This window comes from Thalia democratica, chromosome 8 (genome assembly GCF_965202585.1).
Source record: "Thalia democratica chromosome 8, ktThaDemo2.hap1.1, whole genome shotgun sequence".
NCBI classification, from domain to species: Eukaryota; Metazoa; Chordata; class Thaliacea; order Salpida; family Salpidae; genus Thalia; species Thalia democratica.
The window spans coordinates 27,569,018-27,641,106 of record NC_139172.1 but is presented as its reverse complement, the minus strand read 5'-3'; the positions used below and the strand labels follow the sequence as shown (position 1 = coordinate 27,641,106).

Sequence of the window (72,089 nt, the reverse complement as noted above, 5' to 3'; positions counted from 1 at the left end):
AATATATTTGTTTATTATTGTTTTAAAATAAGGATTTATTTTAAAAACAAGTTAATCTCCACAAAGTTGTTTTTTTTAATGCAATTTAGTTACTATTGTTTAAAATAAAACTTAATGTTTAGATAGCTTTTGTTAAAATTTAATTTTTTATATTCATTGCTTTAGGAAGTTTATTGTCCTACGCTAGACCCAGGCATCAAAATCTGGGCCAGTTAAACTGAATGCCCTTTAACAAAGAGACGCAAATTTTTATACCTTAAAATCAAAAACTATAGTTTTATCTAACATTTATAGATTAACAGCAAAAAAATTTAACACTTTAGTTTAGTAGAGTTTAGTATAATACTAATTGACTTATTTATGATTTGAAGGCGAAGGTTTTTAACAAATTTGGTTTTAACTCCATAATAAGCAAGTTTAGGACCAATTCTTTCATCGATCAGTGAGTTCCAATAAAACCAAACACAGTTGCACAATCTTTCAATTTAGAATTAATTTCCGATTTCTTTTCGACAAAAAAAAACATTCTTTCAAAATATTAGCAACACATATTGTGACGATTTAATAAATTATTTCAATGATTTTAGTGCAGCAATCAGCAAAATAGTCTGAATTACGCACTTTTTCATTAAAAGAAGGTTCTTGGTTACTTTTATAAAATTCTTTTAGAACATACTAGAATCTCAGAATTCAAACAAACTACATAAGTTTCATAAATTAAAAAATTAACCGGGTATACACATCCTGACTTTTAGAGTTAGGTTCTGTACATTTGTGCAACCGTTTTGTATTTCATTGTTTTTTTTATCAATTATTTTTGTCGCTTTGCCAAAGCATAATTGATACAATTAAAATAAACATTATTGGAATTAAGGTACAGACAATTGTAAAAAAATAATATAATTTTAGTGCATTGACTAATCACTAAATTTAAAGTCCAAAGCACATTAGGAATACAGGTTAAAAAAATATCTATCGAAAATATTGAAAAACCTTATATTATTTACAAAGGAAAGGTGCTGCTAATAAAATCAAACTATAGAGTTACCCAAATTCTACATATTATATAAATGGTTTATTTTCGTTAGGTTTATAAATCAATGGTTTATTTTCGTGGTAATTAATTATTTGACTAAAGTTAAAAATGAACTATTAATTAACTGTAGTTAATTAGTCTTAAAAAGCATTAGGAAAATTATAAGTCATCTGTATTCTAAAAATTAAGTATTAAGTTTTGATAGTCGTCAATGTAAGAAATATAATGAGTTTTGCAGCCGTTAAAGACTACTCGGTACTTTTTCTGTGAAGAGATTCTATATGTTTAATATACATTTTTTAAGTATGGAGACCAGATTGGCAAGTTGCATTCAAATTTAAGGCGAATTTATATCATATACCTAAAAGTCAGGCTTTTTCACTTAATATAACAAAAGTATTTAATTTATACTAGTGTTTGTTTAAATTCCATTATCTTAATAGGCCTATGCAAGTTGTATAACAATTTGTAAAAGTTTTTAAAATGAAACTTATAAATAACCTGTTATAAATCGCTAATACAATAGTCAGCAATAATACAACACTTACAAAAGACTTACATTGTAGTTTTTAGACCGTAATATTAAGATTTTTGTATCTGAGTATTACTATTGTAAAGGTTTACTTTTTAAAATTTGCTTATGTTAAAATTATTATAGTCACGTGAATTATTATAAGATCCAACTTAAATATAGTTATAACTGCTTTCTTTAGAATCCTACAAAGAATAGTTCAAAATATTGTAAAGTAAACGATTTAGTGAATTATATATTATTAACGAAAAACGGCTGTTAAAGTAGACTGAAAGAAAAAAAATATATAAATAATGAAAAAAATTGAATTTATGTGTAGGATAAAATACCAAAAAATAAGGTGATAAAAATAAATAAAACTTATGTTTAGTTAATACAAAAGTTTAAGTTTATACTAACAATGTATTTTACATAACACATTAAAATCATAATGTTTTGAAGAAACTAAAAAAAAATATTTTAATAATTTTATTAAGACTAGTTAGTTTTTGAAGAAATCTAGATTAAAGTTAAGAAACAAAATAAACACGTAGAATGGGTTAGAAATGATCAGGTTAGAAGTAATCGGGTTAGAAATGATCAGGTTAGAAGTAATCGGGTTAGAAGTGATCGGGTTAGAAATGATCGGGTTAGAAATGATTCGGTTAAATCGGGTTAGAAATGATCTTGTTTGAAATGATCGGGTTAGAAGTGATCGGGTTAAATATGATCAGGTTATATATGGTCGGTTTAGAAGTGATCGGGTTAGAAATGATCGGGTTAGAAGTGATTGGGTTAGAAACGATCGGATTAGAAGTGATCGGGTTAGAAGTGATCGGGTTAGAAATGATCGGGTTAGAAATGATAGCGGGTTAGAAATGATCGGGTTAGAAATGATCAGCTCCCTTTCTTTTTAATATTATGACGAGCTGTGTGAACGAAACTTAGCTTGCAGAATATTTTTTTTAGAAAGAAAAATTTAATGTAAGATAAATTAAAGTAGTTTATCTAAAAATAAATATCAAAGTTTTAAATAAATTTAAAAATATACTTGTATAAGGCACAAACTTACAAAACCTTATAGCACGCAAACAGAGGCGGAATATAATCGATAAAATGTGCTTTTAATTTAGCAAATGTTACGAAAAATTGATTAACTTTTTCCATCGCAGCAAAGCAAAATGCTTCTTAATTTTCGCATCGATTTGAAGCTTTGATAAAATTCGCTGTGAGGATTGTGATAAAACGAACAATTTTTTGAATAAAGTGAAAATATTTTTCTCGACTAATAAATTGCAAAACAGATATTTGTATGTGTAGCCTTTTGGTGTTTAAATCAATGAAATAGGGATTAAAGGTCTTGTTTTATAACGAATTATTTTGAAAGAAAATTTAACCTTTTCGTCAACAATATTTTTGAAGTATACTGTAATAATAAAACTTCCTAAAAAGAAGCATATTTTAGTTTGAGTATGTTTAAAAGTAACTTAGTAAGTTATAAACTGTAGAAATAGAGTGTGTTTCAACATTAGTTTTTAAATGTATGTTTGCTTTTATATAAAAAACTTTATTAATACGAATTGCTTTTGCAATAAATTGCTTTACAATAAAAAGTAAACAAAAAAAAAGTTGATTTTAATTTGATAAAGACTTTTAATTTGTCGCGAAACTAATTTACCTGCTAGAAAAAAAAGTTCTTAATTGATTAAAATAAGTAAACAAAAAATTGTATAATATTTAAATGTTTTCCCAAAATAATTAGTCTAAATTACTATTAGTTTTTTGTCTTCGAGTTCGTAATTTTCATTCTTAATTAATTAAAGTTTTGTGTTGTTTTTTTTTAAGTTTTATAATATATGTTTTACATCATTAATGAATACAAATGATTTAAGAAGCTTATACTTAGTTGTGCAGCAGAAAAAGTTTGTAATGTCTTTAAAGTGTTTTATTATTAAAATAAAAAACTGTATTTTTATTTTTACTAAAGCAACTAAGCTATCAATTTTTAATTAATTTTTAATCCTACCAAAAGTTTATATACTTTGTTGCTCTTTTGTATGAAATGAAACATTTTAGATTAGCTGAAAACATAAACTGTTTAACTAAAAGTTTGTTTACATAGTAAAAATAATAAATTATTTAACTTTAAATTACAAGCAAAGCTAATATTGAAAGCACAAATAATTTCAATTATACTATATTAAAAGTTTGTGGCAATTTGAACTTATTTTTGGCAAGCTTTTTGAAAGCAATATGAGCAAGTTAATTAAAGTTGTGCTGATATTTTTTAAAGGGAAAAAACATCTGTTTAAGTCGAGGTCAGACATTTGGCACAATTTCATGTTTTTAATATACTGAGGGTGATCTTTTCAATGACTTTAGTCATTAAAATTAAGAATTAAAACAGAAACAATTAGTTCTAATTTAAAACTATGTAAAAGTTGTGATTTAAAACAAAAATAACTTTCATTAAATTTTTGACTTAGTAAAATGTAATTCAAAATCAGAAGATAGTTTATTTGTATTTTATTAGGATAGTTTTATTTAGTAACAGTTGAAAGTATTAAATAGACTTGAGTAGTTAACTATAAAGATATGCTGTTTAACGAAAGTTTAACTAAACTAGTCATAACTATAAAACATTTGTCTATGACTTGTTTTAAATATATTTAAAAGTATGAAATCAATAAAACTATTAATCAGAAATAGTTAATTTTATATCATTTATGGACTTCTATTTAAACGTCAGATTTTTGACGAGTTGTTGTGGGAAGTTGCAATTGTTGTAAAGCTAAAATAAAAAGTATTGAAAATTTCCATAACAAAAGAAAAAGGCCTAGCTTTTTTATATAATGTTTTTTATAATAAAACACTCTTGTAATAGATAAAAATACATGTTAGGTCACTTAATTGAAACTTTGAAAACAAATTGCCATTTCCAAGCGCTGAATTTTTGTCTCTTAGCAGTTTTTGTAATCTACTACAAAGATTACGCTTTTACGACTTTAATAAAACGAGCTTTTCTTTTGTCGAAATAAAAAATGGCCGGATACATTTCGGCAGAACAGATGAATTAAAAGCTTTCATTTGTAAACAAAACCCAAATTTCTAAACAACAAACTTTACTGCTGACCAAACAAAAAGCACTTAGGCGGCGAAAACAAAACAATTTCGTGTCGTAAAACAAACACTTGTCACTTTACGCCACTTTTTATTGCCAGGCTCAAATGCAAATGACTAAACAAATATTTAATCTATCACTGATGGGCAATGAAACGGACAAAAGAAAGGATTTCGATACTTTAAATCCATCAAAAAAGATTCACCTTTTTGAAGAGACATGACAATGGCCTCAGTTGTTGATTCAAGTTAAAATGTGAAAGTTGTTTGTATTTGATAAGGAGAAGAATTGTCGACGATTAAACGTGTCACTAGACAATGCGTATAAGTTGGATGCATGATTCGGTTGTTGCAGGTTTTGTTAAAGCAAATCAGTTACAAAACTATATTTATTTTTTTGCAATAAGAGCATATTACTATAACAAATAAAACTTTTTCTTAATCATGCATTTCTAACTCCAAAAACCCTTTTTGAAGCATGATTCTGCTTTCGAAGCGTTATTTAAATTTGTAAAAAGATTTCAAAGGGTTTGATTTTGAAAAACAACTTTCTGTAAAAAATAAAAATTGGTTGTTTTTAAAATTAAAGGTGGAAATAAGAACTTATTTCTACTTTTATATTTTCTTTACCTTAATAAAATAAGTGTAAGTTGAAATTTTGTAGTTTTTATAATAATAAAGGACTGAATTAAAATGATTCAGAAGACTTAAATCGACATAAGTTCATTAATGTTTTTGTTGAGTTAAAAATACAATTAAATTATATTAACAAGCTGTTATATAACTTCCAAAAAATAATTTATATTTAATTTATTAGCTGTTAAGTAGTCTATTAAATACTGGAACTTAATTAAAAACTATACTGCATAAACTTGAACAACCAGAAAAATTATTTTTATAACAGAAACATGCTTGTACAAAAAGGCACATTTTATTGTCAGTTTAAGGCTTTAATTAAAGATTAAACATTGCTGAGCCTAAAACAGCTTTTGTTTAGAAAATTTACAAAGCAAGCAACGGCAGGTGACAAAACTTATTTTAGCTGCAAATTGTAAACAAATCACAACTGGAAATGTTTGTCGAGCACTCAAACTTATCTCAGTACAAACAAAAAGCTGTTGAAACTTCATTACTTTCAGCTTAGAGCTTATTGACATCTATGTATTAAAAAATCGAAAGTGAAAAGCTTTAATAGTTTTAAGGTCAAAAAAAGCTGACTTTAGTTAGATAAGAAAGAAAAACAATAATTGAAAGTTTTTTAGCATTTAACCTGTTGCAAAAGATATTTTCAACCTCAAAAATTCATAGGTTCTTATTAACTATCATTACTGTTAATTTTAATAATTATAGCTATAAAATCAAAATCATGCCTTTAATTAAACAAAATGCTTTACACATTAACATTTATATAAAATTTTGACTGATCAAAAATTTCAACTAGTTAAAATGTAGTAATGTTAATAAAAATCAAGTATATAAATATGTAAGACATTTAAAACTCTTCCAAACAAAAATTTAACTAAAAGTAAACTTTTCATGTAAATAAAATTATGAATTAATCGTTTTATGACGATACGCTAAACTAAGCCTAGAAAAGTAATTAGATTCTAAATATTTAGAAATTCAATTAATTCTTAATAATTCCTAAATAATAAATAGTTTTATTACTTTTGTACCGTTTATAATTTATAAACATTAATTTCAAAATATTGCCACAAAAAAAATCACTTTTAAGTTTTTTACGCAGTATGAAATTTCACGGCATAACAAGAAAAAATCAAAATATTATAATCCAGTTCTGCACAAAGGCAGGAAATAGACTAATTTAAGAAATCATATGAACGTTTACTTCATTAAAAGTGAAAACATTTACAATAAAGTATGCCACAGTTAAATGCTATAGAAAATATTAAATCTCGCTCAAAAATTAACCATAAGTTTATTTTACATGCAAACAATCAATATATCAATCACAAACACTTTTGTTTTAGAAGTCAATTTTCAAGTAAAGCTGTTTTAACTTTAATACCCAATAAAATGCAGTTAGCTTCGTAATCTATAAAACTGCAATGGAATTTAAAAGTATTTAAACATTATTATAATAGTTTAATAACTCACACTTAACAACCCTTTGAAAATCACAACAAGCTACTTGAAATAGTTGTGATATTTTTACATCAGATCATGTTTGCTACTGAAAATAGTAAAATTGCACCTGGGAATGATATTTTTTGGCACAATATTGTTACTTTGAAATTGGCAAATTACCGTCAATTGGTCCGTCACACATCAATGATTTCAACCAATCAATTAAAAAGCAGCATTTAACCTCTTTCTAGCTCATATATAAGTGCGTTTATGATGATAGATTAAAATTTAGCTCGACGGCATCACAAAAACACTATTCGGTAAAAAAATCAAAAAAAACGTGTAACATAAAAAAGTCGCTCAAGTCAGGTTCTAGTGTTTGGATTGAGGGCGGCGATGACAAAAGACGCGCAAACATTTCGAGGGTCATCTCAAATTCACCCCAACAACCGCAAAATCTTTTGATGAAGGGGAAATCCCCTTTTCGATCCTTTCATGTTGGTGTGAGAAAGTTGACATGCTGCTGGTGAGAATCGCGCATCTGCTGGTTGTGACGTCACATTTTTACGTCACGCCGTGAAATCGAATCGCCGCACACAAATTGGATTTAAATGGAATTTTTTTTTTCAGGGCAGCTGAAAAAGCAAATTAAATTGGCGAGCTGACACCTATTGAGTAACCGATCAACTTTTTTTAATGCAATTTGTTTTATTCGAAAATTAAATCGATGAGATTTGGTTACGCTTTAGCAGTCATGTGATTGATGGTTTGCTGACCCCCGAGTGATTCACCCCAAATTGATAAAAGTAGCCCAAAAGAAAAATAAATAACGACAATCCAGTAGTTAAAAGGTCATAAAAAAACAACTTGCTCTAAGAAGCTTTGCTTTTGATTTTTTCTCAAGCGTATAAAGTTTGGTAATGTGTTAAAAAACGGATGTATGCGTTGAAAAACATATGTGATCTCTTAAATACAAAGAAACTTAAAATAGTCTTGCAATAGTTTTAGAATTATTCTTAGCACAGTATTAAAGTAGAATTTTATACCTGGTTTGATTGATTAAAAAATTTAAAATTACACAATCGCTAACTTGAAATACAGGTTTTTTGTCTGGGTAAAACAACCAAACTGTCAATAAAAACTTAAAAGATACTAAAATAGAATTACAAGCCAATTAAACCAGGTATAAAACTTCATTTTGAAATTTTGATAGAAATTTTGATCGAAAATAAGAAACAAAACAGAAATTTGAAGACAAAATTAAAGAAGTTTAATTTAATGCTATTTAACGCATGAACAAGGCAGACAAAGCAATTAAAATTAATGTCAATTTGAGTTGAACTTCATAGGATTTTTGTAAGCTTGTTTGGGGTAACAATTGCTAGCAAAGTGAAGGTAATTACCGGCAAAATAGATGGAGATTTTAGCATAAACTATTTGTTTACTGCAAACAAGATTTTGTTTGAAATAAGAGAAAAGGATCAATCAGCTGGGATTAGTGCCGCTCGATTTAATATTGAAAACCTTTCGTTTTTTCCTAAAAAACTTTTTACTAAATGAGTATAGATGTTTGAATTTTACTACCATCTTTAGGAAATATATAATATTGTTTTATCTAGTTTTGAAAATTCTATAAAACTAAACAAATTTTGCTTTTGTTTTCAAACTCACCTCTCTAGTGATTGGGTCCTTGGCGACGTAACAAACTTGCTTTGTGATTGGCTGAGAAAGTTTGTTGTGGCACGTGATGCTGACGTCACCGCATATTGACGTAGTCTGCCACAATTGGTCCGTATGATCTCCATTATCCAATCTGTGATTGGTTAATTAGTTAGAACAAAAAAGATAATGTATCAGAAGAAAATGTAAAGCATTTCATTATTCTATTTTAAATTGAAATTACTACTATGTTTATAAGAAATTATTTTCTTTTAAAACATCCTACAATGACTTTCTTGTTCTGTACAAATACAGATCCATTTACAAGCCGTTATCTACTCTTGCAAAACTTTATAAAAGTTTAAATAGTATAAACTCTTAACAGATAAACAGCCTTTTTAATTTGTATATATCGGATGGTTGGAGGTAAACTGCTGGATTCCGGTGCGAGTTGGAGGTCCTTTTCTCCTCCTTTGCGTTGGATTTTCTCCCATTTCCTCCTTTCACAACGCCCCTTTGCACCACAGAGTCTGTTGTGAGAAAATTAATTGCGGTGAAATATTTTCGAGTGGCGATGAAAAGGGATATTTGCAACAAAGAAAAGCTTTGAAGTAATTCTTTAAAGATTAACTCTTAACTCAGTTGACAACAGCGTTCTTGAGTTTATAATTCGGCGTTAAACTTGATAAATGAAAGCTTTTGTGATTTATTTTAAGTTAATTTCACGGCTAGTTATAAGATGGTGAGTTTATAAACTTTTTATTTATTTTGAAACTTTCCTAAATCAGATATAAACAAGTATACACATATATAAATATAGATTTAGTATGGTTAAAATAAAAACTAGTTTGTATGTGTGTATTTGCAAAGTTTCTTCACTAAATAAACTTTATTTTGCTTTTGTAATTGCTAAAATTAGCAAAAACATCATAACATTAATTAAAAATATCAAAAAATTAATTTGTTTAAAATATTTATGTTGCTTTAAATATGAGGTGTTTTGGTCGTCTTTTGGGTATTTACCTTCAACGAAACCTGCTGTATGAACTTTTCCGTTCAAACATAAAATCTCTACATTGAATATTTTCAGGTTTAAAGTTGTCATATGAAGATTAATGTGCTTAGATGCAACTTGTTAAATGTCACACTTTTGAACAAAACAATTGAAACATGCGTTTATATATTTTGAGTAATTTTTGTTTACAAAGTACACATTTGCCTTTGTACTTAAACAGTAGAAGTTAACTGTATTCTTTATTGTTTTATTTCAGAAACTAAAAGTTTATTTTAGTTATGAAATATATTATTTATTAAAATTCAACATAGCTAATATCCATATGTATCTTTAAACTAATCCGACTTGTGTTGAACCAACCTTCATATTTTTCACGACTGTACCATCGTATTTTATGACTCTGGAAAACTCTTCTCCTATTGGTTCAGGGTAATACTGTCTCACAATTGGTCCAAATACATCACCTTTCGTAAAATTAACAATTTTGATACTAGTTGGTTGAATAAAGCTTATTAATCGGAAAGATGTTATAAGATAAAATTATTCCCAGAAGATGATTTTATTAGCACATGAGTTATAATAAATTTTTATTACTATAAAATTTCTTATAAAATTTCTTTAACTTATTTTGCTAGTAGATAATCAATCAAAAAACTTTAAGGAAAAGAAAAATGTAATAAATATAAAATAACTTTATTTCACTCAAAATTTCAATTCTTATAAAAACAGTTTTAAGTATAAACATTTGTAATTTAGTATACGAAAAGTTTTGATGGCTAGTCAGCAAACTTAAAAAGGTATTTTATGTTTTTAAAAATATTAATGGTGATTAATCGATTAACTAAAAATAAGTTATCTTATTTTAGTTGTTTTTAAACATTAATTACACACAAACTTTACATGCGCATTCTGTTTACAAACCAATCTTGGAGAAAAGTATATATATATAACTTAAAAAAAAAAACTCTATTAGTAACTTTTAACCTTGAATAAGTAAAACATGAACATTTCAAAGCTAATAAATATATAGGTGTACTTTTTCAAAATTTACTTACGTCTTAAGAACGGTTTTAAAATATAAAGGTTTTGTGTATTAAAACCTTTTTGTAAACAGTTGTTAGTTTTTTTTTTAAATATATTTAAGCAGATCTTTCAAGTTAAAGCTTGACTTAAGCACACAAGATTCATTCAGTTAAAAATCAAATATATTCTTAGCTGCTTTATTTAAGTGCAGATTTTAAAATTTGGTAGATTTGAACAAAGCAAGTTGCTGCTAATTTCACTCGACTTGAGGCAGACAACTTCAGTCTTCACAAAAATGAAGGGTTGTTGAACTATCAAGTGGGGCAAGCAATGAACCAGCGAACAACAGTAACAACTTTCCCCCTTTGTATAAAAATTTGTGCTCAAAACACGAGAATTTGGCTTGAAAAATTTCATAAATCTTAACAAAACTATATTAAGAGAGTGTACAGAACTTGTAGTGCAAACTTGTGATCAAAGTGAAAATTTCTCACCGTTTATCTTGCGTCATTCACAACTTTGTTTTCATATAATTAGCCAGATTTTAATTGCTCGCAATAAACTTGCGTGTTTCTCATTAATTTTAAATTGTGTTTAAGTGGCTCGCGTATCAAGAATGGAAGTGAAAGTCAAGTGCGGCCTTTGAAGCTTGCTGAATCGAATTTTAAACCTAATTAGAGAACAGGATTTTTCATTATACATTTGTAAATTTAATTTTTTTTATACAAATTCTAGTTTACGAAAAACTTTTAATCGATTAAATAAATTTATTTTTCGATGCAAATTGTAAAAATTTGGCAAAGTATATTAAGTAAACAATTTTTAAATTGATAATTACAATTTTGTAGAAGTTTTATCGAAATTAATCAATTGTTATATTGTTTTAAACAGATATGAAAAAAATAACATAACCAAGTTGTTATGTGTTTTAAAAAATGCAATTTTTTTTATTTTTCAAGATTTTAAGTTTTTTGCTACTTAATAGTTTTTTTGTTAAAAGCATAAAATGATATAAAATTTCAAATATATTAAAAAATTAAAAAACTTTTACTATTTAATCGATAGGCCATAAAAAGAGAACAATGCACGAAGTCTGGAAAAACTTCGTCAACGAAATAAACTGTCAGTAAAATACCTTGTGAATAAAGTTTGCATTTAACATTTAGCTGCCGTTTATTTTAAGGCCTGCATTAAAAACATACGGTTTATAGGAAAACGTCGTTTTACAGTCCGGCTTAATCGACGTTTTATAGTCATTTTTACAACCGTCAGTCTTAAGATAGATTCTTTATTTACATTAAAAATCTAATTGTGCTAACACAACCAATAATTCGCAACTGCGCTCTTGAATGAGTTTTTTACTTAAAGTTGACGGTGAACGCTCCACCAACATTCAAACATCGCAGGTGCCTCGGTAGGAAACGGTTCGTTTGAAATGTATGCCTGTCAATCGAAATAGCAGCAAAAATAAACGGTCAGAAATGAAAAGTACAGAGAGCTCACAAATCGCTTCGACCGAGACAACAGCACGTCATGGTTCTCTCGAAAAAGAACAAAAGAAAAAGTTTACCCTCTCTCTTTTTCAATACAATTTTTCTATATCGAGATTTTTATTCAGCTGGCTGCTTTAAAGTAAATTCAGCTTTAGAAATAAAAAATAGGATTCTCACTTTTGTTGAAAAAGTATAATTAATACTAAATGTACTTGTGTAAACAGTGTATTATGGTAGTTGGTACACTTTAAAAGTTTATGTGTAAATGTATTTTTAATAATTTTGTTATAATTTAAAAAAATGAATTAGAAAAAAGTTTATCGTGCAAATAATTTTTTTTAGTTAAGTAATTTTCTTACTCAAAATTAAAAAAAAAAATTGAAAGTATCATAATGATCTAAAACACAGACTGAACCATGTTTTTATACTATTTTTCTAAATTACACAATTCTGTACTATTTATTATTAACGAAGTTTTTTATCGATTGAAAACATAGTTTTTAAGATCTACAGATTTTGAAAAAATACAAAACCATAATTTTACCGAATTAAGTCTAACGCAGTTGGAAACTAAATAATCTTTTTTAAGTCGTACTTAACATTTAATAGACAAACTTTTGAGTAAAATAATCTAGGAACTACTGAGCGAAGTTTAAAAAAAATTATTCTTTTGTAAAAGCCTAACAACCTAGGAGTCTTACTTGATGTAGATAATCTAAGTAAATTGCATAAAGTTCTGTTAGAATAACCGAACAATATAAGGTAAGACAACATATAAAATTTTTAAATATTATGGAACATAACCTTTTAGAAAGTACAACTATTTGAAGAAAAATTACAAATAATTAAGACTAAAGTTTTCTTAAAGATATGAGGTTTGACGGATCATTAAGAAGTTTTTATTGTTTGGGAACTTTTGTTTTACCACTACAAAATACTAATTTTAGACTATAACACAAAAAAAGTATGCTATAAAATTGCAAAAGAATTTAATCTAAGAGTAACACACATGTTTTAAAGTTTTAATTTTAAATTGCTAAACAGTATTCAGTAATACTTACGCACCTAATATAAATCTAAATAACTAAGAACCATGCATTACAAAACTAGAGTATTTCTTAAATTAGTTTAATGAAGTTTCAAAACTGACAAGAACTAAATATAAATTAAATATTAAAACAACTAAGACATACTTTAGAAATATTATATAAAAATTTTCTGAGAAGAACTAAATTACGAGTTCAAATTTAACGACTTAATTAAAAACTAATATGTTTAATTTTTTAACGCCACTATTTGCTAAAGGTTTAATACGAAAATGAAGAACAGTTTTTTGATATTAATAAGTCAAAACTTTTGTTTAAAAGTTTGCACTATATAACTTCAAAATAAACTTTTTAATTCATTGAAATCACGATTGCAAAGCATAAATTATGGTCACACATTTTATTATTATTTTGTAATTAAAATATTGTTTAGTCAGTTTTAGTTTTTAACAAATCATACCATTTATAAAATACAATTAAAAATATTTAAAAAAACAAAAATTAAGTAAGGTTAAGTGTAAATAATTGTTTGAAATTACCTATAAATAAAATTCTGACCTTAAATAAAAAATTGTAGGTTCCATATAAAATTTTTAATTCTTACAGTAAATAAAATCTTGTTTTGAAAAAGTTCATTCAATCATAATTGATACTTTTCTGACAAGTGTAAAAATACGCTTAAGCTAAATGAGATAAATCAATACAAAAAGTGATAATTTTAACCTTGTGGCCACAACATATGATTAAAAATTATTAACATAACAAGTTTCTTTATTCAAAACATTTTTCATTTATCTGTATGCTAGGACAATTTAACGACGAACTACACAATTTTTTTTTATCAGATCACTATTTTTATTCAGGTTATACTAATTCGATAATTCTAAATTTATTTTAAATAAACTTAATACTTTAAATCGATAAAATTGATCACTAGAATGTTAAAAGTGGTTTTCATTATTTTTTAATTTAAAAATATTTATTTTTTTTTGCTGTACAAATGGTGAAATTAAAATGGTTTGTTTTTATAAACTTCCATAATACTTGAAAATTTATTCTAAGGCTTTTGAATTGTTGTATTTTATTTTAAATTTAATTATGTAACTTAATGCTTTACATTTATGTTTGTTTAATCATTTTTCTTATCAGTTTCTATTATTTCGTTTGATAAATCATTTTTAATAAAGCTCATCAATAACATTTACTTATATTAGACGTTTATAAAATTTGAATACAAGTTCTATACCTCATCACAAAAAAAAAATGTTTTTAAAGTAACTTATTGCATAAAATAAAACAAAATCACAGTAATGAGTTTATTACATAAAAAACACAGTAAAGAGTTTATTACACAAAAAACACAGTGACAAATAAAAGTTAGATAAAAACAAAGTGAATAGGAACAAACATTTTAGTTTTTCATCATTTTTGTCTAACATTTTTCTGATTGATGGGTCCACAGCTTAAACCTGAATCTGTAAAATTAATCGATAAAGCGTTTGTAAATATCTATAAAAATACAAGTTATTAAAAACTACAGTTGAACCAACTTAGTTACACCAAATCACCAGAAACACAAGACTTGACATCAACATTTGAATTAAATTTGACAACTGCACACTTTTCCTCTTCATTTTCAATGGTGTTGTACGCGTTTGCTGTTTTTATTAAAATATTAAAACTAATTAGTACATTATTATTGGTTTTTTGATTTAAACTGCAAAATCAAAATTATTAAATATATAAAGTATGCTTTAATAAATCAAGCTTTTCCTTAAGTTTTAAAGTCAACTTACATAAAACCAAATTATAAAAACAACGATATTACAAAGGTTTTTGAGCAAAAAGATCAAATAACGTCCTAATTGGTAAAATAATTACAAACAACAAAATTAACTACATAGAAGAATAGTGGCTCGAATTGGAAGGTGAATAATTTCAGTTTCAGCAATAATTTGAAGCTGATAGTTCAAACTTCCAACAATATCTCCAACCAGTACATTCGGTGCAATCGCACAAATATCTATCGTTACTTTCTGCTCCAAACCGGCTGGTATCTTTGTAAGTTATTGTTTTAAAATAAGAACACTAAAAATGATCTTTGAAAAGTATTTATATTTAACTAGACAACTTGTGCGATAACTGTATACATACGGAAAAAAACTTATCAGACTTTAGCATATATAGCCGTGATTTTTGTTTCAAATCTATAAATCCTAAATCATCTAACAATTAAAATTTAAAAACAATTGGTAAACATATTCGAAAATAATTATTTGTTATATTATGTTCATACTTTACTACTACTATTAAACTTTTATCTATAATTACCAGAACACAGAAAATACATAACAAAAAGTTGTTTACAAAAACTTGCGACAATTTAATAAAACCAACTTTTTTAGGAGCGTATCTGATTCGGATTCCAGTGTTGACTGGCGGGGATTTTATTCGGTATTTGATGGTATCGATGCCAACATTTCGAATCCTGAATGTGCAGCAATACATCTTACCTTCCACCAATTTTCCCAGATTCAACTGAAACAAAATCAAAATTTTATTTAGTTCTTCATAGCCCATAAGTTTGTCAAACTAGCTTTGTTATATCTGGTTGAAAATAAAATAAAAATGCTAAGGTAAATATATCCAGAAAAATGTTAACTTTTAGAATATAGATGGTCTTAAATTCTGGTAAATACTAAAGATTAATTAAATTTATATTGAATTGTATCAAATTAAAAAAAAATTGTTACAGAAGTTCATAACATTAAAAAAAATCCTGATCAACTAGTTTTAAATTTGAAGTAAAATATTACTTGTCTAGGATGAAGTTCTACTCCTCTTTTCATAACTTTCATGTTTCCCTTGCTTATTGGTCCTGCTATAGACACATTGTTCACCTGCTTTCTTACCGGCTCTTCTATTTCTATGTACTAAAATGAAACAATAAAGGTAAACAAATAGTAAAAATAGTTATGACGTCACAGCAAACCTTGGTGTTGGGCACCGCGTTGGGCTTAAAAGCGAGCAGCGACTGCATTATGACGTCACTGACGCCTTTCTCCCCTTTAACTTTGCCGCCTTTCTGCACCACCGCTTCCGTTTTATTCATCTTTACTTCTCCGGGGCGCCGCTGCCGGTAGAAATCCCTCAAAATGTGCTCGTCGCTGTCGATGGGCCTCGTCTGCGTTTGGCGGCCGATAGGGGGCGCCACCGGGTGCCTGCTCCTGCGGGGACCGATGACGTCATTGGGCCAGCTCATGACGTCGAAGCGCCGCTGCTTCCACTCGTCGTCGTTGCCAGGCAACGCGTCGGTTTCTAACGGCGGAGAGGGATTTTTGTTTTCGGGCAAGTTTTCTTCGACGTTTGAATTGATGAATGTTGAGTCTGAACAAATGAAGGTTTTATTTTTAATAATTTAAACTTAAGTATTTAGTACTTTTAAAAGATAATTTTGATTCTAATATATTTTTTATATGTCCTCTTAATCCTTAAAAAATTATATTAGATACTTATGATCTTTATTTAACAGCTTTAGGACAGAATTAAAATTGAATTGAAAACTGTTTTAAAAAACGTAACTTATGTGATCAATAACCTCAGCTATTACTTAGATACTTCGTTTTTCATAAAGTAAGTTTTTTATAACTTTTGTATTTAAAAATTGTGTACTTTTTAAGACAAACTTATTGATTTTTAAATTTTAGAAAATTAAATCTAGTTTTAGTAAGATTAACAAAAGCTACGTTTAAAAAAACAAAGGTACAGTAACCTCTCGCTTATTTACGCACATTGCGTCCACAGAAAAAATGCGTAAAAATACGAGAAATCGTAAATATACGAGAGGTACCAAACAAACTAACTATAATAGCTGTTTTTTATATTGCTTCTAGTTAAAAGCAGACTGGGGACTTTTCCACTTTTAACAATATGTTTACTTTATTTTAAATATGAAAATAATAGATAAAACTATACGTATATTAAAAAAAAGGATTTAAATTTATATAAAATGATAATACTAGTAGAAAAAATTCTACTAATTTTAATAATAAGTAGATTTTATCTTTATTTATACGTGACTTATTTGATACTAAACATTTATATTCTATTCCACTTAGAAAATTCAATTTATAATTAAACATTTGTTTACAATTAAGAAATCGTGTGTGGTGTCTGTATTAAAATTTGTTTCTATAGCCTTTTACAAAAATATGCATTTGGTGCTGTAATGGATTTCTTCTTTTGAACAAAAATATATAAAATATAAGAAAAATATTTTAAAAAAATTGTTTATGTTACTACAACTTTTTTTAATATGACCTTTGCCCACATAAGGATAAACTTGTCTTGCATTGTATTGAAAATATATTATTTGACTTTTGAGTAGGAATAAAATTTCGTGCCATTAGAATTTGAGGAATTGGAATTTTTTATTTATTTAAAGGTATAAAAGGAGGGGTGTTAAGACACCTAAGCTATAAAGGTCAAAGCCAAAGGAACTTCTTATATATAGACTTTATATAAGGCAGAAACTAAAAATGCAAAAATATTAATTTCATTAAAAATCATCCTTTGTTTTTTTTAAGTTATTCACTTTAACTTTTGAAACGTCTTCCTATTTTAAGAATCTTAAAGTATGAAATATAAATAGTTGTCTTTTTTATTTAAGAAAATAAAAATATGATAAAAAATATCTAACTTATTCCAAATATTTAATATTGCAGATTTTTGATTTATTATTATAAACATAAATTTACAAAGTCTAAAGGTATAGATAATTAAGTCAACATATTACAACATATTTTTAATTAAAAATATACAATATTGAAATAATAATTGCGCAATGTTGAAAAAAAAATTTTTTTTGAACATTTTAGAACTCTAAAATGCGTAACTAAACGAGAGTGCGTAACGTCACGAGTGCGTAAAGATACGAGAGGTTACTGTATTATTAACTTTGATTATAGTCATTAAAATGTGCTAATAGCTACGTATTTTTCAAAGGAAATTTAAAAACTATTAAAATATTTTCGACCTTTTTGTTTTGTAGATCCACTTGTAGATCGATTTGATAAAACTTCATCATTTTCTTTACAAGGTTCTGTAAATAAATAAAATCGAAATAGTACTAAAATAAACAAATTTTTAACTTATATTTAGAATAGAAATGAATTTATATAAAAAAATATATTAAAGGTTAAAATAATTACATAATTAACGTCTAAAATTTAAATACTTTATACTTGTTTATTAACGGTAGAATTCACATATACAACGAACATATATATAATTGAAAATGTAGTATTATAAACAAAATTATCACGTTTTTAAGACACAATATATCTTATATTTATTCAGTAGCTTTTTGAAACATTTACTTACAAAATTAAGTAAGTAAATACCGTGAAATCTACATGGAAACAAAGGATAGAAAATAAGTAAACGTAAGATTTGTAGGAGATTCTTGTTAATTCTATTGATTTTTGATCGGCTCGAATAAATATCATGCTTATACGATAAGAAGCCTGCTTTGTAATATATATAAAAATTCATACAATTTTGCCATTTACCTTATAGCACGCAAACAGAGGCGGAATATAATCGATAAAATGTGCTTTTAATTTAGCAAATGTTACGAAAAATTGATTAACTTTTTCCATCGCAGCAAAGCAAAATGCTTCTTAATTTTCGCATCGATTTGGAAGCTTTGATAAAATTCGCTTTCAGGCTTTTGATAAAACGAACGATTTTGTGAATAAACTCAATATGCTCATGTTCGGTAATGAAATTGCATATAAAACTAGCTGTATCGAAAAGGGATACATTATATGAATTAATAAAGTCGTGATCTAATTTCCTAGTTTAAAACAGAAGTTGATCTTAAAAACGCATACTTAGAAGTACACTTATTTATCAAACATATAAAACTATAAAATTTCAGCTTATGTATGTTTTAGTTAAAATTTAATATAAACTATTATTAATGAAACAATATTGTGTTTAAACACTTTTTTTTTCTGCTAAAGGCTGATAAAAACAAAAAGTTTTATTAATATATCTTTTTATTTGATGTCAATAGTCTCAAAACAATTTGTAAAGAAATAAATGTAACTTACTTTCATTATCAGTGGACACTGATTCATTAATTTGTTGCAAAATTGACTTTTGTTGTGTGTTAACTGTGAAATACAAAATTAATTAGTAGGAAAAAGGTAATAGTAAAATGTTTATTTTTTAAATATAAATCACCTGAATTACGCTGTAATTTTTCTTCTTTTGCGGCCATACTTTTTCTTCTCAGTTCATTAACTTCTAGTATTGATTCCTCTAAAGTTTTATAACACATGTTATTCACAATTTATCAAAAATTTCATTAACTAACTATTAATAATAAATTTGTAGTTTAAAATATAATACCTTTATTTTTTTAGTCTTTTAAACAAAGTAAACATTTTTAGGATGCTGTGTTTATAGTTAAAAAAATATTTCATGCGCTTTTTAGAAGTAAAACATTTATAATTCGTTATTATCATTGATTCAATTAAAAGTTCATTCACACAATAAACAGCTTGAAAAAAAGTTAACCTTAAACTAAAAGGGAAACTAATAGTGATACAAAAGTAATTAGAAAGTTTGTGGCATTTTGAACTTATTTTTGGCAAGCTTCCCGAAGTAAAACTAGCAATATGAGCAAATTAATTAAAGTTGTGCTGATATTTTTTAAAAGGAGAAAACATCTGTTTAAGTCGAGGTCAAATATTTTGGCACAATTTCATGTTTTTAATATACTGAGGGTTACTTTTTCAATTAAATCAGTATTACCGTTAAAAATTTACAATTATTTGCAATTATTAAAACTGAAACAATTATATTTAAATATAAAAGTAATGTTCTGAAAGTACTTGACAACTCAAAGTAATACTTTAATGTTTAATCATTCTAAATTTCAAACTAAATTTACTTTTCTTCAGTATTTACAGATTTGGTTTTTGAAACAATCAATGTTTTACATTACGTTTATCAAACTTTATACCAAAAATAAATAATTAGACTAAAAAGTAGAAACACATATAGATTTATATTTTTGCCCCTTTTTCAAACAAATGAATAAATATCAAGACTTACTGAACTGTTTTTCCACAAAGAAAATATATTACACTACTTACTCACTTTTACTTAATAAGTCTATTTTCAAAATAAAATTACAGTTCTAACTTAGTAGAAATTTTTTATTGTTTTTACTTATGCAGCTGTTTAATCAATTATAATTATTAGAAGCTAAAACATCTTATTCATAATAAAAAAATTCAAAGTGCTTCAAAATATTTTATACAGAACTCTTTAATATGACGTCACATTACCGTTACTGGTGACGTTCATCTTGTCGATGGGGTGCTTCCCCACGTACACCTTCTCGTCGTTGTTGCCTAGCAACACGCTCATCTGTTGCCGCGGTTTCAGCCGCTTGCTGGCTTCGTTGAGCAGCTCCGTTTGCGTCCGTAACCACTCTCTGCCCTCCTCGCTCTGAAAGTAAGTCGGAACTTTCTTGTACCTGTTAATGATTTGTGACGTCATAATAACAAATGTGTGGTTTAAAGAAAGTAAAAAAAAACTTTTCGATTGATCAAACAACTTAGATACTAAGTGAGCAAATTTTTATGGATTTGAAAACACCCTTAAAATATCTAGTTATATGGTGTATACTACTTAAGTTATTACCTATAATATATGAATTAATAGAAAATTGAGTAAAAATAGTTTAGGAAATTAGCTGAATGCTATATATTTTATGGTTACAACATAAACATCAGTTAAAAGTTCTCAGAATAAAAATTAACGTAGGAACTTCCTAGTTTTCTTAGGAATTCTTAGGTCGGGGCAACAGATGCACCCTAGTACATACATTTAACATGTACATACAACTAAGATTTAAAATAATTTGTTTTTTTCGACCTGAGAGCGTTCCTGTTGCAGCTTTCTTCCAGCAGCTCCTCCCTGATCTGATCCCAATCTTCTCTGGTCAGATTGACCGACGCTCTTCTCGGAGTCGGGGGTTTTTCGGGAGAAAGCGCCTTCTCGTAGTTGTGCTTCATGCAAACAACGTCGCCTAGCGGTTGAACATTCGTCGGAATTATTTCTTCTTCGCGGTCGATCGGGGCATTGCTGTCCTTGTGGGGCTGAAAAAAAGTTTGCAATTTTTACGTTGGATGTAGAAGAAGTTTTGCATTTATCTTAAATTAAATTTATTTTATATCGATAAATGTATGTATTTTGAGTTAATGAAGAAGCTCATTTAAAAAAATTAATCGTCACCCCTTAACATTAAGTAATTGAACCCTATCAAGTAGACTATACAAAAACGTTCATTATTTTTACGACTTTAAAAGCACAAACTTTTGTTTAATCGTAAGAGAAAATGGCTTTAAATTTCGGCTGAACAGATGAATTAAAAGCTTTCGTTTGTAAACAAAACCCAAATTTCCAAACAACAAACTTTACTGCTGACCAAACAAAAAGCACTTAGGCGGCGAAAACAAAACAATTTCGTGTCGTAAAACAAACACTTGCCACTTTTCGCCACATTTTATTACTATGCTCAAATGCAAATGACTAAACAAATATTTGATCTATCACTGATGGGCAATGAAACTGACAAAAGAAAGGATTTCTATATTTTAAATCCATCAAAAAAGATTCACCTTTTTGTAGAGACATGACAATGGCCTCAGTTGTTGATTCAAGTTAAAATGTGAAAGTTGTTTGCATTTGATAAAGAGAAGAATTGTCGACGGTTAAACTTGTCACTAGACAATGCGTATAAGTAGATTTTTTCGGCCATTAAAGATTTTAATAAGCAAATTTATTACTTGATAACGCTAGTTACAGCTTTAAATAAAGTTTTTAGATAAAGTACTTTTAAAAAGATTGTATAAAATTGTTGAATTGTATTAAGCCTGCTAAAATAATCTTAAAATAATATTAAACGGTGAATAAAATTTAAACTATCAAAACTAAACTACTAAACCTATAACAAATAAAAACAGGTATCTAATATTAATTTTTTTTGAAATAATACTCACTAAATAATCTCAAGAATGGACATAAAAAACAGTGAGGCTTAAACAAGAAGTCTAAAAAACTAAATCTAAACAATATGTGCTAAAAAGAAAACTATCTTGATTAAAAATTTTTCAAGCTCAACTGTTATTATATTATAAATAATGTTGATAAACGTACAGACAACATTTTGACATTGTCGTCGTAGTGGAGGAGTAAGGTAAGAAGATCCTCCGCCCTCCTCCCTCGGATCTTCCATCTGCATCAGCTTCCTGTGGATCTCCTCACGCGATAACTTCCTCACAAACTCCAGGAACCTCTTCTGAAGCATCGAACGCGTTTCTGTGCGGACATTGTTGTGAAAAATTAACTTTTTATACAGAAATTTATTATTAGAACAGCCTGTTCTAAAAAGTATAAGTTGTAGCAAGAGTAAATTTAAGTAAACTAAACTAATATTTTATATTAAATTTTACCAAGTAAAAGTGTAAGTACAGTTATCTATTTTTAAAATATGCTTGACATTAAGACTTAAACTAACATAACATTTTAATAACATTTAGTATTTTGTTATATATTAATCGGTAATACTCAGTCGTTGTTCAAGGTATGAAAATTAAGATAGTTTATGAAGTCTAAATATAAGAAACAGCAGAATAAAATTTTGTTACATAAACTTAAAATATAAAGGCAAATTTCCTTAAAAAAAATTTCAAGTTCGTCTAAAAAAGCACATTTTATTGTCTGTTTAAGCGCTTTAATCAAAGATTAAACACCATTAAGCACAAAAACAGCTTTTGTTTAGAAAATTTACAAAGCAATCAACGGCAGGTGACAAAACTTATTTTAACTGAAAATTGCAAACAAGTCACAATTGGAAATGTTTGTCAAGCACTCAAACTTATCTCAGTGCAAACAAAAAGCTGTTGAAACTTCATTACTTTCAGCTTAGAACTTTACTGTTAATGACAACTATGTATTAAAAAATCGAAAGTGAAAGGTGGTAAAAACTTTAAGGCTTAATGTTTTAAAATACTTAAAAACAAGTAATAGAAAAAAAAGCTTTTTTTTGTTGCAGATATTTTCTTACCGTTTGAAATTTCCGGATGTCTGACCAACTGGCGCACTTCCAATGTATCGGGACAAGTTGGGGCCACTGGTGTGGGTTTTGGCGGCTCCAACGACCCAATTGCCAGTCCCCTACCCTTTTTGTGACCGAATTGGAAGATTTTTTCACTGACTGGCTTCCTGAAATGAATAGGCACATAATAAGCTACCTCTACTTTACATATTTAATAAAAACTTTGCATGCGTATTTTGTAAACAAATTTAAATAACAAATAATTGTTACAACAACCATTATTTTGTATAACATTCTTCAAATAAAAAACCAACCAGAAGTCGTAGGTTTGAAGGTCACGTGATCTGATATTTGGCGGGATTATTTCGCTTTCTATTTTGTCCAATTTCCAAACTTGCCCGAGATCGTTGTGATGAGGTCGCATTATTGTCAACCCTGAAAAATTGTATTTTTATGACTTAAATTAATATGTTTACCTTAAGAACATTATAATAAATTCTAAAAAACGGATTGTGTATTTTATGGTAGTGTTTCCTAAAGTGTAAGTTTGTACTGTACATAGTTGAAACACTGTGCACATAAATTTTGAGGGTAGTAATATTTCTAAAGAAACTAGTTACAACATATATTATGCTATGTTGAAGAGCTAACTTTTGATTGTTTTTAATAAGAATTTATTCATAATAAGGACAAGATTAACTTTCTTTTTGTTATTTTAATATAAATATTAATCTATCAAGTATGCACACTATTTTTCTAAACTATTTCAAAAACTCGGATTAATCTCTTGTTTGGTATTCAGAGCACACAAGATTTGCTCGAAAAAGTTGTTTGAAGAGGAATTAGATAAAATAAAGAATATTTTTGAAGCTCTTGGTTATCCATCGCATATAGTCAGAAAGACAATTAACAATACAATCTCAAAATTTGAAAAACCGGTTAAATTTGGTCCTAGTAAATGCCCTGTATATTTGAGATTGCCATATCTCGGTAAAGTAGCATCTGCTCTAGAAAAGTCTGTAAAATACACTGTAAACTCCACTTTTAACTCTGTACAACTAAGAATCAGTCATGCTACAAGAAAGCCCTTAAATGGAATTTGCAAAGACCGTACTGCCGATCAGGAAAAAAGCAAAATTATTTATATGTACAAGTGCCACTGTGACAGTGAGTACATTGGCAGAACGTCTCAAAGATTCCATATTAGAAGGGACCAACACATTTTTAATTCCCTCAGAAGATGGATGGACACTGGTTTAAAAAAACCTTCTAATAGATCATCAGCGATAGCTGAACACTTATTAAACAATTCAGATTGCGCAAAGAACTATAGTGACAGTAACTTTTCAATTTTAAGTAAAGCTCGTAACGATTATCACCTTAGTGTTTTAGAATCTCTATTTATAAAAACATGTAAACCTAAATTGTGTAAACAACAATATGTTTATAAATCTAATCTTTATAAGTTGTTATAGATTTTATTTGAATTTTGTCGCTTATTTTTATTTTATTTTTATTTTTAATGTTGTTTATCTTAGTTAAATTACTGATAAACTGTTTTTATATATGCATTTATGAATAGTGAATGTCTAATTAATTTTGCTCAATTATGCTAATTAGTGTTAATTGATTTTTCTGATGTAACCTCTAACTATTTATATACTCAAAATTTAATCTTAAAATTAGTTGCTAACTAAAGTAATTGAAAAGCGTTAGCCGAAATCGATTTTACTTGTTTGTTGCTTTAATAAAGATGTTTTTGAATGAATTTTGTCTTAGATTTCTGTATAAACTATTTTACTGTCCACAATAATGTAAATTTTAACCAGTGGTCTAGGTTTATTTATACTTAAATATATAAAAAACCAGTTAAAAGCTTAAGCAAACTACAATATAACTTTGATGAGAAACCAAGTATATAACTTCAACAAACAAATAAAACAAAATTATTAAATTAGCAATTGATGTATGAGTGCAACGTACCAACTGCAGTTGTGTCACCTAGCAACTGGTCCTTGACAACAGCAGTGAACTGGTCCAATTCGGCAGCCTGTATGGAAGGTTTGACGTCACTATGGCGTAACAATTCGTATCCGCTTCCGTCGTTCTTGACTACAAATAATCTGCAAAAAAAAAGAATAAGCACTTTGGTTTGTTTATTTCACAGTACACGACTTTAAACTATTATTTACACAATATAACTTGATACTTAAATTTTATTTATTTTTGTTCATTTAGTTAGCAAATTCTGTGGACAAATCTGGAAATTTTTGAGAAAAATATGTTACAAAAATACGTTGTCTATTGAACGAAAGAAAAGAACAAGTACTCAAAAATTAAATGAACTATTACTAAAACTCAAAATGTATTTAAACAATGTTTTATGAATATTTTTAAAAATGTTTAATTTTTCATCTTGTAGCACTTGATTACTTATAAAGCACTGATTTAAAATATTTACACAAAGAACAAAAATACTTGCATATTTAAATTATCTACGCAGCATGAATTTTAACGGCATAACAAAACTGAGTTAAAACTTTTTTAATCCTATTCAGCAGAAAAGCAAATTCTAGTTAATTATTTTGTCCTAGGAAACTAAAGTTTCATTAAGCCTGTTCTTTACTTGTACGTAAGGTAGTTAAATGAAGTTTTCATTTATAGTTTTTTAAAGCAAGTATTTTAAAAATAAGAACATATAAATGCTGTAAAAAAACTTAACAAATTGTTCAGTAAATTAAAAATGAACTCGCCTTACATTTTTAAAGTTTTGATTAAATACCTATCCTTATCTTTTTTCAAATAAGTCCAACGAATTTTTACATATTTTTACCTGGGTGGGTGTTTTGCGTATTTTTTTAGGTACTTTTGCTGACCCTCGATATTCATTGCAGGGTTTTCCCCTCCTCGTCCTCATATTCCTCCACGCAGCCTTGATGCGCGTTGTATGACGTCACACACCCGTTGTTCCTGATCTGTGGGGAAAAAGTTGTTTAGCTCGAGAAAAAGTGGGTATTTTTTTTGTGCTTAAAAAAATTACTTGACAATTTGTAAATGTTTTAAAAACTTTAAACTGACACAAAAATAAATAAATTATAAAAACACAAAGCTTGAACCTGAAAAACGTTGCCGTCGAAGTCGCTCATTTCGAAGCAGACGGGGTCATTGTGACGCAACAAATAAGTGACCTGCTCCTCCTCGCCTGAGAAGTTCTCCTCACCTCCGACGTTCTCCCTGCTGATGTCCGTGTCCGATCGCTTCCTGGTCGGTGGGGTTTCGGGGGCAGGTCGGTAGAGGGCGGTGCCGCCGCGGGAAAGCACGAAGATTCCCCCCGTCCAATGCGACAGCTGTTGTTGGTTGGGTTTAATTTTAATAAACAACTTTTGTTTGATTGTTTTTTTAATATTTGAATGTTGAAAATTCTTTTGTGGTTAATAAAAATATAATTTTGGTGCTTTTATTTGAAAAAATTTAGTTATGTTTTATTAATTTTTCTGAACTTAAGCTTTCGTAAAAATAAGAAAAAAAAACAGTTATACGTAAATCCACACGCATAAACAAGAGCAGAACTAGTTTTTGATTACTTGATTAAAAGAAAGCTATTTAAAATCATTTAAACTTTGTAGTCCTGATCCTGAGACATGGACAGGGTCGTGCCACTTCCAAATAAGGTCATGGACTCGCCATTTGTCAGATCGAATGTGACAGTGGCAAATCCTTCACATTCAACTCGAACCAGCCATACTATGTGGCCTGTAAATTAACTAAAGAATAGTATTCAGAAATTTTAGTTTATACTTAACCTTGTAAAACAGTTCGTTTTAAAAAATGCTTAAAACAAAAAAATACCTTAGAAATTAAATATTAAAAAAAAATCTAACCGAATTGGTCGTAGGTGAAAAATTTGGTTATTCTGGTTCCGTCTTCGTGGTCACAAACTAGTCCACCGTCAGGTCTTTAAACCAGAACTGTACTGTCCTCTAAACTGTACATTACCTGGGAAAAATATTGTGTTTTAAAATTTTATTGTTTTAACGTATTGATTTAAATTCAAAGTAAAAGTAAAAACAATTATATTAAATTACCTTGGAACAAAGTTATCTACACTTACAATACTTGTACAACATATACTAATAAAAAAGTTGTTTTATGAAATATAGTTTTATATCTTTAAGTTTACTAAAGCTAGACTCCAAGCTCAGCTAACAGCTTTTCAAGAAGTAAAGTTTTCAATGCTTGAACTTTAATTTATCTTAGAAAATTTTGATTGCATTGAGAAAAATTTTAAAGGCAAATACAATAATGTTAAACTATTAAAACAAAGTTATCTACACTTACAAATACTTGTACAACATGTACTAATATATAAACCAAAAATATTTACACACTTAAGAACTAAAAATATTTAAAAATGATTACAGAGTTTTCTATATCTTTCATTAAGTTAAAAAAACAGGTTTATAAAAGTTTCTAAATAATGTACTTAACAGGAGTTTTTAAAACGAATTGTATAAGTAAGACTTTTATTAAACTAAACATTTATAATTTATTATACAATTGCTTTCTTAAAAAATAGATAACCAAAATTTTGCTTTTACAAATTTGGTAAAGTTTACTCCATGCTAATACTTTTCGGTCGTTTTTAAACTTAAAGCAGAAAGTAACTAAAAGAACTTGAAAGTACAGAAACATTTTCAAAGCAATTAATAACATTTAGATTAAAAATAAATCATAAGTTTTCGTTTGTATGCAAACATTCGAATTTATCAATCACAAACATTTTCGTTTCACATATCTAATTCTGCGCAACAAAATTAAAAAATTTATTACCCATTAAAATGCAGCTAGCTTTTTATTTATTAAACTTGCAAAAAAATTCAAACTATCTATAAATTATTATGAAATTTTTATAGCTTACACTTGACAACCCTTTGAAAATCACAACAAGCTACTTGAAATAGTTGTGATATTTTTACATCAGATAATATTTGCACTTGCAAGTAGAAAAGTTGCACCTGGGCATAATAACTTTTGGCACGATATTGTCACTTTGAAACTGGCCAATCACCGTCAATTGGTCCGTCACACACCAGAGACTTCAACCAATCAATCAAAATGCAGCTTATAACCTCATGAACGCGTTTATGATGATAGATTAAAGTTTAGCTCGACGGCATCACAAAAACACTATTCGGAAAATAAAACAAAAAACGTGGCTTATAATATAAAAAGTCGCTCAAGTCAGGTTCTAGTGTTTGGATTGAGGGCGGCGAAGACAAAAGAAGCGCAAACATTTCGAGGGTCATCTCAAATTCACCCCAACAACCGCAAAATCTTTTGATAGGAGTGAAATTCCCTTTTAAATCCTTTCATGTGTGAGAAAGTTGACAGGCTGCTGGTGAAAATTGCGCATCTGCTAGTTGTGACGTCACATTTTTACGTCACGCCGTGAAATCGAATCGCCACACACAAATTGGATTTAAAGGGGATTTTTTATCAGAGAGACAGGGCAGCTGAAAAAGCAAATTGAATTAGCGGGCTGACACCACTTAAGAAGCCGATTTTTTGATGCAATTTGTTATTGCCGGAAGATTGAATCGATGTGATTGGTTACGCTCAAACAGTCACGTGATTGATGGTTTGCTGACCCCTCGTGTGATTCACCACATGCTGATAAAAATGAAACAAGTAAATGTGATATTGACCCGCAAATTGTTAAAAGAACACGAAAATCTAATTGGTCTAAGAAACTTCTTTTTAGTACTTTTCAAATTTATAAATTTTCTTAAACTAATGAAAAATGATTTATGCGCTGTAAAATATATAGATAATAAAAACAGGTTAAACAGTTTAAAGTTAAAAAATTGCTAACTTGAAATACAGGGTATTTTGACAATTTAAAATAATTAATCTGTCAATAGAAAACTTACAAGATACTAAAATGGAATTACCAGTCAATTAAACCGGGTATGAAACTTTATCTTAGAAACTGAAGACAAAATTAAAGCAGTTCAAATGCAATTAAATGCACTTTAACGCATGAATAAAGCAGACAAAGCAATTAAAATTAATGTCAATTTGAGTTGAACTTCATAGGATTTTTGTAAGCTTGTATAGGGTAACAATTGCTAGCAAACTGAAGGTATTTACCGGCAAAATAGATGGCGATTTTAGCATAAACTATTTGTTTTTGTTAGAAACAAGAGAAAAGGATCAATCAGCAGGGATTAGTGCCGCTCGATTTAATATTGAAAACCTTTCTTTTTTCCAAAAAGCATTTTAATTTGATACCATTTAGTTTGAATATATTAATCTAAAACTAAATTAGTATTGTTGTTTTGAATTTTTCACTGCCATCTTTAGGAAATATAAAATACTGTTTTATCAAGTCTTGTTTTTAAGAAAACAAAATTTTGCTTTTTGTTTCAAACTCACCTCTCTAGTGATTGGGTCCTTGGCGACGTAGCAAACTCGCTTGGTGATTGGCTGAGAAGGTTTGTTGTGGCACGTGATGCTGACGTCACCGCATATTGACGTAGTCTGCCACAATTGGTCCGTATGATCACCACCATCCAATCCGTGATTGGTTAATTAGTTAGAGTAAAAAGATAATGTATCAGAAGAAAATGTAAAGCATTTCATTATTCTATTTTTGATTGAAATAACTTCTATATTTAAGAGAAATTCTTTTCTTTTAAAACATCCTATCATTCAATATGAGCTTTAAATTCAAAAACATTACACCAAGAAAAAAACTGAGGGTTTCCAATATTTAAAATGTATATAATATATTTTTAGTTTACAGCTTAAAATTGAAATATTTAGAATTACTTACAAGTTTTTATGTATTGTTGCAAAAAAAAATATAAATGATTTAGCTCTTAAAGTTTATTAGCTTTTTTAAAAATGAACAGTTTTATAAACTTGTATATATCGGATGGTTGGAGGTAAACTGCTGGATTCCGGTGCGAGTTGGAGGCCCTTTTCTCCTCCTTTGCGTTGGATTTTCTCCCATTTCCTCCTTTAACAACTCCCCCTTGCACCACAGAGTCTGTCGTGAGAAAATTAATTGCGGTGAAATATTTTCGAGTGGCGATGAAAAGGGGTGATTGCAAAAAAGAAAAGCTTTGAAGTAATTCTTTAACGATTAACTCTTAACTCTTTTGACAATGATGTTCTTGAGTTTATAATTTGGCGTTAAACTTGATGAATTAAATACTTTTTGATTTATTTTAACTTAATATCACAGTAAAATTTAAAAAAATAATTTAATACTAAAACTTTGGCTTTTTTATTTTTGTTGTTTTAATAGTTAAAAATAAATAGATTTATGTTCTTTTAGTAATGTATATAAAAATTTACTACTTTTTATATTTGTCTTTTTAAAATTCATTTGCTAAACATTATTTTTTGTTTATTAATTGCTGCAAATAGCGACGAAACAATAGTCAGAAACATCGATGATAATAAATTTTTTAAAGCTCTGTGTTGCTTTAAGAACCTGGTTAAAATCTTTAGATTATGAACTTATCAATCTTATCCTGCTTAAATTTTTACTAAGAGAAAAATAGAATTCTAATTCAGAAACATATAACTTAAACTCACTCTTTTTGTAACTGTCCCCAACATAACTTGGGGAATTTGGGGTGTTTTGGTCGTCTTTAGGGTAATTACCTTCATCGAAACCTGCTGTGTGAACTGTTCCGTCCAAACATAAAATCTGTACATAAAATGTTTTCAGGTTTAAGTGATTTTAAGTTCTTATAGAGAATAAATAAGTTAGATAAATTTTGTTTTATGGTAGCATATTTAATATAAACAGTAGAAATATGCATTTATATATATATATAGAATTAAGTTATTTAACTTAATAAATTAAATTTTTTAAACTGAGCCCACCTTGAACTGAGCGAGTTTGTATCGTCTTGTAGACATAAAAAAACGCTTTTAAAGTTTAACAAGTTTTAATTTCATCTTAAAATAATCTAAATTTCAATTTGTACTTTAATTTTATCTTTATCTCTTTCAATTATCTGTCGTAATATATATTTACTCAATGAAGTTTTATGAATTTTTGCCAGTTTATTGTCGATTGGTAAAATAATTTTTGCACAAGCCGTTTTGCATGATTTTTGATAGTTTCAAATTTACGTCATATTCTATTTATGCTAATTTTTTTAACTTTCATTTGTGTGTTTTGTTTTGTACTTTATTTTAAACTTGTTTTGAAGCTGATGAGTGCATAGACACGAAACTCGAGTCCTTTGAGTTTTACATCTTGAAATAAACTTTTATATATATATATATATATATATGTATATAATAAGGTTGTTATTTAAACTTAAACACCTTCTTTTGAGCTCACTTGAAGGGCTTTTAAATAATTTATTAGAAAAATAAGATTCTAGAACTACTGCTACACGTGTTTCATAAGACTAGACGCCTTAATCTTCAGTAATTTCTTTCAGTAATTTTTTGTACTGAGTTCTTGTAATTCACAATATTACGTCATACTGTTTTTTGTTTTTTTGTATAACTTTTGCTTCTATGTTTAGCTAAGTGCTTTTTATTTTAAATTTAGCTGTCTGAGGATTAAGGCGTCTAGTCTTATGAAACACGTGTACCAGTACTTTTAGAATCTTATTTTTCTAATAAATTCTATATATATACATATAGTACAAAATATTTAACATTTTGTACTTTAAAATAGAGGTTTACGAATTTAAACGAAGTTTTTTTTTATGTAAAAGTATTTAGTATAAACAACTTTACCATGCGTATTTTACATACATAGTAATTTTTGTGCAAGCACTGGTATGATACCTTTATAATTAAATAGTAGAATTTAACTTTATTATAGTTGTTTTTCTTTAAATTAAAATGTATTTTGTCAGTATAAAATTTTCTTTTAGATTTAATTACTGAAACTAAACCCAGATTTAGATACTTATATATTAAAATTAATCTGACTTGTGTTGAACCATCCTTCATATTTTTCACTACTGTTCCATCGTACATAATGACTCTGGAAATCTCTTCTCCTATTGGTTGAGGGTAGTACTGTCTCACAGTTGGCCCAAACACTTCACCTATCGTAAAATTGTCAAGTTAGATACTAGTTGGTTAATGAAGTTTATAAATAAGATATATATTATAATAAACTACTATAAATAGAACAAAACCTTATGAGAAACGAGGTTACTTAGTTAAAACTGTAAAAACAAATCTTGTAATGGTTTAACTGTTTTACTAGAAAACAATATATGAACAGGGTGGCCAAGTTTTTTTCCTGTAATTTCTTCCAGGTTTTTGAAAGTACATATTTTTAGGTTTAATTTAGTTTGATATTAAATTAAAAGTAAAAACTGTGTTAAATAAGATAATAACATTGAAAAAATACTGTTCAAAAACTTTAGATGTGTTTTTTAATGAATTTTTTTTTTGATAAAAGCTAATGTTTTACTAAATGATAGATTTTTTGTGTCAAATTGAAATTTCACTAAATGTAAAAATTGTTTAAAATAATAAGTTTGTCCTGATTTTTTAGTGATTTTGTTCAAAATTCCAGGTTTTATCCACAATTTTTCAAATTCCAGATTTTATTAGCATAAATTAAACATTCCAGGTTTACAAGGATTCCAGGTTTTGTGGTTACCCTGATAAATTGTTTTTCGATAGATATACAACATAATTTTATACACCAAATTTACGTTTCAAGAAAACACTGTTTAGTATTAAAACATATACATTTTTGCTTCAATATGTAAAAAAGTTAATGACATAAAATAATAAAAAACTTATTTCGTTTTACTAAAAATACTAAACTGTTTCAAATTAAACCATACTAATTACTAAAGTAAGGTATTCATTTTAAAACAAAAACTATAAGTAGGTTGTTCTTGTTTAAATGAAGATTAATTAGTTTACTAAATAAATTATTTTGTTTTAGTTGTGTTTATTATTTAGTATACACAAAATTAACATGCGCATTCTGTTTACAAAGCAATCCTTAAGACAAGTATATAATTAACTTTTATTTAAAAAACAACTCTGATAGAAATTTTAAACTTAGATTACTAAATATAAAAAGTTTAAAATTTTTTAAGTTTTTTTGTGAAATACCTGATTTTTTTTTTGTCTATTTTTGTTATTTAACAACATTTAATATTCTCTCAATTTGCACTGAAATCTCGAATCTCAAAGCTTGACTCAAGCACATAAAATTCATTGAGTTAAAAAATCAAATATATTCTTAGCTGCATTATTCAAGTGCAGTTTCAAACACTTAATAGATTTGAACAAAGCAAGTTGCTGCTAATTACACTCGACTTGAGGCAGACAACTTCAGCCTTCACAAAAAATGAAGAGTTGTTGAACTATCAAGTGGGGCAAGCAATGAACTAGCGAACAACAATAACAACTTTCCCCCTTTTTGTAAAAACTTGTGCTCAAAACACGAGGATTTGGCTTGAAAACTTTCATAAACCCTAACAAAACTATATTAAGAGAGTGTACAGAGCTTGTAGTGCAAACTTGTGATCAAAGTGAAAGTTTCTCACCTTTTATCTTGCGTCATTCACAATTTTGTTTTCATATAATTAGCCAGATTTAATTGCTCGCAATAAACTTGCGTGTTTCTCATTAATTTAAAATTGTTTTTAAGTGGCTCGCGTATTAAGAATGGAAGTTAAAGTCAAGTGCGGCCTTTGAAGCTTGCTGAATCGAATTTTTAACCCAATTACTGAACAGGATGTTTCATTATAAATTTGTAAAATTAAAATTTTTATACAAATTCTAGTTTATGAAAAACTTTTAATCAATTAAATAAATTTATTTTTCGATGCAAATTGTAAAAATTCGGCAAAGTAAATTAAGTAAACAGTTTTAAAAATTGATAATTACAATTTTGTAGAAGTTTTATCGAAATTAATCAATTGTTATATAGTTTTAAAGAGATTTAAAAGAAAAAAACAAAACCAAGTTATTATGTGTTTTAAAAAATCCTTTTTTAAATTATTTTTAAAGATTTTTAATTTTTTGCTACTATATGGTTTTTTGTTATAAGCATAAAATGATATAGAATTTCAAATATATTAAAAAACTAAAAAACTTTTACAATTTAATCGATAGGTCATAAAAAGAGAACAATGCACGAAGTCTGGAAAAATTTCGTCAACAAAATAAACTGTCAGTAAACTACCTTGTGAATAAAGTTTGCATTTAGCTGCCGTTTATTTTAAGGCCTGCATTAAAAACATACGATTTATAGGAAAACGTCGTTTTACAGTCCGGCTTAATCGACGTTTTATAGTCATTTTTACAACCGTCAGTCTTAAGATAGATTCTTTATTTACATAAAAATCTATTTGTGCTAAGACAACTAATGATTCGCAACTGCGCTCTTGAATGAGTTTTTTTATTTAAAGTTGACGGTGAACGCTTCACCAACATTCAAACATCGCAGGTGCCTCGGTAGGAAACGGTTCGTTTGAAATGTATGCCTGTCAATCGAAATAGCAGCAAAAATAAACGGTCAGAAATGAAAACTACAGAGAGCTCACAAATCGCTTCGACCGAGACAACAGCACGTCATGATTATCTCGAATTAGAACAAAAGAAAAAGTTTACCCTCTCTCATTTTTCAGTACAATTTTTCTGTATCGAGATTTTCATTCAGCTGGCTGCTTTAAATCTAATTTAGCTTTTGAAATAAAAAATAGGATTATCATTTTTATTAAAAAATATAATTTTTACTAAATGTAGTTGTGTAAACAGTGTATTATGAAATTTGGTACGCTTTAAAAGTTCATGTGTAAATGTATATACATACAATAATTTTGTTATAATTAAAAAAAAATCAATGAGAAAATAAATTCTTCGTGCAGATAAAAACAAATTTAATTTAGTAAGTTTTTAGGAAAAAAAAAGAAAGTAATAAAATATTTTAAATTACAGACTAAATCATGTTTTTTTTACTATCTTAAAAATTATAGAACTCTGTATTACTTATGTTTAACTAAAAATTCTTATCGAGTGAACATATAGATTTTATAACCTACAAATTTCGAAAAACTATAAAACCATAATTTAACCTAATTGAGTTTAACGCAGTTGGTAACTAAACAAATATTTCTAAGTCGTACTTAACATTTAATAGATATAATTTTAAGTACAATAATCAAGGAACTACTGAGCGAAGTTTTAATAAATCTTTTCTTTTGTAAAAGCCAATTAACCTAAGAATCTAACTTGATGTAGATGGTTTAAGTATATTACATAAAATTTTGTTAGAATAACCGAACAATGAATATTGAACAATCTATAGACTGTAAAATGTTATGAAAAATAGCCTTCTAGCAAGGATATATTATTAAAATATTAAAAAAAGTTACAAATAAATAAGATTAAGCATTTTTTATAATATGAGATTTGTTGTACCACTAAAATGTTTTTATGATTCGAAAACATGTATTTAACCTTACAAAATACTAATTCTAAACTAAAACACGTAAAATGATGCTATAAAATTACAAATGAGTTTAGTCTTAGAATGACACAAATGTTTTAAAACTATAAATTGTTAAGCAGTAATACTTACGCACAGAATATAAATTTAAATAACTAGGAAACATGCGTTACAAAACTTAAATAACTCTTGAATTAGTTCAATCAAGTTTCAAAACTGACAAGAACTGAATATGAATTAGATATTAAAGCAAATAAGACATACTATAACATATTTATTAAAAGTTGTCTGAAAAGAACTAAATTACGAGTTGAAATTTAACGATTTAATTAAAAACTATGATGACGTTTTTTCAACGTCACTTTTTGCTAAAGGGTTGACACGAAAATGGAAAATAGTTTTTTGTTATTAAACTATCAAAAATTTTGTTTATAAGTATGCACCATATAACTTAAAATTTTTTTTTTAATACATTGAAGTCACGATTAGTAAGCATAAATTAATTTCACATATTAAAAAAAAAATTGTAACTAAAATATAGCTTTATCGATTGTAGCTTTTTATTAACCCGTATCATTTATAAAGAGAAAGTAAAAATATTTAAATAAAAACAACTTTTAAGTAAGATTAAATAAAATACTTCTTTTATTTATCTATTAAAAAACTTTTAGACCTTAAATTAAAAATTGTAGGTTTAAGATAAAAAGTTAAATTAATACGTTAAATAAAAAACCTATTTTGAAATACAAGTCAATTAAATCATGATTGATTTTTTTCTAACAAGTATAAAAATACGCTTAACCTGAATTAGATTAAACAATACAAAATAATTTAACGTAGTGGCCACAACTACAATAACGTGTTATCAACCTAAAAAATTTCATAATTTAAAATTTATTTGTATATTAGGACAGTTTAAAGACGTAACTACGCATAATTGTTTTTTACCCAGTTTATAAATAACTCTAAAACTATTTTAAACAAACTGAATATTCTATACAAATATAATTGATCACTAGAATGTTGAAAGTGGTCTTCATTATTTTTTAATTTAAAAATCATTAACTTCTATTACTGTACGAATGGTGAAATCAAAATGGTTTTTTTTTATAAACTTCTAAAAACTTGAAAATTAATTTTAAGGATTTTGAATTGTAACATTTTATTCTAAATTTAATTATGTAACTTGATGTTTTACATTTATGTTTTTAAATAGTTTTTCTAATCAGTTTCTATTATTTATTTTGATAAATAATTTTTTATAAAGCTCATCAATAAATTTTACTTATATTTAGATATTGTATACAAGTTTTATACCTAGTCACAAATAAAGCTTTTTAAAGTACTTTATTTCAAAATAAAAACCAAAACACAGTAAAGAGTTTATTACTTAAAAAACACAGTGAAAAATAACAGTTAGATAAAAACACAGTGAATAAGAACAAACATTTTGCTTTTTCATCATTTTTGTAAAACATTTTTCTGATTGATGGGTCCACAGCTTAAACCTGAATCTGTAAAATTAATCGATAAATCGTTTGGAACTATTAGTGACAACACGAGTCATAAAAACTACAGTTGAACCAACTTAGTTACACCATATCGCCAGAAACACAAGACTTGACATCAACATTTGAATTAAACTTGACAACTGCACACTTTTCCTCTTCATTTTCAATGGTGTTGTACGCGTTTGCTGTTTTTATTAGTACATTAATTTAGATTTTTTGATTTAAACTGCAAAGTCTAAATTATTCAATATAAAGTATGCTTTAATAAGTTCAGCTTTCCCTTGAGTTTTAAAGTCAACTTACATAAAACCAAACTATAAAAACAACGACATTACAAAGCTTTTTGAGCAAAAAGATTAAATAACGTCCTAATTGGTAAAATAATTACAAACAACAAAATTAACTACATAGAAGAATAGTGGCTCGAATTGGAAGGTGAATAATTTCAGTTTCAGCAATAATTTGAAGCTGATAGTTCAAACTTCCAACAATATCTCCAACTAGCACATTCGGTGCAATCGCACAAATGTCTATCGTTACTTTCTGCTCCAAACCGGCTGGTATCTTTGTAAGTTACTATTTTATAAAAAAAGGCCAAATAAGATCTTTAAAAAGTATTTATACTTGACTGACTTGTGCGATAACAAGCTGTATAAATACGTAAAAACTTATCAGACTTTAACATATACAGCCGTGAATCTTATTTCAAATCTATGAAACCTAAATTATCTAACAATTAAAATTTGAAAAATATTTGTTAAAATGTTCGATTTAAAACAATTATTTGTTACGTTCTGTTCATACTTTACTACTACTATTAAACTTCTATCTGTAATTATCCGATTGCAGAAAATACATAACAAAAAATTGTTTACAAAAACTTGCAGCAATTTAATGAAACCAACTTTTTTAGGAGCGTATCTGATTCGGATTCCAGTGTTGACTGGAGGGGATTTTATTCGGTATTTGATGGTATCGATGCCAACATTTCGAATCCTGAATGTGCAGCAATACATCTTACCTTCCACCAATTTTCCCAGATTCAACTGAAACAAAATCAAATTTTTATGTAGTTCTTCATATTCCATAAGTTTATTAAACTAGCTTTGTTATGTCTGTTTAAAGATAAAACAAAAAATTGCTAAGGTAAATATGTCTAGAAAAATGTTTACTTCTAGAATCTAGATGCTCTTAAATTCTGGTAAAAACTAAAGATTAATTAATTAAACTTATATTGAAGCGTATTAAATTTTGAAAAATATGTTACAGAACTTCGTTAAATTGAAAAAAAAAAATCATGATCAACAGGTTTTAATTTGACTTAAAATATTACTTGTCTAGGATGAAGTTCTACTCCTCTTTTCATAACTTTCATGTTTCCCTTGCTTATTGGTCCTGCTATGGACACATTGTTCACCTGCTTTCTTACCGGCTCTTCTATTTCTATGTACTAAAATAAAAAACAAAAATAAACAAGTACGTAAAATAGTTATGACGTCACAACAAACCTTGGTGTTGGGCACCGCGTTTGGCTTGAAAGCGAGCAGCGACTGCATTATGACGTCACTCACGCCTTTCTCCCCTTTAACTTTGCCGCCTTTCTGCACCACCGCTTCCGTTTTATTCATCTTTACTTCTCCGGGGCGCCGCAGCCGGTAGAAATCCCTCAAAATGTGCTCGTCGCTGTCGATGGGCCTCGCCTGCGTTTGGCGGCCGATGGGGGGCGCCACCGGGTGCCTGCTCCTGCGGGGACCGATGACGTCATTGGGCCAGCTCATGACGTCGAAGCGCCGCAGCTTCCACTCGTCGTCGTTGCCAGGCAACGCGTCGGTTTCCAACGGCGGAGGGGAATTTTTGTTTTCGGGGAATTTTTCTTCGACGTTCGAATTGATGAATGTTGAGTCTGAACATGTGAAGATTTTATTTCTAATAATTTAAACTTAAACATTTAGAACTTTTAAAAGATAATTTTGATTAAAATATACTTTTTATATATCCTCTTAATCCGTAAAAATTTATATTAGATACTTATGATCTTTATTTCACAACTTTAGTTCAGAATCAAATTTGAAGTATAAACTGTTTTTAAAAAAATAGCTTATGTGATCAATAACCTCAGCTATTACTTAGATATTTTGTTTTTCATAAAGTACGTTTTTTATAACTTTTTAACTTTGTATTTAAAAATTGTGTACTTTTTAAGATTAACATATTGAATTTTAAATTTTAGAAAATTAAATCTAGTATTAGTAAGATTAACAAAAGCTACGTTCAAAAAAACAAAGATATTATTAACTTTGATTGTAATCATTAAAATGTGCTAATAACTAAGTATTTTTCAAAGGAAATTTAAAAACTACTAAAATATTGTTGACCTTTTTGTTTTGTAGATCCACTTGTAGATCGATTTGATAAAACTTCACCATCTTCTTTACAAGGTTCTGTAAATAAATAAAATCGAAATAGTACTAAAATAGACAAATCTTTAACTTATATTTAGTATAGAAATGAATTAATATAAAAAAATATATTTAAGGTTAAAATAATTACATAATTAACGATATAAATTTAAATACTTTATACTTGTTTATCAACGGTAGAATTCACATATACAACTAATATATATATATATAGAATTAAAAATGTAGTATTATAAACAAAATTATCATGTTTTTAAGACACAATATATCTTATATTTATTAAGTAGATTTTTGAAACATTTACTTACAAAATTAAGTAAGTAAATACCGTGAAATCTACATGCAAACAAAAGATAGAAAATAAGTAAACGTAAGATTTGTAGGAGATTCTTGTTAATTCTATTGATTTTTGATCGGCTCGAATAAATATCATACTTATACGATAAGAAGCCTGCTTTATAATGTTTATAAAATCCATACAATTTTGCCATTTACCTTATAGCACGCAAACAGCGGCGGAATAGAATCGATAAAATGTGCTTTTAATTTAGCAAATGTTACGAAAAATTGATTAACTTTTTCCATCGCAGCAAAGCAAAATGCTTCTTAATTTTCGCATCGATTTGGAAGCTTTGATAAAATTCGCTGTGAGGCTTTTGATAAAACGAACAATTTTGTGAATAAACTCAATATGCTCATGTTCGGTAATGAAATTGCATATAAAACTAGCTGTATCAAAAAGGGATACATTATATGAATTAATAAAGTCGTGATCTAATTTCCTAGTTTAAAACAGAAGTTGATCATAAAAACGCATACTTAGAAGTACACTTATTTATCAAACATATAAAACTATAAAATTTCAGCTTATGTATGTTTTAGTTAAAATTTAATATAAGCTATTATTAATGAAACAATATTGTGTTTAAACAACTTTTTTTTTTCTGCGAAAGGCTGATAAAAACAAAAAGTTTTATTAATATATCTTTTTATTTGATGTCAATAGTCTCAAAACAATTTGTAAACAAATAAATGTAACTTACTTTCATTATCAGTGGATACTGACTCATTAATTTGTTGCAAAATTGACTTTTGTTGTGCATTAACTGCAAAATATAAAAGTAATTAATAAGCAAACAAAAAGTAATACTAAAATGTTAAAATTCCAAATATAAATCACCTGAATTACGCTGTAACTTTTCTTCTTTTGCGGCCATACTTTTTCTTCTCAGTTCATTAACTTCTAGTATTGATTCCTCTAAAGTTTTATAACACATGTTATTCACAATTTATCAAAAATTTCATTAACTAACTAACTATTAATAATAAATTTGTAGTTTAAAATATAATAACTTTATTTTGTTAGTCTTTTAAACAAAGTAAACATTTTTAGGATGCTGTGTTTATAGTAAAAAAAATATTTCAAGTGCTTTATAGAAGTAAAACATTTATAATTCGTTATGATTATTGATTCAATTAAAAGCTCAATCACACAATAAACAGCTTGGAAAAAAAGTTAACTTTAAACTAAAAGGGAAACTAATAGTGATACAAAAGTAATTGGAAAGTTTGTGGCATTTTGAACTTAGTTTTGGCAAGCTTCCCGAGAAAACTAGCAATATGAGCAAGTTAATTAAAGTTGTGCTGATATTTTTTAAAAAGAAAAAAACATCTGTTTAAGTCGAGGTCAAATATTTTGGCACAATTTCATGTTTTTAATATACTGAGGGTTACTTTTTCAATTAAATCAGTATTAACGTTAAAAATTTACAATTATTTGCAATTATTAAAACTGAAACAATTATCTATAAATATAAAAGTAATGTTCTGAAAGTACTTGACAACTCAAAGTAATATTTTAATGTTTAATCATTTTAAATTTCAAACTAAATTTACTTTTCTTCAGTATTTACAGATTTAGTTTTTGAAACAATCAATTTTTACATTACGTTTATCAAACTTTATACCCAAAATGAATAATTAGACTAAAAAGTAGAAACACATATAGATTTATATTTTTGCCTCTTTTTCAAACAAATAAATAAATATCAAGACTTACTGAAATGTTTTTCCACAAAGAAAATATGTTACACTACTTACTCACTTTTACTTAATAAGTCTATTTTCAAAATAAAATTACAGTTTTAACTTAGTAGAATTTTTTTATTGTTTTTACTCTTGCAGCTGTTTAATCAATTATAATTATTAGAAGCTAAAACATCTTGCTCATATTAAAAAGAAAAATTCAAAAAGTTTAAATTATTTTATCAAAATTCTTTAATATGACGTCACATTACCATTACTGGTGACGTTCATCTTGTCGATGGGGTGCTTCCCCACGTACACCTTCTCGTCGTTGTTGCCTAGCAACACGCTCATCTGTTGCCGCGGTTTCAGCCGCTTGCTGGCTTCGTTGAGCAGCTCCGTTTGCGTCCGTAACCACTCTCTGCCCTCCTCACTCTGAAAGTACGTCGGCACTTTCTTGTATCTGTTAATAAATAGTGACGTCATAATAACAAATGTGTGGTTTACAGAAAGTAAAAAAATACTTTTAGATTGATCAAACAACTGGGATACTAAGTGAGCAAATTTTTATGACTCTGAAAATACCGTTAAAAATATCTAGTTATATGGCGTATACTACTTAATTATTACCTATAATATATGTATTAATAAAAAGTTGAGTAAAAACAGTTTAGGAAATTAGCTGAATGCTATATATTTTATGGTTACAACAAAAACATCAGTTAAATGTTCTCAGAATAAAAATTAACGTAGGAACTTCCTAGTTTTCTTAGGAATTCTTAGGTCGGGGCAACAGATGCACCCTAGTACATACATTTAACATGTACATACAATTAAGATTTAAAATAATTTGTTTTTTTCGACCTCAGAGCGTTCCTGTTGCAGCTTTCTTCCAGCAGCTCCTCTCTGATCTGATCCCAATCTTCCCTGGTCAGATTGACCGACGCCCTTCTCGGAGTCGGGGGTTTTTCGGGTGAAAGCGCCTTCTCGTAATTGTGCTTCATGCAAACAACGTCGCCTAGCGGTTGAACATTCGTCGGAATTATTTCTTCTTCGCGGTCGATCGGGGCATTGCTGTCCTTGTGGGGCTGAAAAAAGTTTGCAACACTTACGTTGGATGTAGAAGAAGTTTTGCATTATCTTTAAATAGTTTAGTTTTATATCAATAAATGTATGTAAAGTGAGTCAAAAAAGAAGCGCATTTTTTTAAATAAATTGTCACCCTTTAACGTTAAGTAATTGCTTCCTATCAAGTAGAATGACACAAAAACGTTAATTATTTTTTACGACTTTAAAAGCAAAAACTTTTGTTTAATCGTAAGAGAAAATGGCCGGTTAAATTTTAGCTGAACAGATGAATTAAAAGCTTTCGTTTGTAAACAAAACCCAAATTTCCAAACAACAAACTTTACTGCTGACTAAACAAAAAGCACTTAGGCGGCGAAAACAAAACAATTTCGTGTCGTAAAACAAACACTTGTCACTTTTCGCCACTTTTTATTGCCAGGCTCAAATGCAAATGACTAAACAAATATTTGATATATCACTGATGGGCAACAAAACGGACAAAAGAAAGGATTTCGATACTTTAAATCCATCAAAAAAGATTCACCTTTTGTAGAGACATGACAATGGCCTCAGTTGTTGATTCAATTTAAAATGTGAAAGTTGTTTGTATTTGATAAGGAGAAGAATTATCGACGATTAAACGTGTCAATAGACAATGCGTATAAGTTGGATGCATGACTTTGCCGTTTTAGATTTTGAAAGATGAAAGTTATTGAAAGTATAATTAATGAGCAATATTTCAATCATAACGACAAACAATAAGACATATATTAGTAAAAAGTACTGCAATATTAAAATAATACTAGGTATTACACATACATTCCATTAAAAAAATATATATATAAATACTAAAATTAAAAAATTGTTCTTCACTTTCTCAAACACCTTTATTTGCTATAAATAAATAATGTTGGTAAACGTACAGACAACATTTTGACATTGTCGTCGTAGTGGAGGAGTAAGGTGAGAAGATCCTCCGCCCTCCTCACTTCTCCCTCCTCCCTCGGATCTTCCATCTGCATCAGCTTCCTGTGGATCTCCTCACGCGATAACTTCCTCACAAACTCCAGGAACCTCTTCTGAAGCATCGAACGCGTTTCTGTGCGGACATCGTTGTGAAAAATTAACTTTTTTTACAGAAATTTATAATTGAAACAGCCTGTTTTAAAAAGTATAAGTTGCAGCAAAAGTAAATTTTAGTAAACTAAATTTATGTTTTATATTAAACTTTACTAAGTAAAAATGCAAGTACAGTTATCTATTTTAAATACATACTTCACATTAAGACTTAAACTAAAATAAAATTATAGTATTTAATATTTTCACTAAATATTAATCGGTAATACTCAGTCGTTGTTTAAAGTATTGGAAACTAAGATAATTAATGACGTTTCAAATATAAGGAATATCAGACTGAAACTTTGTTACATAAACTTCAAATATCAAGGCGAACTTCCTTAAAAAATTTCAAGTTCTTCTAAAAAGGCACATTTTATTGTCTGTTTAAGCGCATTAATCAAAGATTAATCGAAATTAAGCACAAAAACAGCTTTTGTTTAGAAAATTTACAAAGCAATCAACGGCAGGTGACAAAACTTATTTTAACTGGAAATTGTAAACAATTCACAGTTGGAAATGTTTGTCGAGCACTCAACCTTATCTCAGTACAAACAGAAAGCCGTTAAAACTTCATTACTTTCAGCTTAGAGCTTTTCTGTCAATGACAACTATGTATTGAAAAATCGAAAGTGAAAGGTGGTAAAAACTTTAAGGTTTAATGTTTTTAAATATTTAAAACAAAGTAAAACAAAATAAAAACTTTCTTTTTTGTTGCAGAAATTTTCTTACCGTTTGAAATTTCCGGATGTCTGACCAACTGGCGCACTTCCAATGTATCAGGACAAGTTGGGGCCACTGGTGTGGGTTTTGGCGGCTCCAACGACCCAATTGCTAGTCCCCTGCCTTTTTTGTGACCAAATTGGAAGATTTTTTCACTGACTGGCTTCCTGAAATGAATAGGCACATAATAAACTATTTCTATTTTACCAATCTAATATAAAATTTGCATGCGTATTTTGTGAACAAATTTAAATAACAAATAATTGTTACAACAACCATTATTTTGTATAACATTCTTCAAATAAACAACCAACCAGAAGTCGTAGGTTTGCAGGTCACGTGATCTGATATTTGGCGGGATTATTTCACTTTCTATTTTGTCCAATTTCCAAACTTGCCCGAGATCGTTGTGATGAGGTCGCATTATTGTCAACCCTGAATAAATTGTATTTTTATGACTTAAATTAATATGTTTACCTTAAGAACATTATAATAAATTCTAAAAAAAAACGGATTGTGTTTTCTATGGCAGTGTTTCCTAAAGTGTAAGCTTGTACTGTACATAGTTGAAACACTGTGCACATAAATTTTGAGGGTAGTAGCATTTCTAAAAAAACTAGTTACAACATATACTAATTTTTGTTGAAAAGCTACCTTTTGATAGTTTTTAATAAGAATTTATTCATAGTAAGGACAAGAATAACTTTTATTATGTTGTTGTAATATATATATTAATCTATCCAGTATGCACACAATTTTTCTTAACTATTTTACTGTCCACAATAATGAAAATTTCAACCAGTGGTCTAGATTTATTTATACTTAAATATATAAAAAACCAGTCAAAAGCTTAAGCAAACTACAATATAACAACGCTCTTTGTAAGAAACCAAGTATATAACTGCAACGAACAATTAAAACAAAATTTTATTAATTTTGCAAATGATGTATGATTGCAACGTACCAACTGCAGTTGTGTCACCTAGCAACTGGTCCTTGACAACAGCAGTAAACTGGTCCAATTCGGCAGCCTGTATGGAAGGTTTGACGTCACTATGACGTAACAATTCGTATCCGCTTCCGTCATTCTTGACTACAAATAATCTGCAAAAAAAGAATAAGCACTTTTGTTTGTTTATTTCACAGTACACGACTTTAAACTATTATTTACACAATCTAACTTGATATTTAAAGTTTATTTAATTTTGTTCATTTAGTTAGCAAATTCTGTGGACAAATCTAAAAAATTTTAAGAAAAATATGTTACAAAAATACGTTGTCTATTGAACGAAAGAAAAAAACAAGTTTTCAAAAATTAAACGAACTATTACTAAAACTCAAAATGTATTTAAACAATGTTTTATAAATATTTTAAAAAATGTTTAATTTTTCATCTTGTAGCAGTTGATTACTTATAAAGCACTGATTTAAAATATTTACACAAAGAACAAAAATACTTGCATATTTAAATTATCTACGCAGCATGAATTTTAACGGCATAACAAAACTGATTTAAATTTTTTAAATCCTATTCAGCAGAAAAGCAAACTCTAGTTCATTATTTTGTCCTAGGAAACTAAAGTTTCAATAAGCCTGTTCTTAACTTGTACGTAAGGTAGTTAAATTAAGTTTTCATTTACAGTTTTTTAAAGCAAGTATTTTAAAAATAAGAACATATAAATGCTGTAAAAAACTTAACAAATTGTTCAGTAATTTAAAAATGAACTCGCCTTACATTTTTAAAATTTTGATTAAATACCTATCCTTATCTTTTTTCAAATAAGTCCAACGAATTTTCACATATTTTTACCTGGGCGGGTGTTTTGCGTATTTTTTCAGGTACTTTTGCTGACCCTCGATATTCATTGCAGGGTTTTCTCCCTCCTCGTCTTCATATTCCTCCACGCAGCCCTGATGCACGTTGTATGACGTCACACACCCGTTGTTCCTGATCTGTGGGGAGAAAGTTGTTTAGCTCGAGAAAAAGTGGATATTTTTTTTGTGCTTAAAAAAATTACTTGACAGTTTGTAAATGCTTTAAAAACTTTAAACTGATATAAAAATAAATAAATTATAAAAAAACAAAACTTGAACCTGAAAAACGTTGCCGTCGAAGTCGCTCATTTCGAAGCAGACGGGGTCATTTTGACGCAACAAATAAGTGACCTGCTCCTCCTCGCCTGAGAAGTTCTCCTCACCCCCGACGTTCTCCCTGCTGATGTCCGTGTCCGATCGCTTCCTGGCCGGTGGGCTTTCGGGGGCAGGTCGGTAGAGGGCGGTGCCGCCGCGGGAAAGCACGAAGATTCCCCCCGTCCAATGCGACAGCTGTTGTTGTTTGGGTTTAATTTTAATAAACAACCTTTGTTTGATTGTTTATTTAATATTTGATGTTGGAACTTCTTTTGTGGTAAACAAAAAATAATTTTGGTGCTTTTATTTTAAATAGGTTTAGTTATTTTTAATTGATTTATCTGAACTTGAGCTTTTGTAAAAACAAAACAAAAACTATTAAAACAGTTATTAGTAGATTCACACGCCTAAATAATAGCAGAACTAGTATCTTTAATTAAAAGAAAACTATATAAAACCGTTTAAACCTTGTAGTCCTGATCCTGAGACATGGACAGAGTTGTACCACTTCCAAATAAGGTCATGGACTCGCCATTTGTCAGATCGAATGTGACAGTGGCAAATCCTTCACATTCAACTCGAACCAGCCATACTATGTGGCCTGTAAAAAAACATAAAATTAGTATTCAGAAACTTTATTTTATACTTTACCTTGTAATAAGGAGTGTTTCAGAAAATGCTTAAAACAAAAAATACCTTAGAGATTAAATATTTAAAAAATTCTAACCGAATTGGTCGTAGGTGAAAAATTTGGTTATTCTGGTTCCGTCTTCGTGGTCACAAACCAGTCCACCGTCAGGTCTTTCAACCAGAACTGTACTGTCCTCTAAACTGTACATTACCTGGGAAAAATATTGTGTTTTAAAATTTTATTGTTTTAACGTATTGATTTAATTTCAAAGTAAAAGTAAAAACAATTATATTAAATTACCTTGGAACAAAGTTATCTACACTTACAAATACTTGTAAAACATATACTAATAAAAAAGTTGTTTTATGTAATATAGTTTTAAATCTTTAAGTTTACTAAAGCTAGACTCCAAGCTTAGCTAACAGCTTTTCAAGAAGGAAAGTTTTCAATGCTTAAACTTTACTTTATGTTACAAAATTTTGATTGCATTGAGAGAAATTTTAAAGGTAAATACAATAATGTTAAACTATTAAAACAAAGTTATCTACACTTACAAATACTTCTACAACATATACTAATATATAAATCAACAATATTTACACACTTAAGAACTAAAAATAATTAAAAAATGATTACGGAGCTTTCTATATCTTTCATTAAGTTAAAAAAAAACAGGTTTATCAACATTTTTTATATAAGTTTCTAAAAAATGTCCTTAACAGGAGTTTTTAAAACGAATTGTATAAGTAAAATTTTCATTGAACTAAACAATTATAATTTATTATACAATTGCTTTCTTAAAAAATAAATACCCAAAACTTTGCTTTTACAAATTTTGAAAAGTTTACTCCATGCTAATACTTTTCGGTGGTTTTTAAACTTAAAGCAGAAAGTAGCTAAAAGAATTTGAAAGTACAGAAACATATTCAAAGCAATTAATAACATTTGAAATTATAAATAAATCATAAGTTTTCGTTTGTATGCAAACATTCGAATTTATCAATTACAAACATTTTCGCTTCACATATCCAATTCTGCGCAAAAATATTTATAACTTTGTTACCCAATATATTGCAACTAGTTTTATATTTGTTAAACTTGCAATAAAAATTCAAACTATCTATACATTATTATGAAATTTTAATAGCCCACACTTGACAACCCTTTGAAAATCACAACAAGCTACTTGAAATAGTTGTGATATTTCTACATCAGATAATATTTGCAACTGCAGATAGAAAAATTGCACCTGGGCATAATAACGTTTGGCACGATATTGTCACTTTGAAATTGGCCAATCACCGTCAATTGGTCCGTCACACACCAGTGACTTCAACTAATCAATCAAAATGCAGCTTATAACCTCTTTCTAGATCATACATGAGCGCGTTTATGATGATAGATTAAAATTTAGCTCGACGGCATCACAAAAACACTATTCGGAAAATAAAACAAAAAACGTGGCTTATAATATAAAAAGTCGCTCAAGTCAGGTTCTAGTGTTTGGATTGAGGGCGGCGATGACAAAAGACGCGCAAACATTTCGAGGGTCATCTCAAATTCACCCCAACAACCGCAAAATCTTTTGATAGGAGGGAAATTCCCTTTTAAATCCTTTCATGTGTGAGAAAGTTGACAGGCTGCTGGTGGGAATCGAGCATCTGCTAGTTGTGACGTCACATTTTTACGTCACGCCGTGAAATCGAATCGCCACACACAAATTGGATTTAAAGGGATTTTTTTCTCAGAGAGACAGGGCAGCTGAAAAAGCAAATTGAATTAGCGGGCTGACACCACTTAAGAAGCCGATTTTTTGATGCAATTTGTTTTTGTCGGAAGATTGAATCGATGTGATTGGTTACGGTCAAACAGTCACGTGATTGATGGTTTGCTGACCCCTCGTGTGATTCACCCATATTGATAAAAATGAAACAAGTATATGTGATATTGACCCGCAAGTTGTTAAAAGAACACGAAAATCTAATTGGTCTAAGAAACTTCTTTTTAGTATTTTTCAAATTTATAAAGTTTGTTAAATTGATGAAAAATGATTTAAACATTGTAAGATATATAGATAATAAAAACAGGTTAAACAGTTTAAAGTTAAAAAATTGCTAAGTTGAAATACAGGATATTTTGACTATTTAAAATAATTAAACTGTCAATAGAAAACTTACAAGATACTAAAATGGAATTACAAGTCAATTAAACTGGGTATGAAACTTTATCTTAGAAATTGAAGAGAAAATTAAAGCAGTTCAAATGCAATTTAATGCACTTTAACGCATGAATAAAGCAAAAAAAGCAATTAAAATTAATGTCAATTTCAGTTGAACTTCATAGGATTTTTGTAAGCTTGTTTGGGGTAACAATTGCTAGCAAAGTGAAGGTAATTACCGGCAAAATAGATGGCGATTTTAGCATAAACTATTTGTTTACTGCAAACAAGATTTTGTTTGAAATAAGAGAAAAGGATCAATCAGCTGGGATTAGTGCCGCTCGATTTAATATTGAAAACCTTTTCTTTTTTCCAAAAAACATTTTACTAAATGAGTATTGATGTTTGAATTTTACTACCATCTTTAGGAAATATAGAATATTGTTTTATCTAGTCATGAAAAGTCAATAAAACTAAATAAATTTTGCTTTTGTTTTCAAACTCACCTCTCTAGTGATTGGGTCCTTGGCGACGTAGCAAACTCGCTTGGTGATTGGCTGAGAAGGTTTGTTGTGGCACGTGATGCTGACGTCACCGCATATTGACGTAGTCTGCCACAATTGGTCCGTATGATCTCCACCATCCAACCTGTGATTGGTTAATTAGTTAGAATAAAAAGATAATGTATCAGAAGAAAATGTAAAGTATTTCATTATTTTATTTTTGATTGAAATTACTACTATATCTAAAAAAACTGCTTTTCTTTTAAAACATCCTGTCATTCATGAGTTTTAAAGTTAAATGAATTAACTCAAGAAAAACAGAGGGTTTCCGAAATTTAATGGGTTTTTAATATATTTTTAGTTTACAACTTAAAAGCGAAACATGCAGAATTACTTACAAGTTTTTATGTATTGTTGCAAAGACTTTATAAATGTTTTAGAACTTATAGTTTAGTAATTTTTTTTTATAATTAACAGTTTTATAAACTTGTAAATTTCGGATGGTTGGAGGTAAACTGCTGGATTTCGGTGAGAGTTGGAGGCCCTTTTCTCCTCCTTTGCGTTGGATTTTCTCCCATTTCCTCCTTTCACAACGCCCCCTTGCACCACAGAGTCTGTCGTGAGAAAATTAATTGCGATGAAAGATTTTCGAGTGGCGATGAAAAGGGGTGATAGCAACAAAGAAAAGTTTTGAAATAATTCTTTAACGATTAACTCTTAACTCTTTTGACAATACCGCTATTGAGTTTTTAATTTGGCGTTAAACTTGATAAATGAAAATTTTTATGATTTATTTTAAGTTGATTTCCCAGTAACTTTAATATAATGAATTAGTACTTATACTTAGGCTTTTTTTCTGTGATTTTACTAGTAAAAAATAAATAAATTCAAGTTGTTTTAGTAATTTATATCGATAGTATGTCACTATGTATGGTTTTATTTTAAAATTTATTTCTAAATATTATTTTTGCTTTAATAGTTGCTGCAAATAACGACGAAACAATAGTCAGAAACATCGATGATAACAACTTATTTAAAGCTCTGTGTTGCCTTTAATATGAACCTGGTTAAACTGTTTAAATTTTGAGCTCACCAATCTAATCCTGCTTTAACTTTTACTAAGAGATAAATAGAATTCTAATTCAGAAACATATAAGTTATACTCACTCTTTTTGTAACTGTCCCCAACATAACTTGGGGAATTAGGGGTGTTTTGGTCGTCTTTAGGGTAATTACCTTCATCGAAACCTGCTGTGTGAACTGTTCCGTCCAAACATAAAACCTGTACATAAATGTTTTCAGGTTTAAGTGATCATATGAAGATTAATTAAGTCAGATAAAACTTGGTTTATGGTTTCATATTTAATGTAAACAGTAGAAATATTTAAATGCATATATATTATTACAAAATATTTAACATTTTGATGCTTTGAAAAAGAGGTTTAAGAACTTAGATAAAGTATTTTTTTGTAAAATTTTTTAGTATAAACAACTTTACCATGCGTGTTTTATATATATAAGAATTTTTATAATTAAATTGTAGAAATTAACTTTATTATAGTTGTTTTTCTTTAAGTAAAAATATGTTTTGTCAATATTAAAAAAAAAAATCGACTCATTACTAAAACTAAAACCAGATTAAATATATATATATATAATTTAATCTGACTTGTGTTGAACCATCCTTCATATTTTTCACTACTGTTCCATCGTACATAATGACTCTGGAAATCTCTTCTCCTATTGGTTGAGGGTAATACTGTCTCACAGTTGGCCCAAATACTTCACCTATCGTAAAATTGTCAAGTTAGATACAAGTATGTTTAGTGAAGTTTATAAATAATATATATATTATAAGAAACAATTAATAACAGAACAAAAGGTTATGAGAAAACGAGGTTATTATCAATTTTTACTAAACATGTCAAACTGTTTAAAATTAGACTATACTTATTATTAAAGTAAGGTAATCATTTCAAAACATAAACTATAAGTAGGTTGTTCTGCTTTTAATCATTTCATGAAGATTAATTAGTTTACTAAATAAAATATTTTGTTTTAGTTGTGTTTGAACATTTAGTACACATAAACTTAACATGCGCATTTTGTTTACAAATCAATCCTTAGGACAAGTATATAATTAGTTTGAAGTTGAAAATCAACTCAAATAGTAAATTTAAAATATCTAAAATAATATAAGTAAATATCCAAAAAGACTGAAACTTTTATTAAACATGTTATTTTTTTAAAACCTAATAATATCTTAAAGACATTGTTTTAAAACAATTAGTAAAGTAAAAAAAAAAATTACTAATCATTTTTTCAAACACTAATTGAATTTCTCAACTTGCAAAGCTTGACTCAAGCACACAAGATTCATTCAGCAAAAAATAAAATATATTCTTAGCTGCTTTGTTTAAGTGCAGTTTTAAACATTTGGTAGATTTGAACAAAGCAAGTTGCTGCTAATTACACTCGACTTGAGGCAGACAACTTCAGCCTTCACAAAAATGAAGGGTTGTTGAACTATCAAGTGGGGCAAGCAATGAACCAGCGAACAACAATAACAACTTTCCCCCATTTAATAAAAACTTGTGCTCAAAACACGAGGATTTGGCTCGAAAAATTTCATAAACCTTAACAAAACTGTATTAAGAAAGCATACAGAGCTTGTAGTGCAAATTTGTGATCAAAGTGAAAATTTCTCACCTTTTATCTTGCGTCATTCACAATTTTGTTTTCATATAAGTAGCCAGATTTAGTTGCTCGCAATAAACTTGCATGCTGCTCATTAATTTAAAATTGTTTTTAAGTGGCTCGCGTATTAAGAATGGAAGTGAAAGTCAAGTGCGGCCTTTGAAGCTTGCTGAATCGAATTTTTAACCCAATTACTGAACAGGATGTTTCATTATACATTTATAAATTAAAATTTTTATACAAATTCTAGTTTATGAAAAACTGTTAATCAATTAAATAAATTTATTTTTCGATGCAAATTGTAAAAATTTGGCAAAGTAAATTAAGTAAACAGTTTTAAAAATTGATAATTACAATTTTGTAGAAGTTTTATCGAAATTAATCAATTGTTATATAGTTTTAAAGAGATTTAAAAGAAAAAAACAAAACCAAGTTATTATGTGTTTTAAAAAATCCTTTTTTAAATTATTTTTAAAGATTTTTAATTTTTTGCTACTATATGGTTTTTTGTTATAAGCATAAAATGATATAAAATTTCAAATATATTAAAAAACTAAAAAACTTTTACAATTTAATCGATAGGTCATAAAAAGAGAACAATGCACGAAGTCTGGAAAAATTTCGTCAACAAAATAAACTGTCAGTAAACTACCTTGTGAATAAAGTTTGCATTTAGCTGCCGTTTATTTTAAGGCCTGCATTAAAAACATACGATTTATAGGAAAACGTCGTTTTACAGTCCGGCTTAATCGACGTTTTATAGTCATTTTTACAACCGTCAGTCTTAAGATAGATTCTTTATTTACATAAAAATCTATTTGTGCTAAGACAACTAATGATTCGCAACTGCGCTCTTGAATGAGTTTTTTTATTTAAAGTTGACGGTGAACGCTTCACCAACATTCAAACATCGCAGGTGCCTCGGTAGGAAACGGTTCGTTTGAAATGTATGCCTGTCAATCGAAATAGCAGCAAAAATAAACGGTCAGAAATGAAAACTACAGAGAGCTCACAAATCGCTTCGACCGAGACAACAGCACGTCATGATTATCTCGAATTAGAACAAAAGAAAAAGTTTACCCTCTCTCATTTTTCAGTACAATTTTTCTGTATCGAGATTTTCATTCAGCTGGCTGCTTTAAATCTAATTTAGCTTTTGAAATAAAAAATAGGATTATCATTTTTATTAAAAAATATAATTTTTACTAAATGTAGTTGTGTAAACAGTGTATTATGAAATTTGGTACGCTTTAAAAGTTCATGTGTAAATGTATATACATACAATAATTTTGTTATAATTAAAAAAAAATCAATGAGAAAATAAATTCTTCGTGCAGATAAAAACAAATTTAATTTAGTAAGTTTTTAGGAAAAAAAAAAGAAAGTAATAAAATATTTTAAATTACAGACTAAATCATGTTTTTTTTACTATCTTAAAAATTATAGAACTCTGTATTACTTATGTTTAACTAAAAATTCTTATCGAGTGAACATATAGATTTTATAACCTACAAATTTCGAAAAACTATAAAACCATAATTTAACCTAATTGAGTTTAACGCAGTTGGTAACTAAACAAATATTTCTAAGTCGTACTTAACATTTAATAGATATACTTTTAAGTACAATAATCAAGGAACTACTGAGCGAAGTTTTAATAAATCTTTTCTTTTGTAAAAGCCAATTAACCTAAGAATCTAACTTGATGTAGATGGTTTAAGTATATTACATAAAATTTTGTTAGAATAACCGAACAATGAATATTGAACAATCTATAGACTGTAAAATGTTATAAAAAATAGCCTTCTAGCAAGGATATACTATTAAAATATTAAAAAAAGTTACACATAAATAAGATTAAGCATTTTTTATAATATGAGATTTGTTGTACCACTAAAATGTTTTTATGATTCGAAAACATGTATTTAACCTTACAAAATACTAATTCTAAACTAAAACACATAAAATGATGCTATAAAATTACAAATGAGTTTAGTCTTAGAATGACACAAATGTTTTAAAACTATAAATTGTTAAGCAGTAATACTTACGCACAGAATATAAATTTAAATAACTAGGAAACATGCGTTACAAAACTTAAATAACTCTTGAATTAGTTCAATCAAGTTTCAAAACTGACAAGAACTGAATATGAATTAGATATTAAAGCAAATAAGACATACTATAACATATTTATTAAAAGTTGTCTGAAAAGAACTAAATTACTAGTTGAAATTTAACGATTTAATTAAAAACTATGATGACGTTTTTCAACGTCACTTTTTGCTAAAGGGTTGACACGAAAATGGAAAATAGTTTTTTGTTATTAAACTATCAAAACTTTTGTTTATAAGTATGCACCATATAACTTAAAATTTTTTTTTTAATACATTGAAGTCACGATTAGTAAGCATAAATTAATTTCACATATTAAAAAAAAAATTGTAACTAAAATATTGCTTTATCGATTGTAGCTTTTTATTAACCCGTATCATTTATAAAGAGAAAGTAAAAATATTTAAATAAAAACAACTTTTAAGTAAGATTAAATAAAATACTTCTTTTATTTATCTATTAAAAAACTTTTAGACCTTAAATTAAAAATTGTAGGTTTAAGATAAAAAGTTAAATTAATACGTTAAATAAAAAACCTATTTTGAAATACAAGTCAATTAAATCATGATTGATTTTTTTCTATCAAGTATAAAAATACGCTTAACCTGAATTAGATTAAACAATACAAAATAATTTAACGTAGTGGCCACAACTACAATAACGTGTTATCAACCTAGAAAATTTCTTAATTTAAAATTTATTTATTTATTTGTATATTAGGACAGTTTAAAGACGTAACTACGCATAATTGTTTTTTACCCAGTTTATAAATAACTCTAAAACTATTTTAAACAAACTGAATATTCTATACAAATATAATTGATCACTAGAATGTTGAAAGTGGTCTTCATTATTTTTTAATTTAAAAATCATTAACTTCTATTACTGTACGAATGGTGAAATCAAAATGTTTTTTTTTTATAAACTTCTAAAAACTTGAAAATTAATTTTAAGGATTTTGAATTGTAACATTTTATTCTAAATTTAATTATGTAACTTGATGTTTTACATTTATGTTTTTTAAATAGTTTTTCTAATCAGTTTCTATTATTTATTTTGATAAATAATTTTTTATAAAGCTCATCAATAAATTTTACTTATATTTAGATATTGTATACAAGTTTTATACCTAGTCACAAATAAAGCTTTTTAAAGTACTTTATTTCAAAATAAAAAACCAAAACACAGTAAAGAGTTTATTACTTAAAAAACACAGTGAAAAATAACAGTAAGATAAAAACACAGTGAATAAGAACAAACATTTTGCTTTTTCATCATTTTTGTAAAACATTTTTCTGATTGATGGGTCCAAAGCTTAAACCTGAAACTGTTAAATTAATCGATAAAGCGTTTGTAAATATCTATAAAAATACAAGTCATAAAAAAACTACAGTTGAACCAACTTAGTTACACCAAATCACCAGAAACACAAGACTTGACATCAACATTTGAATTAAATTTGACAACTGCACACTTTTCCTCTTCATTTTCAATGGTGTTGTACGCGTTTGCTGTTATAATTAAAATATTAGAACTAATTAGTGCATTATTATTGATTTTTTTATTTAAACTGCAAAATTTAAAATAACTTCATGTATAAAGTATGCATAGGTAGTCAAGGTTTTAAAGTCAACTTAAATAAAACACAACTATAAAAACAACGATAATACAAAGTTTTTGAAGAACAAAGAACTCCTGATTTGTAAGATAACTATAAATAATAAAATGAACTACATAGAAGAATAGTGGCTCGAATCGGGAGGTGAATAATTTCAGTTTCAGCAATAATTTGAAGCTGATAGTTCAAACTTCCAACAATATCTCCAACTAGCACATTCGGTGCAATCGCACAAATGTCTATCGTTACTTTCTGCTCCAAACCGGCTGGTATCTTTAAAAGTTTTTGTTTTAAAAATAAGAACACTTTTATTGATATTCAAAAAGAATTTATACTTAACTTGACGACTTGTGCGATAACAAGCTGTATACATACGGTAAAAACTTATCAGACTTTAACATATACAGCCGTGAATGTTATTTCAAATCTTTAAAACTTAAATCATCTAACAAATAAAATTAAAAAAATAAAAGGGAAAAATGTTCTATTTAAAAAAGCTATTTGTTACGTTCTGTTCATATTTTACTACTACTATTAAATTTTATCTATAATTATCCGATTGCAGAAAATACATAACAAAAAGTTGTTTACAAAAACTTGCGACAATTGAATGAAACCAACTTTTTTAGGAGCGTATCTGATTCGGATTCCAGTGTTGACTGGAGGGGATTTTATTCGGTATTTGATGGTATCGATGCCAACATTTCGAATCCTGAACGTGCAGCAATACATCTTACCTTCCACCAATTTTCCCAGATTCAACTGAAACAAAAACAAACTTTTATTTACTACTTCATAGTCCATAAGTTTGTCAAACTATCTTTGTTATGTCTATTTAAAATAAAATAAAACATGCTAAGGTAAATATATCCAGAAAAACGTTTACTTCTAGAATCTAGATGGTAATCTATCTTAAATTCTGGGAAAAACTAAAGATTAATTAGTTTTAAGTTGAAATGTATTAGATTTAAAAAAATTGTTACAAAACTTCATTAAATAAAAAAAAATCTTGACCAACTAGTTTTAATTTGAACTAAAACATTACTTGTCTAGGATGAAGTTCTACTCCTCTTTTCATAACTTTCATGTTTCCCTTGCTTATTGGTCCTGCTATGGACACATTGTTCGCCTGCTTTCTTACCGGCTCTTCTATTTCTATGTACTAAAATGAAACAACAAAAATAAACAAATGTTTAAATTAGTTATGACGTCACAACAAACCTTAGTATTGGGCACTGCGTTGGGCTTGAAAGCGAGCAGCGACTGCATTATGACGTCACTCACGCCTTTCTCCCCTTTAACTTTGCCGCCTTTCTGCACCACCACTTCCGTTTTATTCATCTTTACTTCTCCGGGGCGCCGCTGCCGGTAGAAATCCCTCAAAATGTGCTCGTCGCTGTCGATGGGCCTCGCCTGCGTTTGGCGGCCGATGGGGGGCGCCACCGGGTGCCTGCTCCTGCGGGGACCGATGACGTCATTGGGCCAGCTCATGACGTCGAAGCGCCGCTGCTTCCACTCGTCGTCGTTGTCAGGCAACGCGTCGGTTTCCAATGGCGGAGAGGGATTTTTGTTTTCTGGGAAGTTTTCTTCGACGTTCGAATTAATGAATGTTGAGTCTGAACATATGAAAATTTTTGTTTTGTTTTCATTTTTGGTAGCTTAAACTTGAATTTTTAAAATTTTTTGTAGATAGTTTTTGATTCTATTATCTTTTTTTATGAATCCTTTTAATCCTTAAAAATTTATACTAGTTTACTTATGATCTCTATTTCACAACTTGAGTTCAGAATTAAATTTAAATTAAAAACTGTTTTAAAATACAAAACTTGTGTGATTAATATCTCAACTATTATCTAAATATTTTGTTTTTCATAAACTAAATTGTATTGAACTATCAAACTTTTGTATTTAAAAATTCGGTACTTTGTAACATTAACTTTTTATTTGTTTTTATTATTTTAGGAAATTAAATATAATTTTAGTAAGATTAATAAAGGCTACGTCTAAAAAACGTACAAACGTCAAAGGTATTATTAACTTTGATTACAATCATTGGAATGTGCTAATATCTATATATTTTCAAAGGAAGTTTAAAAACTATCAAATATTTTCAACCTATTTGCTTTGTAGATCCATTTGTAGCTTGATTTGATAAAACTTCACCATTTTCTTTATAAGGTTCTGTCAATAAATTAAATTAAATTAGTTAAAAAAAAACAACGTTTTATCTTACATTTAGTATAGAAGGCAATTTATATAACAAAATATTATTAAGGTTAAAATAATTACATAATTAAGTTTAATTTAAAAACCATATACTTGTTTATTAAGGGTAGAATTCACATATAAAACGAATACATATAGTTAAAAATGTAGTATCGCAAACAAAATGTTTATGTTTTTAAGACACAATATATCTTATATTTATTCAGTAGCTTTTTGAAACATATACATATAGAATTAAATGATAAATACCGTGAAATCTACATGCAAATAAAGAATAGAAAATAAGTAAACTTAAGATTTGTAAGAGATTATTGTTAATTCTATTGATTTTTGATCGGCTCGAATAAATATCATACTTATACGATAAGAAGCCTGCTTTGTAATATATATAAAAATTCATACAATTTTGCCATTAACCTTATAGCACGCAAACAGCGGCGGAATATAATCGATAAAATGTGCTTTTAATTTAGCAAATGTTACGAAAAATTGATTAACTTTTTCCATCGCAGCAAAGCAAAATGCTTCTTAATTTTCGCATCGATTTGGAAGCTTTGATAAAATTCGCTTTCAGGCTTTTGATAAAACGAACGATTTTGTGAGTAAATTAAAATGCTCTTGTTCGGTAATGAAATTATAAAACTAGCTGTATTGAAAAGGGATACATTATATGAATTAATAAAGTCGTGATCTAATTTCCTAGTTTAAAATAGAAGTTGATCTAAAAACCGCATACTTGGAAGTACACTTATTTATTAAACATATAAAACTATAGCATTTCAGTTTATGTATGTTTTAGTTGAAATTTAATGTAAACTATTATTAATGAAACAATATTGCGTTTAAACAACTTTTTTTTTCTTGCAAAGGCTGATAAAAACAAAAAGTTTTATTAACACATATTTTTATTTTTAACTGTTAGTCTCAAAACAATTTGTAAACAAATAAATGTAACTTACTTTCATTATCAGTGGATACTGATTCATTAATTTGTTGCAAAATTGACTTTTGTTGTGCATTAGCTGCAAAATATAAAATAAATAATAAACAAAAAATAATACTAAAATGTTAAAATTCCAAATATAAATCACCTGAATTACGCTGTAATTTTTCTTCTTTTGCTGCCATACTTTTTCTTCTCAGTTCATTAACTTCTAGTATTGATTCCTCTAAAGTTTTATTACACATGTTTTTCATAATTTATCAAAAGTTTGATTAACTTACTAACTATTTATAATAAGTTTGTAGTTTAAAATATAATACCTTTATTTTGTTAGTCTTTTAAACAAAGTAAACATTTTTAGGAAGCTGTGTTTAAACTTAAAAAAATATTTCAGTGCGCTTTTTAGAAGTAAAACATTTATAATTCGTTTTTATCATTGATTCAATTAAAAGCTCAATCACACAATAAACAGTTTGGAAAAAAGTTAACCTTAAACTAAAAGCGAAACTAATAGTGATACAAAAGTAAATAGAAAGTTTGTGGCATTTTAAACTTAGTTTTGGCAAGCTTCCCGAGAAAACTAGCAATATGAGCAAGTTAATTAAAGTTGTGCTGATATTTTTTAAAAGGAAAAAACATCTGTTTAAGTTGAGGTCAAATATTTTGGCACAATTTCATGCTTTCAATATACTGGGGTTACTTTTTCAATTAAATCAGTATTAACGTTAAAAGTTAACAATTATTTGCAACTATTAAAAATAAAACAATTATCTTTTTATAGAAAAGTACTGTTCTGAAAGTACTTGACAACTCATACTTTATTGTTTAAGCTTTCTAAATATTTCAAACTAAATTTAGTTTTGTTTAGTTTGCAAGCTTTAGTTATTGAAACAATGAACTTTCAACATTACGTTTATCAAACTCCAAACACAAAATATATAGTTAAATAAAAAAATAAAGTTTTACCTCTTTTTAAAACAAATTAAAAAAAATTAAGACTTACTAAATTGTTTTTTCACAAAGAAAATATGTTATACTACTTACTCACTTTTACTGAATAAGTCTATTAAAAGAGTAGAATTACAGTTTTAGATAAGTAGAAAATTTTTAATGTTTTTTCTCTTGCAGTTGTTTAATTAAGGGTTATTATTAAAAGCTAATCTAATTAAATACATAAATTCAAAAAACTTCAAACTAATTTTTACAGAACTCTTTAATATGACGTCACATTACCATTACTGGTGACGTTCATCTTGTCGATGGGGTGCTTCCCCACGTACACCTTCTCGTCGTTGTTGCCTAGCAACACGCTCATCTGTTGCCGCGGTTTCAGCCGCTTGCTGGCTTCGTTGAGCAACTCCGTTTGCGTCCGTAACCACTCTCTACCCTCCTCACTCTGAAAGTACGTCGGCACTTTCTTGTACCTGTTAATAAATAGTGACGTCATAATTACAAAAAAGGTTTTTAGAAAGCTAAGAAAATATTTTCTGTTTGGTCAAACAACTGGGACACTAAATAATCAATTTTTTATGGCTTTGAAAATATTGTTAGAATATCTAGTTGTATGGTGTATACTATTAAATTTTTCTCCATAATATATGAATTAATAAAAAATTGAATAAAATACTTTAGGAAAATAGCTGTTAACTTCAATTTTACAATTACAAAAATAGGATCAGTTTAAAATGCTCAGCATAAAAAATAACGTAGGAACTTCCTTACAAGAGCCCAAAACACAATGAACGAAATATTTCACATGTACATAGAATTTAGATTTAAAACAATTTGTTTTTTTCCGACCTGAGAGCGTTCCTGTTGCAGCTTTCTTCCAGCAGCTCCTCCCTGATCTGATCCCAATCTTCCCTGGTCAGATTGACCGACGCTCTTCTCGGAGTCGGGGGTTTTTCGGGTGAAAGGGCCTTTTCGTAATTGTGCTTCATGCAAACGACGTCGCCTAGCGGTTGAACATTCGTCGGAATTATTTCTTCTTCGCGGTCGATCGGGGCATTGCTGTCCTTGTGGGGCTGAAAAAATTTTGCAACACTTACGTTGGATGTAGAAGAAGTTTTGCATTATCTTTAAATAATTTAGTTTTATATCATTAAATGTATGTATAGTGAGTCAAAAAAGAAGCGCATTTTTAAAGTAAATCGTCACCCTTTAACGTTATGTAAATGCTTCCTATCAAGTAGACTGACACAAAAACTTTCATTATTTTTTACGACTTTAAAAGCACAAACTTTTGTTTAATCATAAGAGAAAATGGCCGGTTCAATTTCAGCTGAACAGATGAATTAAAAGCTTTCGTTTGTAAACAAAACCCAAATTTCCAAACAACAAACTTTACTGCTGACCAAACAAAAAGCACTTAGGCGGCGAAAACAAAACAATTTCGTGTCGTAAAACAAACACTTGTCACTTTTCGCCACTTTTTATTGCCAGGCTCAAATGCAAATGACTAAACAAATATTTGATCTATCACTGATGGGCAATGAAACGGACAAAAGAAAGGATTTCGATACTTTAAATCCATCAAAAAAGATTCACTTTTTTTTTTGTAGAGACATGACAATGGCCTCAGCTGTTGATTCAAGTTAAAATGTGAAAGTTGTTTGTATTTGATAAGGAGAAGAATTATCGACGATTAAACGTGTCAATAGACAATGCGTATAAGTTGGATGCATGACTTTGCCGTTTTAGATTTTGAAAGATAAAAGTTATTGAAAGTATAATTAAAAAGCAATATTTCAATCATAACGACAAACAATAAACCATATCTTAGTAAAAAGTACTGCATTATTAAATTAAAAATAGGTTTTACACATAAATTCCAAACACTTGATTAATTTTAAACATTAAGAAAAAACAAATGTTTTAATTAGATATTAAAAAACAATGTTAGAGATTATTCTTAACTTTCTCAAACACCTTTATTTGCTATAAATAAATATTGTTGATAAACGTACAGACAACATTTTGACATTGTCGTCGTAGTGGAGGAGTAAGGTAAGAAGATCCTCCGCCCTCCTCACTTCTCCCTCCTCCCTCGGATCTTCCATCTGCATCAGCTTCCTGTGGATCTCCTCACGCGATAATTTCCTCACAAACTCCAGGAACCTCTTCTGAAGCATCGAACGCGTTTCTGTGCGAACATTGTTGTGAAAAATTAACTTTTTATACAGAAGTTTATTATTAGAACAGCCTGTTCTTAAAAGTATAAGTTGTAGCAAGAGTAAATTTAAGTAAACTAAATTCATATTTTAAAATAAATTTTACCAAGTAAAACTGTAAGTACAGTTATCTATTTTTAAAATATACTTGACATTGAGACTTAAACTAACATAACATTTTAATAATGTTTAGTATTTTTTTATATATAAATCGGTAATACTCAGTCGTTGTTCAAGGTATGGAAATTAAGATAATTAATGAAGTCTAAATATAAGAAATAGCAGATTAAAATTTTGTTACATAAAATTCAAAAATAAAGGCAAATTTCTTTAAAAAAAAATCAAACTCATCTAAAAAGGCACATTTTATTGTCTGTTTAAAAGCATTAATCAAAGATTAAACGCCATTAAGCACAAAAAAAGTTTTGTTTAGAAAATTTACAAAGCAATCAACGGCAGGTGACAAAAATTATTTTAACTGCAAATTGTAAACAAATCACAATTGGAAATGTTTGTCGAGCACTCAATCTTATCTCAGTACAAACAAAAAGCCGTTGAAACTTCATTACTTTCAGCTTAGAGCTTTTCTGTCAATGACAACTATGTATTGAAAAATCGAAAGTGAAAGGTGTTAAAAATTAAAACGTCAAAATGCTAGCTGTTTAAACCAGCAAGTAAAACTTTTTAAGTATTATTTGTTGTTGTTGCAGATATTTTCTTACCATTTGAAATTTCCGGATGTCTGACCAACTGGCGCACTTCCAATGTATCGGGACAAGTTGGGGCCACTGGTGTGGGTTTTGGCGGCTCCAACGACCCAATTGCCAGTCCCCTACCCTTTTTGTGACCGAACTGGAAGATTTTTTCACTGACTGGCTTCCTGAAATGAATAGGCACATAATAAACTATTTCTATTTTACCAATCTAATATAAAATTTGCATGCGTATTTTGTGAACAAATTTAAATAACAAATAATTGTTACAACAACCATTATTTTGTATAACATTCTTCAAATAAACAACCAACCAGAAGTCGTAGGTTTGCAGGTCACGTGATCTGATATTTGGCGGGATTATTTCACTTTCTATTTTGTCCAATTTCCAAACTTGCCCGAGATCGTTGTGATGAGGTCGCATTATTGTCAACCCTAAAAAATTGTATTTTTATGACTTAAATTAATATGTTTACCTTAAGAACATTATAATAAATTCTAAAAAAAAACGGATGTGTTTTCTATGGCAGTGTTTCCTAAAGTGTAAGCTTGTACTGTACATAGTTGAAACACTGTGCACATAAATTTTGAGGGTAGTAGCATTTCTAAAAAAACTAGTTACAACATATACTAATTTTTGTTGAAAAGCTAACTTTTGATAGTTTTTAATAAGAATTTATTCATAGTAAGGACAAGAATAACTTTTATTATGTTGTTGTAATATATATATTAATCTATCCAGTATGCACACAATTTTTCTTAACTATTTTACTGTCCACAATAATGAAAATTTCAACCAGTGGTCTAGATTTATTTATACTTAAATATATAAAAAACCAGTCAAAAGCTTAAGCAAACTACAATATAACAACGCTCTTTGTAAGAAACCAAGTATATAACTGCAACGAACAATTAAAACAAAATTTTATTAATTTTGCAAATGATGTATGATTGCAACGTACCAACTGCAGTTGTGTCACCTAGCAACTGGTCCTTGACAACAGCAGTAAACTGGTCCAATTCGGCAGCCTGTATGGAAGGTTTGACGTCACTATGACGTAACAATTCGTATCCGCTTCCGTCATTCTTGACTACAAATAATCTGCAAACAAAGAATAAGCACTTTTGTTTGTTTATTTCACAGTACACGACTTTAAACTATTATTTACACAATCTAACTTGATATTTAAAGTTTATTTAATTTTGTTCATTTAGTTAGCAAATTCTGTGGACAAATCTAAAAAATTTTAAGAAAAATATGTTACAAAAATACGTTGTCTATTGAACGAAAGAAAAAAACAAGTTTTCAAAAATTAAACGAACTATTACTAAAACTCAAAATGTATTTAAACAATGTTTTATAAATATTTTAAAAAATGTTTAATTTTTCATCTTGTAGCAGTTGATTACTTATAAAGCACTGATTTAAAATATTTACACAAAGAACAAAAATACTTGCATATTTAAATTATCTACGCAGCATGAATTTTAACGGCATAACAAAACTGATTTAAATTTTTTAAATCCTATTCAGCAGAAAAGCAAATTCTAGTTCATTATTTTGTCCTAGGAAACTAAAGTTTCAATAAGCCTGTTCTTAACTTGTACGTAAGGTAGTTAAATTAAGTTTTCATTTACAGTTTTTTAAAGCAAGTATTTTAAAAATAAGAACATATAAATGCTGTAAAAAACTTAACAAATTGTTCAGTAATTTAAAAATGAACTCGCCTTACATTTTTAAAATTTTGATTAAATACCTATCCTTATCTTTTTTCAAATAAGTCCAACGAATTTTCACATATTTTTACCTGGGCGGGTGTTTTGCGTATTTTTTCAGGTACTTTTGCTGACCCTCGATATTCATTGCAGGGTTTTCCCCCTCCTCGTCTTCATATTCCTCCACGCAGCCCTGATGCACGTTGTATGACGTCACACACCCGTTGTTCCTGATCTGTGGGGAGAAAGTTGTTTAGCTTCAGAAGAAGTGGATATTTTTTTTGTGCTTAAAAAAATTAGTTGACAATTTGTAAATGTTTTAAAAACTTTAAATTAAATTTAATTAATACAAAAATAAATTATAAAAACAGAAAAACTTGAACCTGAAAAACGTTGCCGTCGAAGTCGCTCATTTCGAAGCAGACGGGGTCATTGTGACGCAACAAATAAGTGACCTGCTCCTCCTCGCCTGAGAAGTTCTCCTCACCTCCGACGTGCTCCCTGCTGATGTCCGTGTCCGATCGCTTCCTGGCCGGTGGGCTTTCGGGGGCAGGTCGGTAGAGGGCGGTGCCGCCGCGGGAAAGCACGAATATTCCCCCCGTCCAATGCGACAGCTGTTGTTGGTTGGGTTTAATTTTAATAAACAACTTTTGTTGGATTGTTTCTTTAACATTTGGTGGTCAAAAATTCTTTTGTGGAAAATAAAATTTAATTTTGGTGCTTTTATTTTGAATAAATTTAGTTGTTTTCTATTAATTTTTCAGAACTTAAGCTTTTGTAAAAATAAGAGAAAACTATTGAAACAGTTATAAGTAGATTCACACGCCTAAAAAAGAGCAGAACTAGTTTTTTTATTTAAAACTATTTAAACCTTGTAGTCCTGATCCTGAGACATGGACAGAGTTGTACCACTTCCAAATAAGGTCATGGACTCGCCATTTGTCAGATCGAATGTGACAGTGGCAAATCCTTCACATTCAACTCGAACCAGCCATACAATGTGGCCTGTGAAAAATCATAAAATTAGTATTCAGAAAATTTATTTTATACTTTACCTTGTAATAAGGTGTGTTTCAGAAAATGCTTAAAACAAAAAATACCTTAAAAACAAAATATTTAAAAATTCTAACCGAATTGATCGTAGGTGAAAAATTTGGTTATTCTGGTTCCGTCTTCGTGGTCACAAACCAGTCCACCGTCAGGTCTTTCAACCAGAACTGTACTGTCCTCTAAACTGTACATTACCTGAGAAAATATATAGTTTTTTAAAATTTTATTGTTTTAACGTAATGATGAAATTGAAAAAAAAAAACTTTTAAAATAATTAGCTTAACAGACTTCAAATTGTAAATTAAGACATAGAAGAAAAACAGTATATATAAGTAAAAAATTGTTTTATGAAATGTAGTTTTGTTTACATAATACATTTTTAAATCTTTAAGTTAATTTAAGCTAGAATTCAAGCTTAGAATCCATTTAAGCAAGAAACCAAGATTTAAACTGGTTTTCAAGAAGCAAAGTATTCAATGTTTGAACTTTACTTTATGTTTGAAAATTTTGATTGTTCTGGCGTTGAATTAATACAAATTCAAGGTAAATACAATAACATTAAATTATCAAAACAAAGTTGTCTTGATTTACAAATACTTTTACTATTAGTTCTAATATATAAACGAAAAATATTTACACACTTAAGAACTAAGAATAATCTAAAAATGATAACAGAGTTTTCTATATTTTTCATTAAATTAAAAATAAAAGTTTATTAACAATTTTTATATCAGTTTCTACTTAATGTATTTAAACAGCAGTTTATAAAACGAAGTGTATAAGTAATATAATTTATATTTTATTAAACTTGGCATTTATAAATTATTATACAATTTCTTCCTTAAAAAATAAACAATCAAACTTTTGCTTTTACAAATTTGTTAAAATTTACTCCATGGTATTAATTTTCGGTTATTTTTAAATTTAGAGCACAAAGTAACTAAACGAACTTGAAAATACTGGAAAATGTTCAAAGCAATTGTTAACATTTAAAATTAAAAATAAATCATAAGTTTTCGTTTGTATGCAAACATTAGAATATATCAATTACAAACATTTTTGTTTCACATATCCAATTCTGCGCAAAAAAATTTATAATTTTATTAACCAATGAAATGCAACTATCTTTTCATGTATTAAACTTGCAAAAAAATTCAAATTATCTATAAATTATGATGAAATTTTAATAGCTCACACTTGACAACCCTTTGAAAATCACAACAAGCTACTTGAAATAGTTGTGATATTTTTACATCAGTTAATGTTTTCGCTTGCAAATAGAAAACATGCACCTGGACATAAAAAATTTTGGCACGATATTGTCACTTTGAAATTGGCCAATCACCGTCAATTGGTCCGTCACACACCAGTAATTCAACCAATCAATCAAAAAGCAGCTTTTAACCTCTTTCTAGCTCATACATGAGCGCGTTTATGATGATTTTAGCTCGACGGCATCACAAAAACACTATTCGGAAAATAAAACAAAAAACGTGGCTTATAATATAAAAAGTCGCTCAAGTCAGGTTCTAGTGTTTGGATTGAGGGCGGCGATGACAAAAGACGCGCAAACATTTCGAGGGTCATCTCAAATTCACCCCAACAACCGCAAAATCTTTTGATGAAGGGGAAATCCCCTTTTCGATCCTTTTATGTTGGTGTGAGAAAGTTGACATGCTGCTGGTGAGAATCGCGCATCTGCTAGTTGTGACGTCACATTTTTAAGTCACACCGTGAAATCGAATCGCCACACACAAATTGGATTTAAAGGGGATTTTTTTTCTCACGGCAGCTGAAAAAGCAAATTGAATTAGCGAGCTGACACCAATTGCGAAACCGATCAACTTTTTTTGATGCAATTTGGTTTTGTCGGAAGATTGAATCGATGTGATTGGTTACGCTCAAACATTCACGTGATTGATGGTTTGCTGACCCCTTGTGTTATTCCCCCAAGTTGATAAAAATTAAACAAGTAAATGTAATATTGACCCGCAAGTAGTTAAAAGAACACGAAAATCTACTTGTTCTAAAAAACTTCTTTTTAGTACTTTTCAAACGTATAAAGTTTTTTAAACTAATGAAAAATGATTTATGCGCTGTAAAACATATTGATGATAAAAACAGGTTAAACAGTTTAAAGCTAACTTGAAATACAGGGTACTTTGACAATTTGAAATAATTAAACTGTCAATAGAAAACTTACAAGATACTAAAATGGAATTACAAGTCAATTAAACCGGGTATGAAACTTTATCTTAGAAATTGAAGATAAAATTAAAGCAGTTCAAATGCAATTTAATGCACTTTAACGCTTGAATGAGGCAGACAAAGCAATTAAAATTAATGTCAATTTGAGTTGAACTTCATAGGATTTTTGTAAGCTTGTTTGGGGTAACAATTGCTAGCAAAGTGAAGGTAATTACCGGCAAAATAGATGGCGAAATTTAGCATAAACTATTTGTTTACTGCAAACAAGATTTTGTTTGAAATAAGAGAAAAGGATCAATCAGCTAGGATTAGTGCCGCTCGATTTAATTTTGAAAACCTTTATTTAAAAAAAAAAATGTTTTAATTTGATACCATTTAGTTTGAATATATTAATCTAAAATCTAAATAAGTATTGCTTTTGAATTTTTTACTGCCATCTTTAGGAAACATAAATATTGTTTTACCTAATCTTGTTTTTAAATAAAACAAAATTTTGCTTTTTTTTTCAAACTCACCTCTCTAGTGATTGGGTCCTTGGCGACGTAGCAAACTCGCTTGGTGATTGGCTGAGAAGGTTTGTTGTGGCACGTGATGCTGACGTCACCGCATATTGACGTAGTCTGCCACAATTGGTCCGTATGATCACCACCATCCAATCTGTGATTGGTTAATTAGTTAGAATATAAAGATAACGTATCAAAGTAAAAAGTTAAGCATTTCATTATTTTATTTTTGATTGAAACTACTACTATATCTGAAAAAACTGCTTTTCTTTTAAAACATCCTGTCATTTATGAGTTTTAAAGTTAAATGAATTAAATCAAGAAAAACAGAGGGTTTCCAAAATTTAATTGGTGTTTAATATATTTTTAGTCTACAACTTAAAAGCGAAACATGCAGAATTACTTACAAGTTTTTATGTATTGTTGCAAAGACTTAATAAATGTTTTAGAACTTTGATTTACCAATTTTTTTATAAAATTAACAGTTTTATAAACTTGTATATATCGGATGGTTGGAGGTAAACTGCTGGATTCCGGTGCGAGTTGGAGGCCCTTTTCTCCTCCTTTGCGTTGGACTTTCTCCCATTTCCTCCTTTTACAACGCCCCCTTGCACCACAGAGTCTGTCGTGAGAAAATTAATTGCGGTGAAAGATTTTCGAGTGGCGATGAAAAGGGGTGAAAGCAACAATGAAAAGTTTTGAAGTAATTTTTTAAAGATTAACTCTTAACTCTTTTGACAATATCGCTATTGAGTTTTTAATTCGGCGTTAAACTTGATAAATGAAAATTTTTATGATTTATTTTAAGTTGATTTCTCAGTAACTTTAATATAATGAATTAGTACTTATACTTAGGCTTTTTTTTCTGTGATTTTACTAGTAAAAAATAAATAAGTTCAAGTTGTTTTAGTAATTTATATCGAAAGTATGTCACTATGTATGGTTTTATTTTAAAATTTATTTCTAAATATTATTTTTGTTTTAATAGTTGTTGCAAATAACGACGAAACAATAGTCAGAAACATCAATGATAACAACTTATTTAAAGCTCTGTGTTGCCTTTAATATGAACCTGGTTAAAGTATCTAAACTTTGAGCTTATCAATCTAATCCTGCTAAAGTTTTTACTAAGAGATAAATAGAATTCTTATTCAGAAACATATAACTTAAACTCACTCTTTTTGTAACTGTCCCCAACATAACTTGGGGAATTAGGGGTGTTTTGGTCGTCTTTAGGGTAATTACCTTCATCGAAACCTGCTGTGTGAACTGTTCCGTCCAAACATAAAATCTGTACATAAATGTTTTTAGGTTAAAGTGATCATATGAAGATTAATTAAGTTAGATAAAATTTGGTTTATGGTAGCATATTTAATATAAACAGTAGAAATATGCATATAACATATAATATAAAATATATAATATTTTTATGCTTTAAAATAGAGCTTTAAGAACTTAGATAAAGTACTTTTTTTTGTAAAAATTTTTAGTATAAACAACTTTACAATGCGTGTTTTATATATGTAAGAATTTTTATAATTAAATTGTAGAAATTAACTTTATTATAGTTGTTTTTCTTTAAGTAAAAATATGTTTTGTCAATATAAAAAAAAATTCGACTCATTACTAAAACTAAACCCAGATAATCATTTATATAGAAAAATTAAACTGACTTGTGTTGAACCATCCTTCATATTTTTCACTACTGTTCCATCGTACATAATGACTCTGGAAATCTCTTCTCCTATTGGTTGAGGGTAATACTGTCTCACAGTTGGCCCAAAAACTTCACCTATTGTAAAATTGTCAAGTTAGATACAAGTATGTTTAGTGAAATTTATAAATAATGTATATATATTATAAGAAACAATTAATAACAGAACAAAAGGTTATGAGAAAACGAGGTTATTATTAATTTTTACTAGACATTTCAAACTGTTTAAAATTAAACTATACTTATTATTAAAGTAAGGTATTCATTTCAAAACATAAACTATAAGTAGGTTGTTCTGCTTTTAATCATTTCATGAAGATTAATTAGTTTACTAAATAAATTATTTTGTTTTAGTTGTGTTTAAACATTTAGTACGCATAAACTTAACATGCGCATTTTGTTTACAAATCAATCCTTAGGACTAGTATATAATTAGTTTGAATTTGAAAATCAACACAAAAAGTAAAATTAAAATATCTAAAATAATATAAGTAAATATCCAAAAAAACAGAAACTTTTATTAAAAATGTTATTTTTTCAAATCCTAATAATATCTTAAAGACATTGTTTCAAAACATGTAGTAAAAATGACTAATCATATTTTCAAACATTAATTGAATTTCTCAACTTGCAAAGCTTGACTCAAGCACACAAGATTCATTCAGCCAAAAATCAAATTTATTCTTAGCTGCTTTATTCAAAAGCAGTTTCAAACACTTGGTAGATTTGAACAAAGCAAGTTGCTGCTAATTACACTCGACTTGAGGCAGACAACTTCAGCTTTCACAAAAAATGAAGGGTTGTTGAACTACCAAGTGGGGCAAGCAATGAACCAGCGAACAACAATAACAACTTTCCCCCTTTTCATAAAAAATTGTGCTCAAAACACGAGGATTTGGCTTGAAAACTTTCATAAACCTTAACAAAACTATATTAAGAGAGTGTACAGAGCTTGTAGTGCAAATTTGTAATCAAAGTGAAAATTTCTCACCTTTTATCTTGCGTCATTCACAATTTTGTTTTCATATAATCAGCCATAATTTAATTGCTCGCAATAAACTTGCGTGTTGCTCATTAATTTAAAACTGTGTTTAAGTGGCTCGCGTATTCAGAATGGAAGTGAAAGTCAAGTGCGGCCTTTGAAGCTTGCTGAATCGAATTTTTAACCCAATTACTGAACAGGATATTTCATTATAAATTTGTAAAATTAAAATTTTTATACAAATTCTAGTTTATGAAAAACTTTTAATCAATTAAATAAATTTGTTTTTCGATGCAAATTGTAAAAATTTGGCATAGTAAATTAAGTAAACAGTTTTAAAATTGATAATTACAATTTTGTAGAAGTTTTATCGAAATTAATCAATTGTTATATTGTTTTAAACAGATATGAAAAAAATAATAAAACCAAGTTGTTATGTGTTTTAAAAAAAATCGTTTTTTTTATTAATATTTCAGATTTTAAGTTTTTTTCTATTTAATAGTTATAAGCATAAATGATATAAAATTTCAAAAATACTAAAAAATTAAAACACT

At 28.2% G+C, this 72,089-nt stretch overlaps 5 protein-coding genes across 6 annotated transcripts; all 5 read right to left on the bottom strand.

The window, feature by feature from the left end:
• Window positions 1-14,354: 14,354 nt before the first annotated feature.
• Window positions 14,355-22,332, bottom strand: LOC145842524 (uncharacterized). 2 transcript variants are annotated; one of them, XM_082949982.1, is made up of 12 exons: window positions 22,229-22,332; window positions 20,945-21,168; window positions 20,353-20,543; window positions 19,241-19,318; window positions 19,108-19,170; window positions 18,027-18,092; window positions 15,984-16,378; window positions 15,808-15,924; window positions 15,389-15,529; window positions 14,889-15,048; window positions 14,542-14,649; window positions 14,355-14,466 (listed from the first exon to the last, which is right to left on the bottom strand). In XM_082949982.1, the coding sequence occupies exons 1-11, from the start codon at window positions 22,235-22,237 to the stop codon at window positions 14,546-14,548; spliced, it is 1,548 nt and encodes a 515-aa protein (XP_082806108.1). In that variant the 5' UTR covers window positions 22,238-22,332; the 3' UTR covers window positions 14,355-14,466; window positions 14,542-14,545. The 2 variants fall into 2 exon arrangements, with proteins under 2 accessions (XP_082806108.1, XP_082806110.1); XM_082949984.1 differs by having other exon boundaries at window positions 14,892-15,048.
• A 2,793-nt stretch (window positions 22,333-25,125) lies between these two features.
• On the bottom strand, window positions 25,126-29,826 carry LOC145842525 (uncharacterized). Its single transcript, XM_082949985.1, has 6 exons — window positions 29,565-29,826; window positions 27,011-27,125; window positions 26,749-26,882; window positions 26,246-26,476; window positions 25,963-26,104; window positions 25,126-25,252 (listed from the first exon to the last, which is right to left on the bottom strand). Exons 3-5 carry the CDS (start codon window positions 26,803-26,805, stop codon window positions 26,015-26,017), a joined length of 378 nt encoding a protein of 125 aa, XP_082806111.1. The 5' UTR covers window positions 26,806-26,882; window positions 27,011-27,125; window positions 29,565-29,826; the 3' UTR covers window positions 25,126-25,252; window positions 25,963-26,014.
• Window positions 28,746-37,073, bottom strand: LOC145843096 (uncharacterized). Its single transcript, XM_082950559.1, has 6 exons — window positions 37,043-37,073; window positions 32,100-32,218; window positions 30,735-30,849; window positions 30,026-30,180; window positions 29,565-29,669; window positions 28,746-28,799 (listed from the first exon to the last, which is right to left on the bottom strand). Exons 1-6 carry the CDS (start codon window positions 37,071-37,073, stop codon window positions 28,746-28,748), a joined length of 579 nt encoding a protein of 192 aa, XP_082806685.1.
• A 13-nt stretch (window positions 37,074-37,086) lies between these two features.
• On the bottom strand, window positions 37,087-52,218 carry LOC145843094 (sperm-associated antigen 17-like). Its single transcript, XM_082950558.1, has 24 exons — window positions 52,192-52,218; window positions 51,550-51,668; window positions 51,048-51,162; window positions 50,368-50,494; window positions 49,884-50,025; window positions 47,316-47,430; window positions 47,056-47,189; window positions 46,553-46,783; window positions 46,269-46,411; window positions 45,423-45,562; window positions 44,773-44,893; window positions 44,468-44,625; window positions 43,543-43,718; window positions 42,416-42,639; window positions 41,824-42,014; window positions 40,707-40,784; window positions 40,570-40,632; window positions 39,482-39,547; window positions 38,615-39,009; window positions 38,440-38,556; window positions 38,012-38,152; window positions 37,514-37,670; window positions 37,184-37,291; window positions 37,087-37,109 (listed from the first exon to the last, which is right to left on the bottom strand). Exons 1-23 carry the CDS (start codon window positions 52,196-52,198, stop codon window positions 37,188-37,190), a joined length of 3,264 nt encoding a protein of 1,087 aa, XP_082806684.1. The 5' UTR covers window positions 52,199-52,218; the 3' UTR covers window positions 37,087-37,109; window positions 37,184-37,187.
• A 3,698-nt stretch (window positions 52,219-55,916) lies between these two features.
• On the bottom strand, window positions 55,917-70,949 carry LOC145843093 (sperm-associated antigen 17-like). The gene is made up of 24 exons (XM_082950557.1): window positions 70,937-70,949; window positions 70,513-70,631; window positions 70,016-70,130; window positions 69,335-69,461; window positions 68,852-68,993; window positions 66,209-66,323; window positions 65,950-66,083; window positions 65,462-65,692; window positions 65,171-65,313; window positions 64,325-64,464; window positions 63,677-63,797; window positions 63,372-63,529; window positions 62,446-62,621; window positions 61,280-61,503; window positions 60,713-60,903; window positions 59,628-59,705; window positions 59,496-59,558; window positions 58,426-58,491; window positions 57,532-57,926; window positions 57,356-57,472; window positions 56,932-57,072; window positions 56,427-56,583; window positions 56,096-56,203; window positions 55,917-56,019 (listed from the first exon to the last, which is right to left on the bottom strand). Exons 1-23 carry the CDS (start codon window positions 70,947-70,949, stop codon window positions 56,100-56,102), a joined length of 3,270 nt encoding a protein of 1,089 aa, XP_082806683.1. The 3' UTR covers window positions 55,917-56,019; window positions 56,096-56,099.
• Window positions 70,950-72,089: the final 1,140 nt, after the last annotated feature.

Bases quoted from the DNA above. Each gene is read 5' to 3' on its own strand.
- LOC145842524 (XM_082949982.1), bottom strand. The intron at 20,544-20,944 runs GTCGAAAAAAAC...AATCATTAACAG, and splicing joins TGCAACAGGAACGCTCTCAG to GTACAAGAAAGTTCCGACTT. The intron at 19,319-20,352 runs GTAATGTGACGT...ATAAAACTTTAG, and splicing joins GATGAACGTCACCAGTAACG to AGGAATCAATACTAGAAGTT.
- LOC145843093 (XM_082950557.1), bottom strand. The intron at 56,584-56,931 runs GTTGGTTTCATT...AAACTTTTAAAG, and splicing joins TCAGATACGCTCCTAAAAAA to ATACCAGCCGGTTTGGAGCA. The intron at 56,204-56,426 runs GTAGTTCATTTT...TAATTATAACAG, and splicing joins TCGAGCCACTATTCTTCTAT to CAAACGCGTACAACACCATT.
- LOC145843094 (XM_082950558.1), bottom strand. The intron at 46,784-47,055 runs GTTTAAACGGTT...AAACAACAACAG, and splicing joins CTCAGGATCAGGACTACAAG to CTGTCGCATTGGACGGGGGG. The intron at 43,719-44,467 runs GTAAGAAAATTT...ATGTCCGCACAG, and splicing joins ACATCCGGAAATTTCAAACG to AAACGCGTTCGATGCTTCAG.
- LOC145843096 (XM_082950559.1), bottom strand. From the start codon at position 37,073: ATGTTTTACAAAAATGATGAAAAAGCAAAAT. The intron at 30,850-32,099 runs GTCAGATTAATT...TTTTATGTACAG, and splicing joins TGAAGGATGGTTCAACACAA to ATTTTATGTTTGGACGGAAC. The intron at 29,670-30,025 runs GCTAATAAACTT...CAATTGTGGCAG, and splicing joins AACTGTTCATTTTTAAAAAA to ACTACGTCAATATGCGGTGA.
- LOC145842525 (XM_082949985.1), bottom strand. From the start codon at position 26,805: ATGACCTTATTTGGAAGTGGCACGACCCTGTCCATGTCTCAGGATCAG. The intron at 26,477-26,748 runs GTTTAAATGATT...AACCAACAACAG, and splicing joins CTCAGGATCAGGACTACAAA to CTGTCGCATTGGACGGGGGG. The intron at 26,105-26,245 runs GTTCAAGCTTTG...TTTTCCCCACAG, and splicing joins TCGACGGCAACGTTTTTCAG to ATCAGGAACAACGGGTGTGT.